General features: G+C 38.0%; 1 protein-coding gene across 1 annotated transcript; it reads left to right on the forward strand.

Annotated features, from left to right (window-relative positions):
- The first annotated feature begins 18,364 nt into the window (after positions 1-18,364).
- Positions 18,365-60,320, forward strand: LOC145778442 (uncharacterized). The gene is made up of 3 exons (XM_082589920.1): positions 18,365-18,423; positions 53,337-53,462; positions 54,291-60,320. The coding sequence occupies exons 1-3, from the start codon at positions 18,405-18,407 to the stop codon at positions 56,879-56,881; spliced, it is 2,736 nt and encodes a 911-aa protein (XP_082446046.1). The 5' UTR covers positions 18,365-18,404; the 3' UTR covers positions 56,882-60,320.
- The last annotated feature ends 5,897 nt before the right edge of the window (positions 60,321-66,217 follow it).

Below are 66,217 nucleotides of genomic sequence, written 5' to 3' on the forward strand. Positions count from 1 at the left end.
ACAAATACATGCCGGCAGGTCTTTTCGTCTAGCCTCACCACCGCGCGGTGCGCCAACAGCAGTCGAGTACTGCGAACTTCCTGACATGACATTATCATGGGGTTTTACAGACGTCTGCCTAACCGGACATGAAGGCAATTTTCCTTTGCCAAACTTTTTAAAATGCTGCGACTCACCAGAATCGCCCATTAGCATAATGCTAAAATCAGTCGACTTGCGCGTTTCCTCCCGTACTACAAAATCAAACAAACTCTGAAAAGTAGGTTCCTCAGTGCTACCATACTGATCACCTAAAAAGTCAAGATAACGCTGCTTAGCGTCAAACGGGAGTCGCTTAGCCAAATCCAAAACAAAACGTCCTTCTAATTTATCACGCTGACCATAAGCTTTCGCGTAAAGCAAACACTGCGACAATTCATCTTTAAACTCTTTCAAATCACTGGAAGAGATAGAAGTCAATTTGCTACCATAGCGATACTTTCTAATTTCTGGTTCTGCGAAAAGACCTCCACGAACTCCAAAACGTTGGGACAAGCGAGCTAACGACATTTTTATCCTGTCTTCCTCTGACAAGCCAGGGGTGTCAGAAACCAAATTAGCAATCGTTTGTGCAGCTGTTCTAACACAAGCTGCTTGCAACAAAGTCAAACGAGTTCCCTTAAAGGGCGAAGCTGCCATCAAGGCCATAACACGATTTTTAAAGAAGACAAATGGCATATTATTACCATCGTAACCAATCAAGGCCGCCTTATCGAAGAACGTCCTACTATTTTGGTATTCAAAAAAGCAATCCTGTTGTTGAGAACTCGATTTAGCGGGAGAAGACAAGCTATATCCCTTAATGGGCTGAGTGGGCTCAGTCACATGCACAGCCCGATCACGATCCTCACATACGTTAAAATCAGGAGACACGATACGCCTCTCACAACCACCCAAATTACGTGTAGCTGGGCGATCAAAAACTAGCGGCGCTGAAAACTGTGAAGGGGGCAAAGCATTACTGCTAATGGCGGCCCCGTGACCTGTACGCTCTGGGGGAGGAGTTCGGTTGTAATTTGCAGACCTTGGCTCTACAGCCTTCGGAAGATCCTTAGCCGCGGCCCCGAGACCTCCTGAAACAGCTGGAAAACATGTGGATTGTACAGGTCCACTTACGGATTGAACAGGCGTGTGGAAAAGGTTAGGTAAATTAAACTGTGATTGATGTTCACTTCTGGAATGCCTAGAAGAGCCCTTCCTAGAGCTACGCCGGGAGCCCAACTCTGATCGATATTCGGCTAAAACTACCTCTTTACGTTGTTCAGCCCTCAACTGAGCGTCTTTGAGTGCGAACTCAGCAGCTCTGGCTTCGGCCTCAGCTCTCGCGGCAGCCTCAGCTCGTATGGACTCAGCTCTCGCGGCGGCCTCAGCAGCTCTCGCTTCGGCCTCAGCTCTCGCGATGGCCTCAGCTCGTATGGCCTCAGCTCTCGCGGCGGCCTCAGCAGCTCTTGCTTCGGCCTCAGCTCTCGCGGCGGCCTCAGCAGCTCTCGCTTCGGCCTCGGCTTGTATCTGGAGCTCCTCTCGTCTTAGCTGTAGGTTAATTTGTGCAACTATCCGTGACGAAGTCCTAGACATCCTAGTGCTTACATTTGAGGCGCTATCCTCAGGATGTATGTCAGCATCCAACCTATCTGAGAACTCACTTTCTTTTTGTTCGAAGTTATTTTTTAACGAGTTAAATTCGGGATCTACCCTATCACGAAGTTCTGCTAAGATTGCAGAGTTAAAAATTTTACTCAAGAGAGCATGGAAATGCCGTAATTCCTCTTCTAAAGTAGATAAGTTAGATCGAAAAATTAACAGTTCCTGCTTATCACTCAAAGAACCTAGGGCTACAGAAAGTTTCCCAATTTGAGTCAAAATATCCCGTCTAAGATGCCGGGCCTCTCGAACTGACTTAGCCTCATCGTTAATGGGTCACTCCCCAGAATGGCCTGCCCGACCGCAAAGAACATCATCAGGCTTAAACTCAGTCGAGTCGACGGCGGTCGAGTCCCTGTCACCACCGAGTGTAGACATATTAAATGTTAGGGCTAAATTTAACAATTAAAAAATTAAGTTACACAAACACACAAAATTACAGTAGTTATAAAAAACTTAACTGCAAAGACCGTAAAAATACAAAAAAGAATTTAAATGCACGATACCGTAGCTGTACGAGTATGTGAAGTCCCAACGTCCACAAAACTTGCTTGGATTCTTCCACTTGAATCTTCAAGCACAGATGGATTGCCTTTAATCTTCTTTCTTGCCAATAAATGTCAAAGTTATTTTTCTTCTGTACCAAACTGAGAAGAAATGTCTTTACTTTTTAGCTTTAAGTTCTTCAGTTGCCTACCGAGAAGAAATGTCTTTAATTTTCTTTGCTTCTTTAGACTACCAACCAATAAGATCTTCTTTTATTATTTCTTTGCTTCTAAGTGCTTCTTAGCCTACCAACTACAAACTTCGTCTTTTATTTTTTTATGCCTTCAAGTGCTTCTTAGCCTACCAACTAACAAACTTCGTCTTTTATTTTTTATGGTCACAGCGGTAAACCATAATCTCTTCTTGGGAAAATTTTAACATAAAGTTCCCGAATCCGTTCGTCTGTATATAATGACCGAAGAAACACACACTTGAACTTCTTTTCAAACAGTGTATTTCTGTAAAATTAGCCCACGGCTACCGAAAACGACGGGGTGCAACGCCTTACACCACTGAAAAACTGTCACTACAGAACAGATTACTTGGATAAAAGACGGAACCTTTGTCCAGCTAGCAAGCACTAAGCCAACAGTTAAATGTGCGGCCAACTTTCAAACAATCATTTTACGAATGACCAGAATAGATAGCAATATCTCAAATTCACGTATGCAGTACTGTGACGCAATAATGAAAGACAATTATGAAGTCATTCAAACAGGTGTTTAAAGCTGATGTAATATTTCCTGTTTAAACAGGTTTCAAACTGAAACAGGCCCAAACAAGTCCAAACAGGTTTGACACAAGTCTATGAACGATGGTGCAATTTTGGCACATGCTTTAGGAATTTCCATGACGTAATATTCAGTAGACTTGAACGGTTTTTATATGACGTTTGATTTGTACAGAGATTGGCCGTAACAGTTATTAATAGTATTTTGTTTGCGCTTTTCGTAATTAATCGTTTTTGTTTGAGGGCGGTAAAATTTTGCCAGTTCATGAAGGGGGCGCTGGGCCAAAAAAGGTTGAGAAACACTGGTCTAGCCGCTCTAGCGAATGTACGCATTGACGTCCGTGGGAAAGCAACTTTAACCATAACACATCTGATTGGCTAAGCAGCTGGTGACGTTTTACAAAACGAGTGAGGATTGGATAAAACGAAGGCGTTTTGACATTTTTGAACCTGGGGAAAGCACTTTGATAGTTGCTTCCCTGGAGCCTCACTGGTTGTTTCTGATAGAAGCGTTTGCGTTAATTGGCATTTATAGGCAAGACATGCGGTTTGGTGAGGACTTAGTCTACTCACAAGCGTTACGAGTAATTCTAGTCACGAATACAGTAATTTTCAAGTTAAAATAGACGTGATAAAAATAATAAGAAGGTAAACCTAGACATCAGTCATTATATTTTGCAAAGTTTTCGCTCAGGTAAGCACTGCTTTCCTTGCTTTCCCTCACCGATCGTCACTGCTGATATCCAATTCAACCACGAACCAGAGCCACTCCATACAGTAGCCTATGTAGGCTAGTGGCTCACTGGCTCTGCACGAACCATCAGATGTTACGTTGTCCGTCCAATGGTGACTATTCCAGCATTCAGCCGGAGAGTTGATTATTACATTGAACGTTGTTTGGCAATTAGCCTACTAGGGAGATTTTTTTGTAACCTAAAAAACTCAAAAAGGTGGCTTTAATTTTGCTAAAAAGTAACCAAAAACTAACTTTATTCATTGAAAACAAGAAAGCGAAAAAAATGGCAGCAGTTTAACGTAAAAAAGCATCTAAATTAGTTTCAATTTGTACTCAAATCATAGTTAGGCCTTCACATTCAAATTAGCTACACATATGTAGGCTACCGGTAATGTTTTACATTCTCTGGCAGGAAGTTTCTGTTACAACTGAAAAGTAACCTAAAAGCACAAAAACTGACTTTTGGTAATTTTATAACTTCTTAAATATTGACCCTACAACCATGAAATTTTGGTTCTACATTTCTTTTGTTAATCGGCAGCCTATAACTAAAAAAAAGTAACTTCAGTAACAAAAAATCCTCCTAGTAATTATAGAAGACAAAAGAGCAATAGCAGTGGTGGGAAGTTGCGTTTTTCCTTTGTTCCGAGAAACGCAACCTTGTTGACGTCATAAACAGCGGAGCTTCTGATTGGTTGATGATTCGTGGTTGAATTGTATATCGGCAATTTGCGTTTTAAAGCGGTCCCACGAATTACCCATAAGCAGAGATGGGCAAGATCACCAGGCCTATTGGTGATCTTGAAGATCAAGATCACCAAGAATAGGTGATCTTAAAGATCAAGATCACCAAACTATGTGATCTTGAAGATCAAGATCACTTTCAAGATCACTTTTTGTGCACTTGAAAAAAATGAAGTTTTTGATCAATGATGTTGCAAAAAATAATTATTATAAGCAACCTGGTAAAGGTATATAGTTGGTAGGCTATTGCTAACTTTTACTTTTAACTACTCGATCGCTGGCCTAAGAATTGTAATAAAGTGACTGTTGCTATTAGGCCTATCAATTGTTGACGTAGTTTGCATAGAATCCCAAAGTCACACCCAAGGCCGGGGTTAATTACAATGCTACCGTACTGAAAAAGTCGCAAAATTTGCAATTAGTTTTATACTTTTTATTTATAATAAATAAATAAAAATAAACTTTGAACTGCATCATTTTTTACCAAAATTTTGTCTGGTTCATGTGAGAGTTTTTATACGTGTTACTAAGTACTTTTAACTTTCACTGTATTATGTCAATGTTTATTGCACCATTTATCCATCTTCTGGAACGAAGAAGCTTCTGGAACGAACTGGATCCACTTCTGGAACGAAGAAGCTTCAAGATCAAGCGGCGCTGGTTCGACTCTCGGGGTGTGCGCTTGAGCAACGCACGTTAAGGACTGCTCTCCAGACCATTCAGCGGCATCTTTATCTTTATCTTTAGCGGCATCTTTATCTTTATCTTTATATGGCGCTGTTAAAACAAAATAAATTGACTTGACATCTAATAGATGGAATAGTTCCCCGGCAACAACACTTCAACAATCGGAAACTTCACTCTGTCAATCTCGGTGACCGGGCCTGCGTCAGTGATTCAAAGCCTCTACAAGTATGCGAAACTGCCAAGATTAAGCTCTGCAAGAAGCTTTTCCAGTCCGTGGATAAAGATTCAATCAATCAGTCTGGCAACCTTGATACTGCTGTCTGCTTTCAAAAAAGTTCAGAGGTTTGAGGTCAGACAAACCGCTCCATACTCGGACCCTAAACAAGTCTTGGCCTGGTTGATTTGCTGCAATAAACCACTTTACATGACCAAAGTCGGCTAGAGTCCAGATTTTTTAACACCGCCATTCCAGACTTTTGAAACATCTAAAATTGGGTCAAAGAAAGCAAACATTTCTTTAAAGTTCACATGGAAATTGTGAACAAAATTAAATCATTTTTATTATACGTCAACACAAAGTACACGGAAGTTGACTTCTTTATTATGACCAGGGAGTCGAACCGTTTGATTTTTCTGGTTCGGGTCCGGTTCTGGTTCAAAGATTGTTTCAAAATTTGGTTCAGTTCCGGTTCAGGTTCGAAGAAACTTAAAACCGGTTTTATAAGTTCCGGTTCGGGTCCGATAAAATTAGGCCTAGGCCTACTATTGCCCAACTACTAACTAGCCCAATTGGGCGTGAAAACCGCAAGGCTCAACACTGATCTCAACACTGCTTTGCTCAATTAACTTGCCTTTGTTGTTTGTTGCACAAGTTACAATCAAACTATATTGTCTATGATGTCACAGAACAAAAGTTGTTTACCTCAAAAAATTCCTCTCCAAAGCATCGATGATAGTGGATCGTGTGTTACGGAATAGGCTATAATTCATCCGTACAATGTGGCCTCCAAGATAACAACATGCTAAGTACAACTTAACTTACCACAATGCGAACAATGACGTAATGCTGGAGTGAACCGCTTTTTTCAACCGGTTCGGGTTCGGTTAGGGTTTAAGCTAACTCAAATTTTCGGTTCAGTTCCGGTTAAGGTTCAGACAAAATCGCACCAAAACCGGTTTACAAAAATCCGGTTCGGGTTCGGTTCGACTCCCTGATTATGACCAACACAGAAAACTTTTTCAATTTTAAAATGGCAACACTGACCAGATTTGATGGAGACTTTAAATTACCTTTTGTTGGACAGCCCGCCCCGATAGCTCAATTGGTTAGCGCGTCACTTCTGAAACAAAAAAAGTTCAAGATCAAGCGGCGCTGGTTCGACTCTCGGGGTGTGCGCTTGAGCAACGCACGTTAAGGACTGCTCTCCATTCAGCGGCATCTAATGGATGGAATAGTTCCCTGGCAACAAGACTTCAACAATCGGAAACTTCACTCTGTCAATCTCGGTGACCGGGCCGCGAAATTTTTTTTCCCACGAGATTTCTGTCTCATTGATTCTAGTCACTCTAAAAGTAAGATTTTCCGAAAGTGTTTTGAGAGATTGGTTGATTCAGATTGCGAAATAACTATTTGCCAATGAAATTCTGCAATGATAATAAAATATAAGCTTTCCCTAACCCTACTTTTTTGAAAAGCTCTTGTGCACCGCAAAAATTATTTTAAAGAAAAAAAAAAGTTTGACTTCGACGGGCGTCGAACCCTCGTTCTCACGATCAGTAGGCAAGGATGAAACCACTGAACCAACCGTGCCAACGAGAAAACGCTGAATTCACACGGTTTTAATACAAACTTTTACCAAAATATGCAAATGAGACAAAAATCTCGTGGGAAAAAATATTTCGCCCACCGGGCCTGCGTCAGTGATTCAAAGCCTCTAGATTCTAGAGGCTTCTAGAGTCTAGAAGTAGGCTATGCGAAACTGCCAGGATCAAGCTCTGCAAGAAGCTTTCCCAGTCCGAGGATAAAGATTCAATCAATCAATCATATCATATTAACAGTGGCTTTACGTTATTAACGTTATTAACAGTGGCTTAACGTTATTACCCATAAGCCCCATAAGTCGCGTCGAATTACCCATAAGCCCCATAAGTCGCGTCGAATTACCCATAAGGACCATAAGTCGCGTCGAATTACCCATAAGCTCCATAAGTCGCGTCGAATTACCCATAAGCTCCATAAGTAACGTCGAATTATTCATAACCCCCATAGGACCTAAGCACCATAAGTCGCGTCGAATTACTGCAATAAGCACTATAAGTCGCGTCGAATTACCCATAAGCCCCATAACCATAAGTCGCGTCGAATTACCCATAAACACCATAAGTCGCGTCCAATTACCCATAAGCAACGTGAAATTACTTAGGCTACGCCTTCATGTCAGCGTATATGTAATCTGAAAGTCGCTGCAGCAGACGGAGTGTCACATAAAATAAGGTTTTGCGACCGTGCCATAATTTAAACTGATTGTCCTGCTTTAATTGATATCATGCACGTTATAACGTCCACGTTTTGTCGCTTCTACCTTTTTCTAGACCTCTTCTCTTGTATGTTTGTCATATATTGTTTTTTCGTTGTGATGGTCAGAAATAAAAACAAACTGAACTGATAATAATACATGTATTGTGAGTGTTCTCAAAACATTACCGTACTGATATAAATTAAATTAAGCAACGATTTTACGAGCGCTTGAGTGGCGTAATGGTTTGGACAAAGAGGTATTGATTTTGTTGACGCGCGTTCGATTCCTACCCTTTTCATTATTTTTTTTTCTTGAATTATCAAGTTCAATGCAAGGACTTGCAAAAATAGAAGTGCTAGATTCTAGAACGATTAGATTCTGGCTTAGAACGATTAATGGAAGTGCTAGAACGAACGATTCTGGCTGAGTGCTAGAACGATTACTCTATGCTGCAGTCACCTTATGGTTAATAGGGAAAATTGTCCTATGTTGAAGTGTTTTACCGGCCAAAATACTCCATCTGCTGCATATAGCGACCTGCAGATTACACATAGGCTAAGCGAACGGGAAGGCAAGGAAGCCAATCTTCGTTTCCACCTTCAGGCATGCCTTCGAGTGTCCTACCAAAGACACAGGCTTTTGGTTGGTGTATTTTCGAATGCCGAGCCAGTGCTCTGCACCACTGGGCTATGCAGCCGACTACTAGGCTATTAGACGGCTATAGGCTACAGGCTTATGGGTAATTCGACGCCACTTATGGAGCTTATAGGTAATTCGACGCGACTTATGGGTAATTCGACGCGACTTATGGTGCTTATGGGTAATTCGACGCGACTTATGATGCTTATGGGTAATTCGACGCAACTTATGGAGCTTATGGGTAATACGATGCGACTTATGGGGCTTATGGGTAATTCGACGCGACTGATGGGGCTTATGGGTAATTCGATGCGACTTATGGGTAATTCGACGTGACTTATGGGTAATTCAACGCTACTTATGGTGCTTATGGGTACTTATGGTGCTTATGGGTAATTCGTGGGACCCTGCGATACGTCGTTCGGCAAACATGGTCACATCCTCTTATGACGAACGGAAAATTACCCAGAGAAATTCTCAAATTCCAGCAAATTAAAAATACTCTAACTTTATTACTTATATTTGAGAACACATAAAAAAGCTACTCGAATTAAAAATTGACCACAAAAATGCAGCAGCCTAACAATTGAATTCACTTTGGATCAAAATTTAGTTTAAAAAAAAGCGCTGTGGGGTAGCAGGCCTTGAAATTTGTACTTTTTTCCGGCGGTCAAGCATCTCCTACAGGACTGGCCCTTTCAGCGGACATTTAATATCTCAACCGGACATATTTTTTGCATGTAGATTTTGCACAAAATCACACTACAGTATTGTGTAGTCATGTTTGTAGAAGAAGACTTTCTACAACAGAATAACTCTGCAATGGTTGATGGCTTAATTAACCGACCCTGAAGTATACTGGAGCAGATTGCTTGCAAATAAATCAGTGCTTTAATGACATTCGTGTAATGACGCAATAAACACAATTGAAAACAACAATCCAAATTTCCTTATTACAAAAGCAACTACGATCACTTATGGTCACTTATTCCGTGGTTTTCGCGAGTGCCAAGAAATTTCATTTCTATCAGTATTGTGGTTACATTTATTTAGATTATATTTAACGTATAAGAATAGTTTATATTTAAGTATAAGAATGGTTTGTTTATATTTGAATTAAGATTAAGGCTGTCTAACTGCTTGATGAAATATTTATCTATCTAATTTATCTAGTTTGGCTATCTGACTCCATGAAATAATTTCCACACAATTATTGTTATTCGAATTATAATTTTAAGTCATCAGAAAGTGTTCATATAATATTGTAGTAGGTCTATAACACAAATTGAATTTAAACATTAGAGAATAGTGAAATTGCAGAACAGTAAAACATTATCACGAATTATTACATTTTAACGAAACAATCAATTTAATGTTTTCTGAGAGCTGAACTGGTCTAACTGTACTCTCTGTCTAATTGATCTGTCGCCAAATGCGAACAAACCATTTTATTTTCTGCTCCCTTTTTTCTATTGACTTCGAGAGCAGATTACATGGAAAATTACAGAAACACTAGGAAATAAATTTAAGTTAAAGTAGTTCACTTATTAGTAGGCTACGGTACAAGAAAGGGAAACTTATATGACGAAATAATGGATCGCTACAGTATCAGCGTGAATAAGGTCGTCACATTCGCCTAAGCACGTGCGGAACCCAGCTGAGACTTGCTTCTCTGAGTCTGTGACGTTTCTTTTTAACAAACGATCAAGCAATAATCCTCATTGTTAAAATTAGAATACATATCCTGCCGAAAAGTTCAGACAACTTGATTTTAAGGCAAGGCGTTGAAATGATGTAAAATTGGCTACTTTTGCCGTCAGCTCGTTAAAACACCACCCCACTCTAATGTGATCTTTAAAGCAATTGCCTGTACTATTATCAGAGCCACTATATACAACTCAACGTACCCTGAACAGTTCGTACCCTCAGTTCCAGGGTTGAGAAAAACCTGGGTTTTTTTGGGTTTTATTTCAAAAAGATGTAAAAAAGGTAGATTCATGCTTATTTCAGCTCAAAAACTACTTCTTACCAATGAAGTGCCTCTCACTCACAGTACATGCTGGCAAAACTCAATAAAATAATGCACTAGGGCTGTTTAGGTATGAGGCCTTTTTTGCATAAATGAGTTTTAGTGTGATACAAAGTGGCATTACTTGATTTTTGTGTACAGAAATATCCACTATGTTTTCAATTTATCCTTGGAAACTGGGTGCAACCCAGGGTTGTCAGACAGCTTTTGAGAAAAAGAGCCAAACAATGTCGAAAAATGGGCCAAACTGGGTAAAAAAGAGCCATATTGTTCAAATCTTAATAACGTTGCTAATAAAACATAATAACGTTAACAACTTCAATAACGTTACAACATTGCAACAACACAGCCTACATTCTACAAGAACAATTTCAAATCTTCATCTTTTACAGTGTTTATCCACTCGAATCTTTGGCATTGGCATAAATATTGTCAGCTAAACACTGTCTAAAAAATCGTAATAACACTTTTCAGTCTCAATTTCCGAAAGACATTTATATAAATAGCTAGTTTGATAGTATGTGCCAACTGCTTCCAAAAAGAGCCAAATATTGAAAACAAAGGGCCAAGGGGCCAAACAATTTTTTTGGGGGCCAACTACCTCTAAAAAGGGCCAATCTGGCAAGCCTGGTGCAACCTAATTCGTACCATGAACAATTCGTACCGTCAGTTCGTACCTTGAAAAGATCGAGAAAAAAATTAAAAAAAGCCGAATTCGCTAATCGCAGTTTCTGCAAACATTTTAAAAGGGTTAGGGTATCGGTTAGGTATCGGTATCCGCAAACAAACAAACTGAAAAAATCGGGAGAAAAAATAGAACATCATTGATCGCAGTTTCCGTTTTTCCGCAGTTTCCGCAAACATTTTAAAATTTCTGGTAATTGATTGATTGATTGATTGAATTTTTTATCCTCGGACTGGGAAAGCTTCTTGCAGAGGTTAATCCTGGCAGTTTCGCATACTTGTAGAGGCTTTGAATCACTGACGCAGGCCCGGTCACCGAGATTGACAGAGTGAAGTTTCCGATTGTTGAAGTCTTGTTGCCGGGGAACTATTCCATCCATTAGATGCCGCTGAATGGAGAGCAGTCCTTAACGTGCGTTGCTCAAGCGCACAACCCGAGAGTCGAACCAGCGCCGCTTGATCTTGAAGCTTCTTCGTTCCAGAAGTGACGCGCTAACCAATTGAGCTATCGGGGCTAACCGATAGCTCAATTGGTGATCCTAAGAATTTTTGTTTGTTTGCGGAAAATTTTAAAGTGTTTGCGGAAACTGCGATCACCGACTTCGGCTTTTTTTTTCTCTTTATCTTTTCAAGGTAGGCTACGAACTGACAGTACGAATGGTTCATGGTACGAATTAGGTTGCATCCTTGGAAACTTACTTCACAATCACATGCAGTGCTTCCACTTTGAAGGATTTTATCCCAAAATCGGGATTTTTCAACGCTTCGAAGGATAAAAAAAGGAAATGAAGATAGGAAGGATTTTTTAAGGATTTTTAACAATTTTACAAGGAAATTTTGTCTTAAAAAGGGAATTGTTGTTTTTAGTATTTTAAAGAAAATTTTATTAATATTCCCCTACAAAAATTCTAACAACGATTGGAATAACGATGATTAGCTGGTTTCCGTCGTCACTGGACATCCGGAACCCCTCTCACTCTCTTTCCCATTTTCGCCTTTCTGTCGCTTGATTTCTTTTCTCGCCATTTTGGGAATTGGACGTGATTGCAGTCTGCAGTGAGAGAGTTAGTTCTCAATTCTTTGAGTTAAAATTAGGTAATCCGTTGATTTACAGTTGAAGTTGAGTAGCAATGACAAAGTTCACTGATGTTCGATGTACAGTTAGGTATGATAAGCTTAGGCTAGTGATATCCTTCCGGTTTAGAAAAGTTAGTTTTTGCCTATGCTAACTGATTATGGTGTCATAATAAAAGAGGCTATGTAGTATGTATACAACATGTATAGTGTACACAGTCAGACTGAGTCAGTATCATGAATAGGCCTAGTATCCTGGAGTTTTTTTTTCAGTCTCAGATGATTGTGAAGACGTTACTGACAAGGAGAAAAAAGAGATAACCTAGCCAATAGTGTTAAGTTAGCGGCTTAGCGCATCTAGGACAACTAAACACAAAAATAAATTAATTGTTAATGGATGGATAATTTGTTGAAACTGGACATTTACCACTTGTACATTTTCGCTGTTAGGGATAGGTTAGGAGTCCAGGTAGGAAAGACGAGAGTGGTAATTGGTAAATTATGTCCAGGACTCCAGGTGGTAAATATCCCAGAACCGACTAACTGACAAGCAGTTTTTAGCTGGACAGTGAACAAAAGAAGTAAATCATGTTATTGTAAAATATGGGCTGCTTTTGTGCAGCTTACTGTTCTAATAAAACAACGTTGCTTCGACATACCGGTGCTACTGAATAAAATCGAGATTAAAATAGCTTTAACTGAGATTATAATAACTTTAAAGTTGTATTTGCACCTTTTTAACCTAAATAACTTCAAAAATAACCTCGCCTATGAAGGAAGTTTTGAAAGATTTCCGACTGAGAAAAAAGGGATTTTTCAGGGCAAAAAAGGAAGTTGAAGAGGATTTATCTATTGTCAGAAGTGGAAGCACTGATCACATGATCCTTAAGTCCTAATTTGAAGTTTGTTTTAAGTACATTGTACTGTAGTACTTTAGTTTGGTTCATTTTTTCAATTTTCTGATAAAAATTGGACAAATATGATGCTCTGGGTTTTTTTGTTTTTTTTTAAGTGGGTTTTTTTGGCAGTGGCTATTTGACCGGCGCCGGTCTTTGAATCTGAAACACTATTTGACCGGTCATGACGTCACTCTATAGGCACTTCTTTCTTTTTCTCTTTCAAAGCAAAAGACGAGAAGAGTGCGTATATAACTTGTAAATTCGACGATTATCTTCAACTGATTGGATGGCGCGTGGGTTACGTTTCTGGTTGGTGTTCCAGAGGGAGTGAGTTCGATGCTACGCGGAAGCGTTTTTTTTTTTAATTTTTAACTAACTTTTGACCCGAAGTGACTCAATCGTTAGGCTGCTGCATTTTTGTAGTCAATTTTTATTTGGCAGTGGCTATTTGACCGGCTCCGGTCTTTGAATCTGAAACACTATTTGACCGGTCATGACGTCATTACATAAGTACTTTTTTCTTTTTCTCTTTCAAAGCAAAAGACGTGAAGCGCTGATATAAACTTCTAAATTCAACACGTCTTCTTCAACTCAGTCCGTGGCGCATACGTTGCGTCTCGGGTTGCCATTCTAGAGGGGATGAGTTCAATACTATCTGGAAGCATTAACTTTTTTTTCATTTTATTTTTTTTTATTTAAACTTTGAACCGAAGCGCATTTTTGTGATCAATTTTTAATTTGAGTAGCCTACAGCCCATTTTTTTATGTCTTTTCAAATGTGAGAAATAAAGTTAGAGTTTTTTTTAATTTGCTGGAATTTGAGAATTTCTCTTGGTAATTTTATAAGTGGTCCAATTTTCCAATCGTCCATTTTTTTTAAAAGAAAATTACATTTTTGCTCTCAAGTTAGTTATAGCCTATACAATACTTCTTTAAAAAATATAACTAACTTGAGAGCAAAAATGTAGGGTCGTTCAGCAAACACGGTCACTTATGACGATCGGAAAATTACCCAGAGAAATTCTCAAATTCCAGCAAATTAAAAAAACTCTAACTTTATTACTCACATTTGAAAAGACATAAAAAAATGGGCTGTAGGCTACTCAAATTAAAAATTGACCACAAAAATGCGCTTCGGTTCAAAGTTTAGATAAAAAAAAATGAAAAAAAAGTCAATGCTTCCAGATAGTATTGAACTCATCCCCTCTAGAATGGCAACCCGAGACGCAACGTATGCGCCACGGACTGAGTTGAAGAAGACGTGTTGAATTTAGAAGTTTATATCGGCGCTTCACGTCTTTTGCTTTGAAAGAGAAAAAGAAAAAAGTACTTATGTAATGACGTCATGACCGGTCAAATAGTGTTTCAGATTCAAAGACCGGAGCCGGTCAAATAGCCACTGCCTTTTTATTTTCGGAAGCCTACAGCCCAATTTTTTATGTCTTTTCAACTATGAGTAATAAAGTCAGAGTTTTTTAATTTTCTTAAATTTGAGAATTTCTCTGGATAATTTTCCGTTCGTCATAAGAGGATGTGACCGTGTTTGCCGAACGACGCAAAAATGTAATGCGTCGTTCGGCAAACACGGTCACATCGCAAAAATGTAATGCGTCGTTCGGAAAACACGGTCACATCCTCTTATGACGAACGGAAAATTATCCAGAGAAATTCTCAAATTCAAGAAAATTAAAAAACTCTGACTTTATTACTCATAGTTGAAAAGACATAAAAAATTGGGCTGTAGGCTTCCGAAAATAAAAATTGACTACAAAAATGCAGCAGCTTAACGATTGAGTCACTTCGGGTCAAAATTTAGTTAAAAATTAAAAAAAAAACGTTTCCGCGAAGTATCGAACTCATTCCCTCTGGAACACCAACCAGAGACGTAACCCACGCGCCATCCAATCAGTTGAAGATAATCGTCGAATTTACAAGTTATATACGCACTCTTCTCGTCTTTTGCTTTGAAATAGAAAAAGAAAGAAGCAGGGAGTCGAACCGTTTGATTTTTCCGGTTCGGGTCCGGTTCTGGTTCAAAGATTGTTTCAAAATTTGGTTCAGTTCCGGTTCAGGTTCGAAGAAACTTAAAACCGGTTTTATAAGTTCCGGTTCGGGTCCGATAAAATTAGGCCTAGGCCTACTATTGCCCAACTACTAACTAGCCCAATTGGGCGTGAAAACCGCAAGGTTGGCAACACTGATCTCAACACTGCTTTGCTCAATTAACTTGCCTTTGTTGTTTGTTGCACAAGTTACAATCAAACTATATTGTCTATGATGTCACAGAACAGAAGTTGTTTACCTCAAAAAATTCCTCTCCAAAGCATCGATGATAGTGGATCGTGTGTTACGGAATAAGCTATAATTCATCCGTACAATGTGGCCTCCAAGATAACAACATGCTAAGTACAACTTAACTTACCACAATGCGAACAATGACGTAATGCTGGAGTGAACCGCTTTTTTCAACCGGTTCGGGTTCGGTTAGGGTTTAAGCTAACTCAAATTTTCGGTTTAGTTCCGGTTAAGGTTCAGACAAAATCGCACCAAAACCGGTTTACAAAAATCCGGTTCGGGTTCGGTTCGACTCCCTGGAAAGAAGTGCCTATAGAGTGACGTCATGACCGGTCAAATAGTGTTTCAGATTCAAAGACCGGCGCCGGTCAAATAGCCACTGCCGTTTTTTTTTGGTCGGGTAAAATACCGACAACCCTGTCTGTCGGGTAAAATACCGACAACCCTGTCGGGTAAAATACCGATCAACCCTGTCTTTTCGGACGTTGTGCAGACGCCAGACGTTTTCACCACTCCGCTAATATTCACAATATAATTCACAATATATATATATATAATATTGTTTGTTTTTGTTTTGTTTTTCATATTTTTCTCCTGCATTGCGGGAAAGCGGACTTAAGCGCTATGCATCGATGTATGCCTTCCGACGTACACCTGACCCACTCTGCAGCCGACGGCAATGTCTGTTTCCGGTTGTCTAGGCTACTCTACTTATGACTTAAATTTGGTACTACCCAAATTACTCGAAATTGATCACTGGGTATATAATAGGGGTCCACGTCTTTTAGGCGCTGACAGTTAGGCGCTGGTCTAATAGGCGCGCACACTGTGGCGTCTGGATATTTAGGTGCGGAGCACTGTGGCGCCCGTTCATTTAGGTGCTATTCCTAGTAAAGTCTGTAGATTGTATCAGCTTAGCAGGTAGGGGCGTAGGGCAATGCTTTTCACACAAAATATTATATTGAACAGGAAAATATATTGTTTTGTTAATGCGTGTGCGTTGTTGGTCATGGCTTCAGTGAGTGAAGTTGCTTAAACCGCCAATGCTTTTTCACACAAAATGTTATATTCAACAGAAAAAATATATGGGTGAAGCTGCTTAAACCGGGAATGATTTTCACACAAATTGTTATATTGAAGAGAAAAATATGTCATGGCTTCAGTGAGTGAAGCTGCTTAAACCGGCAATGATTTTCACATTAAATGTTATATTGAACAGAAAAATATGTTGTTTTTTTAATGCGCGTGTTCAGCATTTATTTCTTGTTAGTCCAGGTTTGCGTCGGCGAAAGCTTTATCAATAAATTATTCAAGTTTCCGAACATGTATGAGTTCACTTTTAGTTAGGTCAAATAACAACTACACTAAACATCAGTAAAAAATGTACCGTAGCCTGTATTCAACCGGGCGGTAGGCTTAAGTGAAGAGTAATTTAGTTTTCCGTCAAAACCCCGACTAGGTTTAATAACGAGCGAAGTCCCACCATTATGCTTGCAACTTGTAGCCAAGGTGTAGCATATGCCCTGTAGAAATTTATTCATGTGAACAGTAGTAGAGCGTCTTACGCGTTCTCGTCACATGGCCAATCCATCCCGAACAAAAGTAATTGCGAAAGATAACAGATTAAGTAAAGTTCCATCTGGCTGCAACTTGTGTTCAGGATGCATTGCAAATGTCCTGTAGAAATGTGCTAATATCAAGAGTAGTAGAGTGTTTTCACGCACCTCATCTCCACACGATCTATCCGTCTCAAGTAGAAGTAATTATTAAAGGTACCGTAACAGATTGCACAAAGCTGCGCCTTTAAACCGGCAACTTCTACTCCAGAAGTACGTGTCCTGTGGAGATCAGGTGGTCTGCTGGTCTAATTGCCCTGCATATAAGCCGATGTTGGATCTGAGCACTTCATTTGCACCGAAAAGTTTGGTAAGTTTGCCACATCATAAAGCAAAGATTGATATGGCAGCTTCCACTATTTCAACTTCACGTAATCGTGAAAAAATTGCTGCTGATGGCTTCATGTATACGTTGCAGTGTTTGATTGCGCATTTTTCGTATTTATTAATTGTTTAATAAAAATCTTCATCCTTCCACCTCGTGTAGCCTACCTTCTCAAACAAAAGAGCTTGCTGTGGCTTTTTTGCTGTAGCCTAGGCTACTTGCAAAGTCAGGCACTGCACACTAAAATTTTAACCACCCGCTTCATAGACTAAGGTATATATGATTTTTTTACTGATGTTTAGTGTAGTTATTATTTGACTTAACTCTTTCGCAACCACCGAGGTCAAGACGTTTAATCTAAATAACCAGACATTTTTCACACAAATCTGTTGTATTTACGCCGTAAAAACATCTCATGTGATCGACGTAGACGCACAATCTTGACATCAAATGAAAGCATACATCTTCAGCTATCCGAAGATGCGAAGCTTTGCAATAAAATTTAAAATATTCAATGTACGACTAGCAACTTTCCATACGGTGTTTTTTCTAATTTCTAAAAAAATTAAAAATTGGCAGAAAAGTGTACTTCATTATAATCTTTACTACCCAAGCATGATAAAATAATTTGAAAATATATGTAGTTTAATCGAATACCAAAACAATTCTGTACATGAGAAAAATTTTACTTCGTTTCTGCGCGCAATGCTTTAGGAGGTACAGCAGAATGATTATGGAGAAAATTTGGAAAATTTTAAGCAAAAAGTTTACGTAATTTAGCCTACAGTCTTTTTGATCGAAAAACATTTTGTGTGAAAAGCATTGCCGGTTTAAGCAGCTTCACTCACGGAAGCCATGATATAATTTTCTGGCAAGCTGCCATGCTGATACCTGATACAATCTACATACTTTACTAGGAACAGCAACTAAATGACCGGGTGCCACAGTGCTCCGCACCTAAATATCCAGACGCCACAGTGTGCGCGCCTATTAGACCAGCGCCTAACTGTCAACGCCTAAAAGACTTGCTCCCTATAATAGAGGCAATTATAAAGCTTCTTGCTCAGTGAAACAACAGCAAGTGCTGGTGGCTGTATGGTAAGAATAGCCACTGCGATTTCTAAAAAGTACTATGCATTTTGTTTACAGAACATAGGCTACTGATATTGATAAAGTAAAGATAAATATTTTTTTATGGATCATGGAAAGAAACTCTGAAGGTACAGTAACCCTTTATTTCTCCATTGCACAAAAGAATATTTTTGTAACAAAATTATTAAGATAACAGTTTATTAAGTCAATGAGCATTAAGTGATCCAACAAAGGATCAAGTGATAAATCTCTTTGGCGACTTTGATAATCATTTTTGTTGTTGATAAAATGTAGAAAACCTCGCCTTGATACCTTAGTGGTTAAGCACCCCAGTCAAGATCATGCCTCCCTGGTTCAGCTCTCGGGGTGTGCATTTGAGCAGTTGACGCATTTCAGGATTGCTTTCCATTCAGTGGTACCTAAAGAATGGAATACGTAATTTCCAAGGAACAACGTTTCAACAATCGGAAACTTTACTCTGTCAATCTCGATGACCCTGACCACCTGTGTCAAAAGCTTCTACAAGTATATATGCTAAACTACGAGAATAATCTATCAAAGGCTTTGTCAGTCTAGGGATAAAGATTCAAAACCCAACTATACAGATGCTAGATGAGCGGGTACATGACATTCTGATGCGGCCAACCTGATGCAAAACAACTGACCGCAGCTAACCTGTCGCAGAAATCTTTGACTGCAAAATACATCTCACGACGATGACGTTATCTGATGTGAATTTTACTGTATCCATTGAGCATATCCTGCCTTGTACTGATAATTTTGTTTACCACTCTCAAATTTTCATCACAATTTTTTCACTAAGACACTTTTACTGTGATGCAGAAAGTTATCCAACATGCAAACAAAAAAAACAAACTATATTATATACAATAATGGCTGATCGCTCACTGCTTAAACGTATCAATCGTTTTGTTGTATTAGAATCAGAAATCCCTAACCAATTCCTATCTAATGTTAAAGGCATACTAAAGGAAAATTTCAAACCGGAATTAAGCATTAAAATGAGTAAACTGAACATTCAAGAATACATTTCAAAAACAATTACCCAAAAAAATTTGTTTTCAATGGCGCTGGCAAGGCCCAAAGTCCAGTGTTTCATTTATTTTCATTTTTTTCAAAATGACCAAAACGTGCAAACACAGCTCAAGAATACGTCATAAAGTCCAGCAATAACAAAAACCACGTTACCAATCTGATGTTTTGAGCAAACTGTCTGCTGTTTTGATGTTAAAATGTGCTGTTTTGATGTAAATACATACATAGCCTACAGTCAAATCGCCCGCAGTAACAATTATTGCGTGATCGGTTGATTGCTAGACTTTATGACGTAGACTTTATGACGTTCTTTACAGTCGCACGCTTCGTTGCTCAGGCCAATCTCATTTTGAAAGCTCTGACAAAAGCACGCGCACAATGGTGGTCAGACCGCAATGGGGCAAAATTTTATTGAAAATCGTTTTATGGTAGCATGTTAAACACAAAGAACGTGGAAAATCGCCAAGTCAGGTTTTTCCTTTAATACCCCTTTAAGCTCATAGCTGCGCATAGCTTTTTGATAGAACCTTTGATCGTTGCGCACAGTATATGACTGTTATTATCTTTGTCTTATAAGACAAAGATAATATGAAAATAATTGTGCATAACATTTGTTAACTCACTATGAAATTAGTGTTAGGCCTAATGAATTTGACATTTTTTGCTTGCTATGGGTGCAACCTATTTCGTCCCCTGAACACTTTGTAACCCCAGTTGGTACCCTGAAAAGATCAAGAGAAATATACAATGGAGCCAAAGCCACTGATCGGCGTTGTCGCAAACATTTCAAAATTTCTCTCAATCTTTTCAGGGGACGAAATAGGTTGGCCTAGAAATTCAATTTTGTTGACAGCATAACAAACGTGTCCGGTCTGAGCAGCTACCTCGGCGGACACACGAGTTTTAACATTGATCGTCATGCTTAATTACTTTATCTTGAACTATATCTACGCTAGAGATGTAATAAAACGCTTTTTTTTTGGTTTTGAAAAAAAACGAGCTCGTTTTTTTTGCTTTTTATCGTTTTTTTTGTTTTTTAAAGTTTTTTTAAAGTTTTTTTACCTATTTTGTCATTAAATGACACAATATGCAGCCATTAAGGCTAAACTCATTGCAATAGCGTCTCTTTCAACAAACAAACGGTCTCATAACTCGTATAACTTACTTCAAATCAGACTATGAGTCTGATATATATATTTTTTCATTGCAATTTTGTAGATCTTAAATCTCGATACACGAGCCATAAAGATTAGTACGGTAATCGTCTCAGATAGTAGTAACAGTGTCCTATAGTTGGCACATCTCAAGTATTGCCTTTAATTTGGTCCAGCCAGTTGTTAAATGCAGTACCACACTCGTGCACCAGGCCTCGAAACTGAAGGCGGCCATCGCGACAATTGCCGCAAAAAAACTACAAAAAATACAAAAACAGACATTTTGTCCGCCGGGTCTCACCTTTCCGTCGGCCGCATTTGTCCGCCATGAAGTTCTGAGAAAATTTTACGCAAGCGGCCTTGTGAATAAAGTACTTTGCCAATTATAATCACAAAGGATTAGAAAGCAGTCAAAGTACCCGACAAATCACAATACACCTTGTCTATGCTTGAATTGTTAACATTATTGATTGACCAAGCAGCTGATGTCTGACATCCGCAGGATGCAAGTGACATCACAATACACTTTAATATTGATGTGATATATTCAGTAAGGCAATGTAAAAATTAAAAAATTTAAAAAAATCAAAAATTGAATTATCACACAGGGTGACTATTGCTATGTAGAGTATTTCTGTAAAATTTCACGCAAAAATATTCAGTAACCTTAAACATGGAGTCAATTTTGTCCTTGGCATTTGTTGCCAGCACAGAGTTGCCAGGTACAAATTTTTTAAAGAAAAAAACTTTGTTTATTTTTTTAAATTGTAAAAATTTCTAACTTTAACAACCACAACAACAATTACATATGACGTGGCTGCTAGTTGCCTTTTTAGGTAAAGGCTGGCGGTGTACGGTAAAATATTAAACAATCACCTGGCAACCCTATTTTTCCTTGGTCAGCAAAAACTGATGATATTAAAGCTTTTTTTCACTTCTATGGCAAGAGTAGGAATGCACTGTGCATAAGATGACACTTTGGTTTTGTTGTAGTAATAAGTATTACATAATCACTAGGGCCATTTTTATATGACCTTAAAAAATCAATAATATGACTTTATTTTTTGGAAAATATGACTTTATATGACTTTATGTGAAAATCTTTATTTTTACATGCGAACAACGTCACTCACGGAACTAAAGAGTAAAACATACGCAACATAACAGTAATACACATCCATATTTATTTTAAACCACTGTTGTAGTACAGTTTCATGTAGTGTGGAATGTTGGAGTCTTTGAAGTTACGATTTGGACGTAAAAATGACTTTAGTAAGGAAAATGAGCGCTCCACAGACGCTGATGTGGGTTGACACTTCTGCAGTTTTGCATAAAGCGCTGGTGAAATGTCTTGTCTTTGTAGCTCCATAATTTGTTTCACATCGTTTTTGTCCAATCGCTTCTTAATGTAATTTTTGAGCTCAAGCGGATCTTTTCCGAAATCAAGGGCATTTAGATCAGCATGGGCTTCTTTGATGGTGTACGTACAACTTTCCATTTTGAGTATTAAGTTGACCTCAATGTGTGACCTCATAAAATATAGGTCTGTGACTATAAGTGTTATGTAGGCTAATCCTACAGTTTGCCTTCGTTCAATCAGAAATTGCCTTACTTTCTTAGTGCTTAATTGCTTCACCGCTTAAATTGGTATTTTTTATTTAAAGTATACAACGGTATGACTTTATATCTCAAAAATATGACTATATAACTTAAAAAGCTGATTTATGACCTAACCAGGAAAATATGACTTTATATGACTTCATAACTTTCTTAATATACCTCATAGGGATGCGGTTTTTGCATTAAAATTGATTTCACGACTTACTGATGCATAGAAAAAAATATGACTTTAATGACTTTAAATGGCCCTAATAATCACACAACGCACTGCATTAATATTTGGTTGTTTTCGCCGATTTACATTTGTTTTTTGACAGACATACTAACTGCAACTCAACCAATGGTAGTTTACACATCAACCAACCAACTTTATATGTGCTTGTAAAACGTGCACAAACGAATGAAGAATAAAGACAATGAACAAGAAACAGTGATGAATATCAAAACATTATACTGCAGCCAATGAAGGAAAGTCGTATTTCGTGTCTGATTTCGGCAAGACCCTACGCCAAGCAATTCCCTCCGGAATAAAACCATACCGCTGTCGATGGCGCCAGCAACACTTCCACAGGCGTTAGTGACTTCCCGATTGAGGCGCTCCACTGCCTGAGTATGGGCAGGGAAATGAGGGCATTCGAACTTTGTGTTTATAAACCCTTTAGTTCATCCATGGTCAAGTGTGAAGTAAGGATAGACTCAGTAAGCGTGGCATTGTCGCAATCAATTAAAGAGCACAGTGAGTTGGCATCAAAATTTAATTTTGGTGAGTTAAAAGTGCAGACATGAAACATCACCAGAGTTACTGCTTTTGCGAATATTTTCTAACATGTTTACAGCAAAAGATCGCAGAGCAGGATAATCACTGGATACCGGGGCATTGTCACATTCAGATGTACCAGGTGCAGCTGGTTCGAAAGGAGAGTCATTTTCTTCATCAATTGCTGCAGAAAACTGCTGTTTTTTCCAGTTCTCTTCCTCTATCACTTGTGACTTCTTTACTGCAGCGAAGCCATCTACTCGCAGTTGTTTAAGGCTCTGAAAAACAAGTTTTTTGTGTGAATGATAAATCTAAAGAACACAAAATAATCCATGTAAATCAGTTCAGTTTGTTTTTATTTCTGACTGTCACAACGAAAAACAATATAATATGCCAAACATAACAAATAATACCCTTTTGGACAAATGGCAGCAAAAATCAGTGAAAAATCTTCTCGACATAGCACGACTAGCTTTAATAGTGAAAGCACAAGCCTGCCTTTACAGACATAGAAATCAGAACATCTGAATCACTTTCCCGTGAGGAAATGCTTTAGGAAAAGGAAAAATCCATAAACCACCTACAGGCCTTAAAACTCGTGTTTTTTTTCCGGCAGCTATCGTGGCCTACCGAGAGCTCCTTCTCGGCGGCCAAATCTGCGTGCTTGGAGGCCAAAATACAATGGGCACAAGTCAATAGCATTAAACTTGCAACAATGTTAAAATGATCACTTAGCGTTGTTGAAGTCTGGGCGACGTCCTGCAATAGAATCGTTGTACCACGCATTAAATGCTTTATCGGGGTTGTAATCCGGTATTGCGGGACCATCTAACGACCCTAAATTGTTTTAACTGCTCGCAGCTCAGTAAATTGTTTCAACTGCATAGGCTACCGCCTTTCACAAAACCTGACCATTTATTCCGTTATGATGTCACCATTGAGGGTGTGAAGTCACTAACCCACAGCGTTCTCAACTATGAAGACACGTGTTTTCCCTTCGGATGTCAACTAACCTAGTTCTTCTTTTTAACAACGACTCAATATCCGACAACATTGAATCGATATAAAAACGACAATATTGCTAGCCGATGTGAATTAGCACTCCGGATTAACACTTCATTAAAATAAACATCGGGAATTGCAAACAAGACTTACAGCGCTGGTGATCGCAGCTGGATATATTCAATACAACAGTAGTGACTATGATGCGCTGACCTAATTCTGCGTCACCCTTTGATACTACATATTTTCGACATTTAATCCACGATCATTTTATTACTAATCTGTAATTACTAATCTGTAACGACACTAATCCACGATCAATTACAGAACACACAAGGTAATGTGTGTTCTGAATACTGCCATCTTGTTTTTGCCAAAATTCCGTCAACCCATTGAGTGTGTACATGAATAACCAGTCCCGGTATACTAACATAGTAGTAGGCTAACTTCCATAAAAGGAAAAATAAATTAACTCATCTGCAAATGTCATGTATCAAATCGCATTAATTCAATGTTTGTCAGGTCTACTACCACAAACATGCCTGAGAATGAAAAAGAAAGTGAAACAACGTTTGATCATAAGGCAATGTTGGTTACAAAATTAGGTTATAGTAGATTAAGTTTTGGTATTACGGGTCTGCTACTATTCGGTGAGTCCGATTCGGTGAGAGCCCGTTTCGGTGAGTCCGATTCGTAGCCTAATGAAAATTCGTCATGTCAGTTCAGTTGAGTTGTTTTTATATATGATTCGTCATGTCACATCATATTAAAAACATGTCAACATAGCAAAGGTAGAAGCGACAAAACGCAAACGTTAAAACGTGCTTGAATTCAGTGCAGCTCAGTTGTTTTTATTTGTGACCATCATATCAAAAACAATACACGTCAACATAGCAAAGGTTGAGAAAAAGGTAGAAGCGACAAAACGCGAACGTTAAAACGTGCTTGTGAACCAAAAAAATAAATCATGGTTATGTCTATAAGTTAGTACTTTAGGAAATTCAGTTAAGTTGTTTTTATTTATGATTCGTCATGTCATATCATATTAGAAACACGTCAACATAGCAAAGGTAGAAGCGACAAAACGCAAACGTTAAAACGTGCTTGAATTCAGTGCAGCCCAGTTGTTTTTATTTGTGACCATCATATCAAAAACAATACACGTCAACATAGCAAAGGTCGAGAAAAAGGTAGAAGCGACAAAACGCGAACGTTAAAACGTGCTTGTGAACCAAAAAAATAAATCATGGTTATGTCTACAAGTTAGTACTTTAGGAAATTCAGTTAAGTTGTTTTTATTTATGATTCGTCATGTCATATCATATTAAAAACACGTCAACATAGCAAAGGTAGAAGCGACAAAACGCAAACGTTAAAACGTGCTTGAATTCGGTGCAGCCCAGTTGTTTTTATTTGTGACCATCATATCAAAAACAATACACGTCAACATAGCAAAGGTCGAGAAAAAGGTAGAAGCGACAAAACGCGAACATTAAAACGTGCTTGTGACCGAAGTAAGTTATTGAGTTGAAAGAAATTTGGCATGGTCGCAACAACTTCAGAAAAATTTAAGATATGAAGGGAAAATAAAAAAAAGAAGATGTTACAAACCAAACAAAGAAATCATGTTTATGTCTATAAGTTAGTACTTTTGAATAGTTAAAATCAGGGGTGTGCAACCTTTATTACAGGAGGGCCATAGCCTATATAAATAACTGGGTGAAACCGCGGGCCGCATGTTTATTTAACATATGTTTTCTAGTAGTTGCAGGCACAAAAAAGTAGTTCTTTTTGTTATTCATGTTATTCTTATGGCATTATTAGAGGTTATCTCCTTGCAGAAATAATAAGTTAAGACGCATAAATTTCTAAAGAAAACTGCTATTCAAATTTATTGTCACACCGACTACGAGTTCAGTGAGAAATTTGCAGCTGGTTTCTTTTCCGGACGACTTTTTCCAAATTTACTTTAATGGAAGTGCTCGCAATTCGAAGTCCATTTTCCAGGTGTTTGCCTATCAGAACGGATCGATAGGGATATTTTATGACGCCCATTTTAGAAAAAATTTGTTCGCATAAATGCGTTTAGCCAAAAAGAGCCATTTTTGAAGTCATGTTTTTTTTTTCAAATGTGGAATGTCATCTTGGTTGAGATGTTTTCGATAAAAATCAAAAAATTCACGAATTCTTTCCGCAGTTCGTAAAATCGTTGCAACATGCAGCCCTTGCTTAACCAACGCACCTCGTAAAAGTAAAGTAGATCTTTATGTGTCGTGTTGAGATTATCCAGAAACTTTTGAAACTGACGATGGTTGAGCCCTCGTGCTCGAATGAAATTACTGCCTTAATAACCTGACTTAAGACGTGTTTGAACTTCAAGGATTTTGCGCACAAGTTTTGCTGGTGAATGATACAATGAAAAATTGCTATGCCATCATCAATTGTTCTCTCTCTCAAGGCAGACTTCAAGACCTATGAATCCAATGCCAGTTCCGGACATGCATCGAGCACCATCAGTTGCGATTCCGCATAAGCTGGCCAAGTCGAATTCAGTAAAAATGTCAGCACCAGTAAGTTGTCATGCCCTTCATTGACTGTAGTGACAGAAGCTCTTCCGATTCGTTCAAGTCTTTGTCCACTCCTTTTACAAATATGGCCAACTGTGCTGTCCTTCTGGTCCGTACTTTCATCGATCGCAAAACTCCATGAAACAAAGTTCTTCACCTTATCCCTGAGAGTGTCACTAATATCACAAGCAAAATCATCGATAGCCTACGCCTCGCTATCGTCCACCGTGACAGACTTATTTTCTCGAGCTCACTCTTCATTTTAGGGCACAGTTCTTCAGCGACATAGATAAGACACTGCTTCACAAAATTACCGTCAGAATACGGTTTCATAGTTTGAGCTATTCTCTGTGCAATTTTGTGCCTCTGATCTACTGACTTTCCAAATAATTAAATACAATCGGATGAGCGGTGGCCGGTGGGAGATTTCAAAAATACTTAACAGAAGGTGTAAAATGTACAATCACTCTATAATGAATTGTTCGCACGTACCAGACTAAACTAAATTATAAACCCGTTTCGCGGGCCGCACACAATTCAAAATTGGCACATCTTCGCCGGCCGCATTTGGCCCGCGGGCCGCACGTTGCACACCCCTGGTTAAAATGATTAGTTTGGATCAACAAATGTGTGGCCTACAGCTTGGATTGAAAGGAAATTATCGGGTACCGTAGCCTAGTCATCCCGACCTCCAAAATTTGTTCCAAGAACCCAGTTAGCCTAACAGTTCATTTTTACATTGTAGTAACAGAATGAAAAGGCTAACCAAATGTGTGGCCTACAGCTTGGATTGAAAGGAAATTATCGGGTACCGTAGCCTAGTTATCCGGACCAGCAAAAATTTGTTCCAACAACCCAGTTAGCCTAACAGTTCATTTTTACATTGTAGTAGGCCGAACAGATAACCAAATGTGTGGCCTATCATTTTAACGTCGCTAAACGTTGAAATCGTGTAGAAAAGGGAACTTTTGCTGACTAGGATACATTGAAACTGAGAAACATTTACAGAAGCCTTTCGATGTGTTCCAACAACCCGGTTAGCCTAACAGTTCATTTTTACATTGTAGTAACAGATAACCAAATGTGTGGCCTATCATTTTAACGTCGCTAAACGTTGAAATCGTGTAGAAAAGGGAACTTTTGCTGACTAGGATACATTGAAACTGAGAAACATTCACAGAAGCCCTTCGATGTGTTCCAAGAACCCAGTTAGCCTAACAGTTCATTTTTACATTGTAGTAACAGAATGAAAAGGCTAACCAAATGTTTGGCCTACAGCTTGGATTGAAAGGAAATTATCGGGTACCGTAGCCTAGTTATCCGGACCAGCAAAAATTTGTTCCAACAACCCAGTTAGCCTAACAGTTCATTTTTACATTGTAGTAACAGATAACCAAATGTGTGGCCTATAGTTTTAACGTCGCTAAAGGTTGACATACCGTAGCCTAGTTATCCCGACCGGCAGAAATTGTCGTTTTAACGTCGCTAAACGTTGAAATCGTGTAGAAAAGAGAACTTTTGCTGACTAGGATACGTTGCATTTGTAAGATTATGTTTTTCAAACACTGTTTTACTGATGCATACTTTAAACCTTTTGGTTTTGTCATCTCTTTTTGTTGGTGTAAAATTCGTGGGTTTATTTTATCGTTCTCTACATGTTCGCGCCAGCAGTGAAAAATAAAATTGAATTGATATTCGAATCCTCAACTAGTATTAGAAAATTCCAAATCCAACGACGCCTTTTGCTTATTTAGAGAATTTTGTATTTTATTCCACAATATCGTTTCTTTTGCATTCCCACAAAGATAAATAAATTAAAATGATATTTAGCGAAAAATTTTTGAACTATTAAATTAAACTGTTTGCTCACATAATTAGGCTATTATTATTTATTTGCGTCAGACAAGGTTGTCCATATCCAAAACAAAACAACGAACAAATACACAAACTGCAAATGCACAAAGGTCACAGAGAGTCACTTTGGATGTCATCAGTTTAAAATCTCACTAAATAGGTTGTTACAAGCTGTTACTTGTAATCTACTGTTACAAGTTTACATACAATGGTAGTGTTACAAGTTAGAAGAATTTGAAAGTACCGTTATTCACAACGATAAAAACAATCAGAAGACATCAGGTCTGATCAAGCGATTTGAAGAGTGAATGCAACGGATGATAAACAAAAACATGTATTTACTAAATTTATTTTTATTTATTTGTATCAGACAGGAATGCCCACATTCGAATTACAAAAGAAACAGCACAAAGAAAGTACAAAAATAAGATGCATACAAACGGCAGCAACACAAAAGCATTTAAAATGAAATTGCGAGCTCATTTTGATCGGACAACCAACCAGTAAAATTTTGATATCTTTCAGCCATGGCAGCCATCAAGACTAGGTAACAGCATACATACTGCTATTATAATGAAGACGGTAATTAGATTTACGATGGCAGTCGGACCTCATCAGGGAGGCAACAATAAAGTTAGACAATAATTCGCATCGTATGTACATCCGCTGATGGGTATACCAATAAACAATTAGACGAACAAGGCATATCGGCACTCCTCGTTGAATTAGTTTGTTGAATAGGAGGTTGTGGTTTACCCTATCAAATGCTTTCGAAGCATCTAAAAAGACAGAGAAAACAGAACTTCCACATTTTATATAGGAAGACACAGCTTGCTTAAGTACAAACATGCACATATCTGTGCTATGCTTACGTTTAAAGCCAAATTGATTATCATTTGTTGTGAGATAGTCATTAATGTAAAAAAGTACAACATGCTCAAATAGTTTAGAAATGACAGTAGCAAGAGCTATTGGTCTGTAGTTTGCGATGTCTCTTACGTCACCAGATTTGGTTTTAACAATTGGAACTAATTCAGTTTTAAGACAAGCATTTGGCACATGCCCACGAACAAGGCACATATTAAAAAATGATGAAAGATATGCACTGATACTGAAATCTGCATAAGCAATGTAGAAGATATTTTATCACAACCGCCAGAGCAATTTAAGGGTAATTTATGAAGCAAAAAAGAAACTGTGTCAGCAGAGGTCAGAAATTGATTAGTATTGTGATAGCTATGTACAGTAGAATTCGCCTATAATGGCACCTCTAGGGGATTTGCAAAAACTGGCGTTATAGCCGAATTGATGTTATAGACGAACTACCGCAAACTATTCCACAACTGTCTTTTGATTAAAGAAAGGGGTGTATAATCCAATCAGGGTTACTGTGTAGGTTACCACCAAACTGACAAAAGGCACGCAGAAAATACAGTAAACAAAGAAATGGTTTAAAAAAATAACCTACAGCGAAAGGTACAGGAAATTTGCGCAATACAGCTTGTTACATACAGTAGTAGAGAAGTTAATTGTTTATTAGCAAAAAAGGCATTGATCTTGAGCTGTTTTGGTTTTGACACGGATTTGACACAGCTGTAGAGCTGCTTTTTACACGTGATAGTTTTTCACGCGGGAAAAAAAAAGTTAATTAGTTTATACAGCACTGCACGCACAACTGTTGCTTTGAGTTGTTAAAAGGTCAGCTGCTGTAGAGCTGCTTTTTACACGTGATAGTTTTTCACGTGGGAAAAAAGTTAATTCAGTTAAAGTCCCTGCTGAGAACGACGTAGCAAAATAAAGGGAAGACATTTTGCAAGCAGCAGCGCTGAAAGACTGACCGTTCGTGGTGAAGGTGATGGCTTAAAGTGACGTTATAAACGAACAAAAGACGTCTGGGGACCAATAAAGGGTGCTGTTACATGCGAATTGACGTTATAGACGATGCTGTTGTAGCCGAACTACAATGTACGTAAAAGATAGGAATTCTGCCGGGACCGAGCGAAATGTGACGTAATAGGCGAATTGACGCTATAAACGAAGCCGTTATAGGCGAATTCTACTGTATATCATTTAAGTGAGATGAAACAAATTCTTCATTGACAACTTTTTACCAGTCGAGTTTAGCAATTGATTAAAGTGACACATCCACAGGTTCGAAATGTTTTTACTTCCAACAACACTTCAAATAAAATTGACATGTATCCTGCGTCGCAGGCTGTATGCAAACTTAGAATATATTCGAATCTTCAACCATTAGAAAATCCCAATCCCCAGTTTAACAACTCAATACAATCATTCAATCAATCAAGGTGAAATAACAAAACAAACAAAAAGTAACAGTTCAAAAAAATAAAAGCTCATGTGTCCATTTGAAAATTATGGCTGATACCGCACAAGAAGTCCCACATGGACTGGGGTGGAACATCGCCATGCCCATCAAAGCGAACAACAAGTTTCTTTATGCGGTCATCAGCATCTCTGTACTTTTTTAATTTTCGAGGTGGACTGTGGCCGGCTATCATTTGAGCGTGGTCCATGTCCCTTGACTTTTGGATTGCCCTAAAGCCGTCGATTAACCTCCACAGTGTTGGGTGCTCCATGCCCAATTCGCATTTGAGGCGCCGATGAGCTGCCTCTGCGTGATTGTTGGTTCTGTCCTAAAGGGAATGAAAGATTACATTCAACCTTGCTGGTTACACTTTTTATGATCAGGCTACGGTACGCTTTGTGTTGTGTAAAATCGAAAGCGAGCGATCAATAGCCAATTATTCATGAAAACCAATCGAGTTGGAGACAAAACCTTGTGCCGTGCAGCTTATAGGTCGACCCTTGCTTTTTAAATTGAAAATCTTGACTTGTATTGGAACATAGCCATACGGTATATGAAAATGTGTGTAAGAATCTCAAGAACTTTTACCAACGTCACTCACTTGGTCATGAAGCACCCGGTCATGGACATTCCACATTGGAACCAGAAAGATGGCCGGCCGACGTTCACCGTTCGATTGACGAGACGGACGACCTACGAACATATGCAAGCATTTAAATGGTCAACTTCAATGACAACTAAGACATAATACTGTATCAGAAAAGAGAGAATGTTTATTTGCCTTTCAATATTGCAAGTCAAAAACAAACTAGCCTACATAAGCAGGAACCTTTCGGGTTTTGCGTCAAAGTGCTTTTTATTTCTAGTGCTGGAACGCTCCGGAAATTTTTTTTCAACTCCGGCTCCAGGCTGGAGGTGTATGTGTAAGCTGTGTGTGTGGCTGTGGTCAGGTTCATGAGCTTGCATAAATCTATTTTTTTTGCATCATTGTGGTAGTGCAGCAATGCAAGAATAGGCTACACATATTGCTTGTAACATTGGCCAACCCCGTAGCGCCCAAGAAAAAACAACAACATATTTTCAGAGTTTTTCTACTTAGTGCAGGCCCTTAGGGGCAAAAATGAGCATCTTTAGGCTAAACGTGTTACACGTTGTTTTTTTGTAGTTGATGAATCTAACTTCAATTTTAGTGGGTGCCGCAACTTTTTGGGTCACGTGATCACCCCCAAATCGGGGATTCCCCCCAAGTCAATTTTGAGCTATTTTCACGGCATTTTTATGCAATTAGATACGTTATTTTTTTACATTTGGACTGACTGCCACTACAAAATACACGAGATAAAAATGACACAAAATTATGTTATTATTGACGTCATTGTGACGTCATGTATTAATTTTTTGCTTGTTTTTTTCTTATTGTAGTCGCTTGTTTGTTGTTGGTGTTACTTTTTTGGTTACAATAAGTTACCAATGGTTTTTCAACTGATTTGATTAGTATTGAGTGTCAGTACTAACATATTCAAAATCTTAAGGAATCCAACTTCCGGAAAGTGGTTATTTTCAAGATAGCTTCCAAGATGGCCGCCAAACCATTGAACAAAACAGTAAATTGACCATAACTCGGTCATCATATGACCAAAACATGTAGTTTTGGTGTCTGTATCTAGGTTTTTATACCCTGTGAAGTCAATGACACTATTCTCAGAATTGTTGAATGATCTGATAGCCTATAAATTCAATATGGCCATCCAAGATGGCCGCCAAACCATTAAAATAACAGTAAATTGACCATAACTCGGTCATCCTATGACCAAAGCATGTAGTTTTGATGTCTATATCTAGGTTTTTATACCCGTAAAGTCAATGAAACCATTCTCAGAATTGTTAAATCATCTGATAGCCTATAAATTCAATATGGCAATCCAAGTAGTCCGCTAAACCATTAAAATAACATAGTAAATTGACCATAACTAGGTCATCATATGACCAAAACATGTAGTTTTGGTGTCTATATCTAGGTTTTTATACCCTGTGAAGTCAATGAGACTATTCTCAGAATTGTTGAATTATCTGATAGCCTATAAATTCAATATGGCAAACCAAGATGGCCGCCAAACCATTAAAATAACAGTAAATTGACCATAACTAGGTTATCATATGACCAAAACGTGTAGTTTTGGTGTCTATATCTAGGTTTTTATACATTGTGAAGTCAATGAGACCATTCTCAGAATTGTTAAATTATCTGATAGCCTATAAATTCAATATGGCAATCCAAGATGGCTGCCAAAACAATTAAAAATGTACAATAACAATGTATTGTTTATTAAAAAACCCGGTAAATTTCTATCACAGGGATTTCTATATATATTTGGGTTAACTAAGCAGGCATAAAGAGCTCATACGATGTGGTCATGTAGACTCTTGACATAATCAGCGTAAAGAAAGTAAATGGATCAAGTATTACTAATGCTCATCGCTGTCACTCTCGATGTCATCGTCTGTAATTATGTGATTGCTGTATGGACACATGAACCAGTTTGGCATGGTCCACATCCAGCATGGTATAGTAGCACATATCTCCGGCAACTACAGTGAGGTGAACACGATTCGCAATTGCAGTGATCATTTTCAGTAGGTTGTCCGGGGCAGCTTTCATGTCTTCATGATTGGAACCATCTGATTATTGTCTACTTTCCATCCCCAGTCTAGAGCATCCATACCATCGTCAGTAGCCTACCCATCCTGACCATAATCTGGTAGTAAACTCTAGGCAGTGGAATTTGGTAAAGGATGATGTAGGTGGCAAACGTTCAGGGTGAACAAAGGATTTGGCTGTTTTAATTTTCTTGACCGATGTATTGTATCGCTGTGTTTCTAGGTTACTATACTGCCATCGTTGCCAAACATAACAGTCATAGCTTTGTTTCCAATATCCTTAATGATGTGGTCTGTCTGATTTGGGAGAATAAAGCAATTTTCACATTCTTTGATTATTGGTTGACTTTTCACTAGTTTCTTGAAAGCGTCTTCTTCTCGATACCAAATATCCTTGACGTTGAATCACAACCAGTGAATGCATGAATGAAGAGGAGCTGTAAGCATAATTATGTCTGGTCCGATGATTGCTTTAAGTTTGTTGATGTCGTGTATCTTGGTTGCGTAAGCCATTTCGGAGCGGAAGTAGAGGTCTTTAATGTCTAGGTCAGTGTCAGCATAGCGTAGTATCAATATTAAAAGGTCCGTGTCTTCATCAATTAAAGTCGTACTATGTCGATGAGGGCTGTCCATCTGCCGTCTTGACGATGTCAACATCTGCATCACCTGGAGCGTTCATCACATTGCAGCTTCTATTCCTCAGTTGAGCAGAAATTAATCCTTCCTTGTTGGAAGCTCGAGGCAAGAACTGCTCCTTCTTTCCAATGAACTTGGTGTCTACAGTAAAGTGAACAACCGGGCGGACGTTTATGCCGCGTGGGTAGGCTATTGTCTTTGATAGACGGACCACCATATCCATCAAAGACCACCGTTGCTAAGCGATAATGACGAATGGTAAAATCTGCATACGACTGTGCAATAGACCCATAACTGTCTCCAGTTTCAGTGGCACTCGATGCAACAAGAACCCTCCATCAAGGACGTAGTGATCGGTTTTTGAGGCAGATTCTTTCACTACTTCATAATCGGCTGACATCACACTGCTGGCATGTTCTGTGATGGCAGTAGCTATTTGAGGCTTATCTTCTGCAAGAAACAGGGTCTGGATGTTACGTGGCTGTCACAAGTAATACTAGTCTTCCTCTCAACTGGTCTGAGTTTTTGGGAAATGACAGCAACAAAACTGCGTTATATCAACTGGTTCAACAAGCTGTGATAACTTCAGTCGATCCAAACTTGTTTACGATTGTTGTAACATCGTTAGATACATACAACTCTTAACAATCAAACATTGGACATGTCTGAGGTTTCCCCATGTGATCACGAAGAGGCAGACACCCGCATGTTTCTCCATGTGAAACATGGAAAATCCGATGCCATAGTCAAAACTCAAAACAGTAGATAGGGGAGACCGGGGCTAAAAGTAACAGGGGTAAGTTGTAACACTATCATTTTCTCCCCAACTAAACAGAAAAATGTATTTTTCTATTGCGCCCTCTATCAAGTGTATTGTAGCTAAGTTACAGATAAACCCTCGTTTCAATATCTCTCCGTACAGTTGAGTTATAACGAAAAGCATTTTTTGCCTACTGAAAGTAAAATTTTAGAAAAATAAACTTGTAGTTACTACGACAAGAAAAAGTAAGCTAAAGGGCTGGTCTTTTTTTTTTGATATAACCATTTACTTAGGTATTTAAAAAATTAAAGGTGACCAAAAATATGTGGCATTTTATTGGTGAAATATCGAACAGTTCATGGCTAACTGCTATTGGGGCAAGATGTAACAAGAGCTGTGTTATGTTCTTTGGCAGTAAATGAGCTAGATTACTTGGTAACTGTTACAATTATGCGTAATTATAAAAGAAAAAGTGAACGTGGGAAGATTCCACCTGCTGTATTAAAACGTGCTGCTGAGGAAGCCATCACTGGAAATGAGTCTATTCGAAAAATTGCCAAAGATTACAACATATGCCATGTGACTTTGTACAGACTGGTTAAGAAAGTTAAAGGTAAACTTAACTAGCCTACCTAAGATAGCTTACTGATTGTAAGAAAAAACATTGAACACCTGTAGGCCTATGTCTTTCGAGCGTATTCGAACAGTAGACCGGGAGAAAATTGGGTCAGGTGTGAAAAGTGCCATGGTTGGTCGCATTCTCAATGTACCGAGGGATTGCCAAAGTATTATTGTCACCTTTGTGAGGAGTAAAGGAAAAATGTGAATTTTTGAAATGCCTGTTATATTGTGTGCAGTTTTGCTTCAGTGTGTACCTTCTGGTGAAAATTTTCTGACCTTGAGGAGTGAATAAACCTTTCTTGAAGAAAAGTGAATGTTTAGTAAAGTGTTTGCTATTTATTCGCAGGAAAAATATTCTGTTACAACTTGCCTCTGCCTGTATTACAACTTGCCCCAGATCCGGGGCAAGTTGTAACGCCCGATTAAAGTTTTTCTAGGCCAATTTTCTCAAAATCCTTCATATATATCACAGGGCTTTAGGTGGAATAATATGCGTAAATAGTCTACCTATACAACTAATCTCCAAAAAATTCGCTCAGACTTGTTTTTACAGACATATAATAAATAATTCAAAAAATGTTACAACTAGCCCCGGTCTCCCCTACTAATGTGGTAATTATAGCAATTTCGTGTTTTGACAAGTTAGAAATCTGTAAACTATGGGTTGAATTTGGAGTAGGAGAAAAAACTCGCTTCATTCCAATCCATGATATTGTTTCATCTTTACCTCAATCTCCGATGATTTGCGCTTCTTTACCTTTGTTTTATGCTATCACAATCTGTGATACTGTTTCGTCTTTGGAAAAAAAGGCTTGGGATTGTTGGATGCTTAATCTTACCGCAATGTGTGGCTTATTTAACTCTCTGAATTTCTCAAGCTCACCTAGTTCTATAAATGACATACAAAAATATGTCATAGCTCTTTATGGCAATGGTCCTACTATCACGGATGTAGACGAATGCCGTTATATGATGTTTACCAATGGTTGCACTATTGAAAAGCTGCCACCAACGTCAGCTGCTCTGATGCAACATACACGCAGAGCAGCGATACATCAAGCTGAAATATGGAAATCAAGCCTCGTAAATGTTCAGCAACTACCTTCTCTTTTAGCTTGGGGTTGGAAACATAATGATGCAAATCAGCTTGTTCCGTTTTGTCAGTCTACTTGTGGCTCTCGATGTTCCTGTAAGAAAAAATCCATAAAATGCACAAGTCTTTGTTCATGCGAGTACGAAACATGCAATTCGACCACAAAATATCCAATCCTCTCTGACGTTTCATCTCCAATCCACACTAATCATTCAAGAAATGCTTTTGACTTTCTAAACTCTATCTTGTAACTTGAAAAAACTTGTCGTAGCCTACACGAATTTTTTTAACATCAAATTACGTAGGCTATGGTAGGAATTTAACATCGAAAACCGCTAGTTTTTTCATCTTGAATTAACAGTGTTAAGACTCTGACATTGTATCATCTGGGGTCGTGTATTAATTTGATTTGTAGATCATAATTAGGCCTACATATTATTTTAAATTTTAAAGTGGCATGACTAAATAGGAAATTCACCCTTGGTAGCTGCTCTTCTGGTTATTACCTTGATGACGTCGTTATTGCGTCATACTGTACTGGAATTATTGTTATTGCTTGCAATTGTAAAATTTTAAGCATTTGCAAAACTTATAATGAGAGTATTTGATCGCTTTTTTCGGAATAAACTTTCCTTTGGTTCCTGAATTTGAAGTTGTCTAGTTTTAATAATGTAATGATGACGTCATAAAAGATGCAATCATGACGAAACTACTTTTAGGAATTGTGAAATGGTTTTAGTAACCGGTACTCCAACTAAACCCAACAGCAAACGACCAAAATAGGTTAAAAAAGCAAAAAAATATATGTGATGACGTCACAATGACGTCATCAATCAAAAGATTTTGTGTTTATTTTGTCTCACTTATTTGTATGTGCTTTTTAAGTTAAAATATACAAAAATCAAATATGTAATTGCACAAAAATGACGTAAAAAGAGCTGAACGTGATTTCTGGGGAAATCCCCGATTTGGGGGTGATCACGTGACCTAAAAAGTTGCGGCACCCACTAAAATCAAAGTTGGGTTGATCAACTGCAAAAATATGCAAAAAAACAACGTGTAACACGTTTAGCCTAAAGATTCCCTTAAGGGCCTGCACTAACTGCAAAAAAATGAAATTCTGTCGTGCTGATCTAAACACAAGAAAAGCACAGTTCTTACCAACGTAAGTATCTTCCAACCAGTCAAGCAAAAATATCGCGTCCCGTGGCAGATTGTGTTCAAGGCAAACCAAAGCTTCGTGAACTTTGTGTTGCGGAACAAACGCCACCGCAACCACGGCCTTACAGTGAATTGCAAAAGTGGCGTCGCTCCTGTAACGTTGCATTGCCCCAGGGACGCGTTGTAGATGCCTCTTCATATTTTGCGTCAGGTGGAATAAGCACCCAAAGATTTGTGCAGCCGGAAATTCTGTTCGAGCGGCTTGGTACGCTGCCAATTCGAAATCCATAGAGATTGCTCGTGGCTGCAAAGCATAGGCCTATCGCACATTGTTTTACTGAATGCACGATGTTTGGTTTATTTAATTGGTTATTCATTTTAGTATCAATAACATACATTTAGAGAAGGCATGAGTTGCTTCATCACGCTGAACAATGTCGTGTATGTCCTTCGTGTTTTGTTGGGTAGCAAAGCATATAGGAGTGGGAAAACCCAACTTTGCTTTTTCAGAAGAACCACGTATAACTGCCAAAAATAAGACAAATAGTTAATATCGATGAATTGATATGGCTACATCGAAATGATTGGTTCTCTGTCTGCGAACTTGAGTTACTGAGTAGCCTACAGACGAAATCGTGTGCTGGATATTCCAGCAGTAAGACTGGTCCTTTTTACATTGATTTATCATCTGCATACGTTGAATCAATGTAAAAAAGACTAGCTTGCTGACTGGGTTAAGATCAAAGCATTTTTCTGAAAACTGCGGCAATCGAACTTCTGTTAATGTCACCAACCACTGTGACGTCACAACGCGAACTTTGACGTTGAAATTTTTGATTCAAGCGTTCTATGTTTTGGCTGCGTACCTGCTGTGTAGTTTTGAGTATGAAACGTGGCCTACGAAAATAGATGTAGAGCAGAGAAACACCGCTCGCACTCACTGAGAAGCAAATTCTGATACTGTTATGCGACTTATTCTTTCCTGTGATTCTTTCAAGCGGTACACGCTTAACCTATTGTTTCACTTAACATTAGATAGGATTTGGTTTGGGATTTCAGGTTTTGATTGTAATAAACTACTGATAAGTTTAAGCGGTATAATGTTAACCGATTCCGTCTGTATTTCCATTGAAGGCAGTTCACGTTAGCTACAGGAATTCTATATCAATGCAAAACAAAATTGTTACCTGACCATCTTTATAAATTGACGGAGTAACGGAGAATGTTCCATCCACAAAAAGGTGGAGGGGATCACGGGAATTTCTTACCCATTGCAAGTTTGTCTCTTTACCAAAGACAAGAATACGTTCCTGACTTGGTCCAGTATCATGCAGTAAAAACTTTTCATCTGTAGGATAAGATCGTAGCCTAAATCATGTGCCTGGCTATGGCAAGTCAAATCACTACACAATTAAGCAAAGGAAAAAAACACAAACCAGTGCGATTAGCAGTTATGAAAAAGAATTGCCGGTAAAATCACACTTATAAGAATAGACTAGGGCAGTAACAAAGTGTAAGACTTACCATGACCAATAGAGGAAGTAATGGTAGTGTACCTATGTGGTATCATCAACTGCGTCAACGTCAAGGGATTTGGTGGTGCGACTTGAACACTTATCCTTGACCTATGAACCATCTTTCTCAGATTATTGCGTTGAAGACCACCCAAAGCCGCGTCGCTTAGATTTTGAATCGTCGCATTGATGAGCTGCGCCGGTTGCTCCATTGTATCAACTGCCCGCCTTTTAACGCCGGTTTTTGCTTTTGCGACTTCTACCGACTTCGCACAAACATCATGATTGTGCTGATTCTTGCCAGTGTTCACTACCTGTGTTATAAGTAATGCAGTTGTAATTACTAGAGTAGGCCAGTCGGTCGTGCATTCCCAGGTTCAGCGTCAATGCGTAAACAATGGTTGCGATTATAATGTGAAACCGTACTTGATAATTCTTAGCACAAAATTTTCTCAAATGATCAAAATATAGTTACCATAAAACACACATTATTACCTGATTTGTTGCCGCGCAAGTGTGGATGCGAGCCTTGCATTTCTCATCACGTCGAGAACAACGCCAGTATTTCTTCAGCCTGTCTGCACTATATTGTTCTAGTTGAAACATATAGCCATCATGTAGAAAAACCTCACCTTTGCGTTGCGTAGTAATCGATTTCTCTGCCATAATAAAGCAACATCAACTGAGTACTGAGAGTCTAACGAAGTAACTAATCTAAGGAATTCCAGGTCATGTAACGCCTTCCTCTTGTTGCCATGGTATTGAAAAAATCTGTTAACAAACAATCGGAAAGCCCTTTGAAGTTTGGCGCTAATCGGTGTTGCACTGATCGATGAAACGACACATTGCATTTACAAGCGCCTCACGCTAGTCAGCAAAAAGGTTATATTTTTACGAAGAATCAACCTATTCAGACCAGTGGCGGATTCAGAACGTAAGTTATGGGTGGGCCTAGGAAATATCTTGGTGGGCCTTCACCAATAGTGCCACGGTGGGCCAGCATACAAAAATTTAGTGTTACCAGAGCTTCTACACAAGGCGGAGTCTTTTAGGTATCGTGTTAATAAAGTTGATTATGTCATCATTAGGGCGATTTTTTTGTAACCTAAAAAATTCAAAAAAGTGACTTTAATTTTGCAAAAAAGTAACCCAAAAAGTAACTTTATTCAACGAAAACAAGAAAGTGAAAGAAAAAGCAGCAATTCAACATAAAAAAAAACATTTAAATTAGCTTCAATTTGTGCTCAAATTATAGTTGCACAATGCACATTCAAATTACACATATGTAATGTTTTACATTTTCTGGCAGAAAGTTTCAGTCAATCAAACACTTTAGCTGCGTAAAAAAAGTAACTTTAGTAGCCTACCTAACAAAAAATCGCCCTAGTCATCATAATCTGAACTGTCAATGACTTGTCTTTCAAAAGACAAAGTGTCAAGTTGTTAAGACGCCCAGTCAGCATGGATGATCTCAAGTAGCCTACGTTTGGATCCTGTTTGCTGCGAAGAAAAGTCTCTCAACGCTGCAGGACGTGGAAGGCAGCAGTGCTATGATGGTCCTTAAAACACTATTCGCGTTTGGAAAATTTCAGCAAGGCAGCTGTCCAGTAGGCCTACTTCCATTAATGTAGGAAAGTTTTCCCTATCCATTTTCCGTCCGATGTGTTGAATCAATACAGCATATTCAGCATCTGCGATGTCAATGCCATACTATGCCAATGCCATAGTATGTTTTTTTGCCAAAAGTGGCAGAGCCAGTTGCGAAAGAGGCCGCTGCTCTCATTAATCCATACGTGTCGTCCACAAAGCAGCAGTTTAACTCCGTTATCTGCCTGTCAAGAATACAGTTCCACAGCGTCCTTAAATCCTCATTGCTCTTGGCAGCCGACGTTTTTTCCCAGCGTTGTGGTGACAGCAGACTTGTGAAACTGCGAAGGCAGCAGCAGCTTGCGTTCACGAGAAGCAAACACGTCCCAGTTAGTTATTTCATGTTTTACCATCAGTTATTCTGACAGTTTGAGCACATCACCAAAGTCACCCTTCGAATCCTCGCGGAAAGTTGCATTATGTAACTTTCAGTGTGAAATAGTGATGCCACAGACAATTCAGTACCACTTGGTTGTTCTAGTGTTAAACGTTAATATTTTTTTTTTTTATGAATCTGATTTTGGGTGGGCCCACTGTCAATCTGGGTGGGCCTATACCAATCAGGCCCACCCGGTAGATCCGCCCCTGATTCAGACATGAAATCATTGTAAAAAAACGATAGTCCAACTAGGTGATTCAATGTATTCAGATGTTGAATCAATGTACAAATGAACTGTTGGGCTATCTGGGTTGTTGGAACAAATCGAAGGGCTTCTGTGAATGTTTCTCAGTTTCAACGTCAGCAAAAGTTCCCTTTTCTACACGATTTCAACGTTTAGCGACGTTAAAATGATAGGCCACACATTTGGTTATCTGTTACTACAATGTAAAAATAAACTGTTAGGCTAACTGGGTTGTTGGAACAAATTTTTGCTGGTCCGGATAACTAGGCTACGGTACCCGATAATTTCCTTTCAATCCAAGCTGTAGGCCACACATTTGGTTAGCCTTTTCATTCTGTTACTACAATGTAAAAATGAACTGTTAGGCTAACTGGGTTCTTGGAACAAATTTTTGGAGGTCGGGATGACTAGGCTACGGTACCCGATAATTTCCTTTCAATCCAAGCTGTAGGCCACACATTTGTTGATTCAAACTAATCATTTGAACCAGGGGTGTGCAACGTGCGGCCCGCGGGCCAAATGTGGCCCGCGAAGAAAAATTGTGCGGCCCGCAGAGATGTGCCAATTTTGAATTGCGTGCGGCCCGTGAAACGTGTTTATAATTTAGTTTAGTACGTGTGAACAATTCATTGTGGAGTGGATTAGGCCTATTATAGATTTCGCACCTTCTGTTAACCATTTTAGAAATCTCCCAGCGGCCACCGCTAATCCATTGTGTTTAATTATCTGGAACGTAAAAATGTATGGTCACATAAAAGGCTTTATGAACAAATTACGACTTTGGAAAGCTCACATACAGATAGGAAATCTTTTCCACTTTCCAACTTTGAGAGACTATGGAATGCATCCTGAGAAGAAAACTAAATTTGAAAAATTGTTGTATGAATTTTTGGCTCTTCAAGGACTTCAAATCTCATGAATATTTGTTTGGTATATTCTCTTCGCCATTCAACACAGACATTGACAAAGCACCATCTGATATCCAGCTTGAACTGATTGATCTTCAAGAGAAAACGGATTTGAAAGCAAAGTATTTAGAAATGAATTTTGGCGATTTTTACCGAAAACATCTCAACCAAGATGACTTTCCACATTTGAAAAAATCTATTGCTTCAAAAATGGCTCTTTTTGGCTCAACGTATTTGTGCGAAATATTTTTTTTCTAAAATGGGCCTCATGAAATCTCCCTATCGATCGGTTCTGACAGACGAACACTTGGAAAATGGACTTCGAATTGCCAGCACTTCCATTAAAGTAAATTTGGAAAAAGCATCGGGAAAAGAAGCCAGCTGCAAACTTCTCACTGAACTCGTTTAAAGACTATGTGATAATAAATTGGAATAACAGTTTTCTTCAGAAATTTATGCGTCTTAACTTATTATTTCTGCAAGGAGATAACCCCTAATAATGCCATAAGAATAACAAAAAAACTACTTTTTTGTGCCTGCAACTAACTCTAGAAATCATATATTAAATAACCGTGCGGCCCGCGGTTTCACCCAGTTATTTATATCTGGCCCTCCCGTAATAAAGGTTGCACACCCCTGATTTGAACTATTCAAAAGTACTAACTTATAGACATAAACATGATTTATTTGTTTGGTTTGTAACATCTTCTTTTTTTTTATTTTCCCTTCATATCTTAAATTTTTCTGAAGGTGTTGCGACCATGCCAAATTTCTTTTAACTCAATAACTTAGGCCTACTTCGGTCACAAGCACGTTTTAACGTTCGCGTTTTGTCGCTTCTACCTTTTTCTCCTCAACCTTTGCTATGTTGACGTGTATTGTTTTTGATATGATGGTCACAAATAAAAACAACTGAGCTGCACTGAATTCAAGCACGTTTTAACGTTTGCGTTTTGTCGCATCTACCTTTGCTATGTTGACGTGTTTTTAATATGATGTGACATGACGAATCATAAATAAAAACAACTCAACTGAACTGACATGACGAATTTTCATTAGACTACGAATCGGACTCACCGAAACGGGCTCTCACCGAAACGGGCTTTCACCGAAACGGGCTCTCACCGAATCGGACTCACCGAAACGGGCCATTCCGTGGTATTACAGTAAGAAAGAAAAGGACCAGGGAAAATTTTTTAAGTGAGAATAAATACGATGAACCTACTTGCTCTTCATCACTTTTGCTCATATGACAAGCAAAATAATAATCATGCTTTTATTTGCGCCCATTGCAATAACATACAGTACACTGCGATCACAGATGCAATACAACAGACTACAAGAAGCAGCAAAGTGACATATAGTCTTCGAGTCAGCTGCTCCTCTAATTTCGACTTGCCTTTAAGTGTCTTTCGCCGAGACACAGCCGCATGCTCTGGAGCGGTGTTGAACTCACGTCCTTTCGAACGTCCCGCAAACGTTCTCACCACTCGGCTACGCAGCTGACAAAAACAAACTTAAGGAAAAAAGCCTAGTGAAACGTTTGACTCTTCAAGCGCAGGTCGTTGGTGCGATGAAGCCTTTCAGAAAAACTTTGCTGAAATTTTAAAAAGTCTTCTAAACCGTAGATATACAGTAGTTCAAGATAAAGTAATTAAGCATGACGATCGACGTTAAAACTGGTGTGTTCGCCGTGAAACCCAATTTGTCCATCGAGATAGCTGCTCAGATCAAACACATTTGTCCGCTGTCAACAAAATCGAATTTCTAGGCCAACCTATTTTGTTCCCTGAAAAGATTGAGAGAAATTTTGAAGTGTTTGCGACAACACTGATCAGTGACTTCGGCTCCGTTGTATTCTTTGTTCGATCTTTTCAGGATACATAATGGGGGTACGAACTGTTCAGGGGACAAAATAGGTTGCATTCTCTTCACAATACAGTAGTTTACTTTAGATCGGCTTACACCTAAACCCAAGGCGGTGAATGAATTAAATCAAGAGATTTATTTCCACATTCAAGTTAAAGCTGTTTTTTGGTGTGATATGCTTCAAAGCTTTTTGTCACACAAAGAGGAACTTGGCGTTGCTTGCACATAAATGCAACTTGAGTTCTTTGTTTGTTTAAAGAACAAGCAATTGATGCAAAATCTTCGTTTTTGTTGTCCATTTTCATTCATTGAAATATCTTCCAAGAAATGTCGCCCAACTAAACGTTAAGACTAGTACTGGTTGAGGGCCTTCCTTGGTGTTTTCCTTTTTCTGTGCTGCTACTATATCGTCAAAATACTTGTGTAATAAGTTTCGACTTAAAATCAAGTAATGACAGCATTCCACCTAGTTTCTTATGTATAACATGAGAATTTAAAATGCAGATATCCAAAAATCAAAGATAAATTTTCTTGTAGTATTTTTCAAATGTGTTCTTGCAATGTTGGTAGATGAAAGCAATTGGTCCATTGTATTCACGCCAGACATTTTATCTTTCTAATCAACACAAGCTTTAGGCTTCCGTTTTTCTCTTTCCCCTCTTTGTGGCACAGTTTGAATTGTCATGAATCGTGCTCATAATGAAAACATTTTATTTTATCTTTCTATATCATAAGCATCGTTTTCTTGCGTTACATCACAGCTGTTACATCTTTTTTCAATTTTGATAAAATTACCTTTTTTGGTGGGCATTTGCGATTTTTTTAACCGTTTCGATTACGTCAGTGTTGTAAGAAGTCAAATAATCACACACAAAAAAAACACTTGAGTAGTACCGTAGTTATCTATTTCAAGAAAATATCCTTGATCTAAAAAATCAGTCATCAAGGACAAGATGATTTTTGTGGAATGAAGCTGCTTTTCTGCATCAACATCTGGAAGATAGACTAGGATTTCGGTTCCTATGCCAATGCAAATAATAAAGTTGTAGATGCATAGCCGTAGAAGATGAGGGGCAGTCGCTCCTCCGGTGATAAAAAGGTGCAAATTTGGGCAAAAGTGTCCAGTTATTTGGGCAAATCAATCTTACCATGATGTTTTGACCTCTCACCAGTTTACAAATTTTACATAATTGTTATAATTTACGGGATGTGTGGAAATTTTTCAGTGAATGTAATATGTATTAATAATCATCAATTTTGGAAACTATTGCATGCGGTATTGCAACTTGGGCAGAATGACAAGTTTCGATTTAACATTTGCAAAATGTAAATGTAAAAGAACATAACTGGTGAACAAAGGTAAGCTTGTTCACTAGCATGTAGGCTACATTTCTTCATGGGTAAGATTCAAAAGCCTGCTGGGTACTGGTAACCTGATAAGTTATTGTTATTTTGTGGTCAGAAATTTTGACTATTTTCATTGCATTAAAACAAAGATTTGTAAAATTTTATTATAGTGATGAGCAATGGTTGCCAAACACTCTTGAGGTGGTTGCCTTTACAGCAAAAATCAAAGGTCCTTTTATTTTTCAGTGACAGCAGTCCATCAAACTATTACTGGATCTGCTTGTTCTGTTTGGGTTATTGCTTAGTGACTAATTTCACTGGATTTTTATCCAAATTGTTGGTTTTGAGTGTTGTGCCTCGTATAATATTTTTTAAACGAAAACTTTACAAATGAGACAAAAAAGTCAGGCCTCTAAGCTCACTGTGGCGAAAAGTCATTAAATGGCCCCGGAAAATACCGCATTGATAGACTATAGTTGGTCGCCGGTTCCATTTGCCAATATTTCTCCACTCTGTTGGCATTTGAAAGTCTTTGTATCCACTTGCGTTTGTTTGTAAAACTTGTCTCTTTCTTTGCATTAGTGACCTTTTCGTAAACAAGGCAAAGTCTTTCACACACCAAGCATTTCTTCACACGGCTGTAGAAAAAAAAAATGGTTTAGGCCAAGAATATCAATCGCAAAGTTAGGCCTATTCGTGGACATAACCAACGGAACTTGTCATTAAACTTTTCACAGCGTCTAAAAAGTAATTTTATGATACAAGATGCGATTACACGGCTGTAGTTATTAAACGTTTCCATTGAAAATCTGACAGTGTTGTACGAAAATTTTTTACAGTTTGAAAGTAGACTATTTCTATCATGGGAGAAAAGACTGCATAGACTGGCTCATTATAAACATATTACCGTCAGACACTGGTGCCAACTTACGGGGTGGCCACGCCACCCCGTAACCGCTGTGGCGGGGTGGCAGCCACCTCGTTTAGGTTACATTACTTACTGCAAATAAAGTAATTTGAACGGACGTTTAAATCTTTTTTGATCATTGGTTTTCGCTTCAAGTCAACGTCACACGACGACGACAAACGTAAATCAAGAGGTGAACCAATATAGTATTGCGAAGAAAATGATTGTTTTTGTCACAAGCATGATACTCGCGTAACATCAAGCAAGCTACCTGAAGATTACGCAACACGTTGCTACGAGTTTTTTCCTTGCTGTTGTTGCGATCGTTTTATTTGTTACTTGTCATAAGTCATTGTTACATTTGTTAGGTTTACAATGGGATTTATTAATCAATGAAATACGATCTTTCTATTACCTCCCTCAAAAACATATTTTGAAAAATTTTAAACTGCTCATAATATCGCTATAAATTATGCCAGCCATAAAATACTTGGAAATAAAGTTATCTCGATGATTGATAGCTCCACCCCCTAAATGAATATCTATTTTCAAATTTCATTTAAAAAAATGCAATTTTCGAAACTTTTTAAGTTTTATTTAAAAAGTGCACTTAGTAAAGTAGCAGTTTTAACGTTCTGCAAATTTACATGTTTTCATGATTCTATTCGAGGAAAGCTACACCCCCTGCCAATTCCCAATAATAAAAGCAACCTTTTCAATTACTCAAGATTTTGCATTTTGAATTATTTTCCGATTTCAATTGGAGTGTACTGTCATCTACTTCATGCTTTAATTTCTACTTTGTTATCTACTTCATGCAGTAATATTGCGTGTGAATGCGTGACAAACTGTAAGGCGGGAATTTATTGGTCTGACATAGGAGTTGCTTGTTACATCATAGAAAAAATTACGAAAAGTCGTCCAGTAAAAGTTTTCACCGACATTCCAGTTTTATTCAGCTTAAAGATGCCACCGAAAAAGCGTTCAAAATTGCAGTCTCTTATTGAGTCATTTTTTGTTGCGTCTAGTCAGGATTTCAACCAGCATGAAAGTGACCAAACGCCTGAACGAAACGAAAGTGTGCCACTGCCAAAACGCGTTAGCACGATCAGTGAGGTGGAAGAACCGAGCACGAGCAGGATAATCGCTGTTGAAGGAAGAAGCTATCAAAAATCGTGGGAGAGCGAATTCCCGTGGCTAGAATACGATAAATGCAAAGATAGAGCATTCTGTCCGATTTGCAACTATGTTGCAACTGCTTTTCTATTTGCAAGCAATGAAACAATTTCATTAATGCTTCCAAACGTGCTCTGCATTGTGAAAATATACTTATCGTTGCCTTCCACCACTTCCGAGGCGGAGCGATCGTTTAGTGCACTCAGGCGCATAAAAACCTACTTGCGATCTACCATGACGCAACAGCGATTGAACCACGTCCTAGTTTTAAATGTTTATCAAGCTGAAGCTTCACGGTTACAACTTGACCAGTTGATTAACAGTTGGATTGACAGAGCTGCTGTTCGCAAAAATACTTTTTCCAAATGTTAAGTGTCAGAGCAGCAACGTAACAATAAAATTCACGACATACCTCCTGTGCTTTGTTTTAAAGTTGCTTTGTAAATTATCGAGCTACAAATCAGGTGTGAAAAGACAATTGCATCTACGAAACACGCTTAGTAAAAATCAAACAAAAACATGCAGTTTGAAAGTTTTTAGGTTGCCATATTGTGCTATCCGCCACCCCGTGCAAAAATAAAAGTCGGCGCCTATGCCGTCAGAGACATTAATCTGGAGTAGATTTTTACATTAGCACAAAAATAATCAGAAAAAAAATTATGCACTTCACTTCATGAGAGAGCAAAAAGCCTGTGAAAGTTTTAAAATGGATTTTAAGTGGGTGTGGTTATATTTATTATTGTTAATTTTGCCAACTAATAAAACCTATATTTAAAGCTGATAAAACAGAAAATAAGACTTTGTGAATGGACTTTTCATTAGAAATATTCTTTTGATTTTACCAGTGATCCAAATAGATGCGTAATGCGATAAATACTACTCAAAAAAGTAGAGAGTAATTTGCCACACTATATTGATAAATTCAAGTGTATTGCGAAGCTTTCGCTACACACTGTTTTTTTTTTCGGTCATTTATCGGTCATTGACCGATTTTTTAGCAATATGTCCAAAAAAAGTAACGTTTGTCGTTCTAACTTGTCTCAGATAAAACATGACAACGTTTCTCAGCGAAACTTAATGTTGTAGCTAGTCAGGAAGTGCAAATTTTGGTTTGTATCAGCTACTTGAAAGGAAATATTTTAATCAGAAAAAATGACCGAAATAAATAAAATATGACCGAATTTTTTAAAGATATTTCGGACAAATGGCTGAAAAGTCTCAGCGAAAAAAAAACAGGCTACACAAGTGTGGCTTTGTTAGTGACTACATATCTACATTCTTGTCACGGTTCTTTCTACGTACCGTATGATATATCTTACATGTAAAGAAACTTTGGAAAGATTGGTTGATACCCTACTGTAGTTTATTGGGATATCAAACGTAGGGGTGTTCAATTTCGATTATTTGAATATTCGAAATTCAATTTATTTCCGAATTTCGATTTCGAATATCACAACTATTCACCACACTGCAAAATGTGATTTTATTGAAGGAAACGACATAAAAATTCGCTAGAAAACGCGAAAAAAAGTCATAAAAATTTGCGAAAAAAGAACACAAAATAACGTCTACAGCTCCAGGCCCATGTTGGTGTTTATGAAAAGCTGATCGACATGGTCACCCGTCAGTCGGGATCTTAGCTTCGTGACGGTTAGGCCAGCTTTTAAAAACGATCGCTCCGCTGGAGCCGAGGTCGCTGGGTTCCCAAACACTTCAAGCTCATTTTCACTGCCGCGACATTTCACTGCAGAGTGCAGAGGTTTCGACTCGAAAGCGACATCGAGTATGTTTGCAAGCGCATAAAGCTAAATGCACGCTCCGTCTACGTAGCAAATTATGTTGTTTTTGGGTGCATTCAACATCTGATGACATTGAATCGACGCAAAATGGTAGATTTTTGCTATGTCCCAGGCAGCAAAATCAGTAATTTTTACATTGATTCAACGTCTGCAGACATTAAATCAATGTAAAAATGACAGATTTTGTTGTCTGGTGTTGGATTGTAGCATCGCAACTCGTTCTAGTGATTATTTATCGCGAAGCTGTTGCGATTTGCATTCAAAAAGTGTTTTCCTGCTGCCGACCGCTAGTTCATCTATTGTTTTATGTATCAATACAGCATAAAAAGTTGTCCCCACACAGAAATATGCGTGGGGGCCTGGCCCCCACGCAGGCCCGTTGCCAGCCGGGAGCCAGGGGGGCCTCGCCCCCCCTGAAAAAAAATTCGCCCCCCCTTGACAAAATCTCAACATTCTCGAGCAACAGCTACAATTATAATGATTTTGCCCATTTAAATTTTTTCGACCCCCCCTAAAAAAAGTTGCCCCCCCCTGCTCTGCGGTCTGGCTACGGCCCTGCCCCCACGGCTTAGGCACCTATGGATTCGGTAAAAAATGGATAAAACTGCGACAAAGCTCAGCCTACACTTTCTGCTATTGCACAACCTAGCTATCTTCATTCTTGAGAGAAATTTGGCATTAAAAATGCCAACCTGGCATCCCTGGTGCGGGACTGGCCGTTGGACCCGCGAAAGCGTGTGATGGTCACGTGATCGACGATGCGCATGCGTCGAAGTCTTTTTTCGCTTGCAAAATGCGACAAGACAGATTTCGCGCCACTCGCGTTACTTTCAACCGCGTTCAGCCGAAAGGGCGGCTATAATTTCGAATATGTCCGATACGAAAAACGAATTTCGAATATCACCTTAATCGAAATCGAAATTGAACACCCCTAATCAAACGTTAAACAGTCAAGTAATGGTCGGATAATTCGACTTGTGAGATTGTAGAAAGAAATTCTTGACGAACTTTAACAAATGTGTTCAGCACTTCCAACAATTAAACAAAAATAACTCTGAACAGCACTTGTCGACTCCAAATACAATGATATCGGCTACAACTCTATAGTAATGTCAACTCTCATACAACTTTCTTCTCGGTCACGATTTCTGATAGCATCAACTCTCGTCTTCTCATAACTTATCATCTCATTCTCATAATTTCAACTTCAACAATAATACACAAATTATGGCACTATTTATAGCCAGTTAGTTATGACTAGTAGGCTAACTTCCAAAAAGTATGGTAATTTTATGTTACATAAAACTCAGAAAACAAAACAAATTAATAGTTTTTTTTACCTTCAAAACATTTGGCTAGGCTAACACGCACAACAATATTTCAATAAAAATTATAATTTGTTTAAGTTATTTTGGCAGCCGATTGTAGCATCGAATAGACAGCGATAGACACGTGTTTCGCCCATGAGGCTGGGCTCATCAGTATCGCACCGTATTCTTGCCACTTGAGTAATCGACCGCCGCTTTACCAGTCAGTTTAACTCTTATCTTTGTGGAAAGAAAGAGCCAACAAAACCAGCAGGTGCCAGGGGTAGGTCAATGTGAAGAAAGGCGTTCTTCCCGGCTATCAGCACAAGGCTGATTACTCACTAGCACAGCGAGCAGCAGTAACGCTTCGCTAACCAGAACGGTGTAGCTTCCACGCTAGCCATTGAGACCTCCAATTAAACGTTTAAGTTATTTTGGCAGCCGATTGTAGCATCGAATAGACAGCGATAGACACGTGTTTCGCCCCTGCTGCTCGCTGTGCTAGTGAGTAATCAGCCTTGTGCTGATAGCCGGGAAGAACGCCTTTCTTCACATTGACCTACCCCTGGCACCTGCTGGTTTTGTTGGCTCTTTCTTTCCACAAAGATAAGAGTTAAACTGACTGATAAAGCGGCGGTCGATTACTCAAGTGGCAAGAATACGGTGCGATACTGATGAGCCCAGCCTCATGGGCGAAACACGTGTCTATCGCTGTCTATTCGATGCTACAATCGGCTACACACTACCTTCTCCCGATATGCTGCTCTTTCCCGCTCGGATCAACCTCGCGTTGCTTTTAACTCATCGATAATCATGATTTCCCGATCAACTCGATGCAACCTCCAAAGTTTCATCCCACTATTATATATTTTTCCTGGTAACGTAGCCTAGTCATATCTACGCTTCGATCGCTAGTCCCCCCGACCCATCTGGGCGAACCTGCCTCAACGTCTGGCCAGTGCACATCCGTGCTCGTTGGTTCAACGTCAACACTTTTTCGGTAGGTAAAGCATACAATATATTCCCACTTACCATCTTTTTTTTTACACCAATTAATTGAGCCTTTGCTCCAGATTTTAAATAATTTTCGTCTCCCACGAGTATTCAAATCGTCCTTGTAGCTAAGCTTCTCTTCCTCGTGGGAGACCCCAAAGTTTATCCGCTCTGCCTACGGGCAGACCGGGTATAGGAGTCAAACGTACCTGTGTTACGGTCACGTGATGGAGACGTGGGCGCTGCCTGGCTTTATAAAACTTCTGTCGCCCGGCCCGTCGTGAGCTGACCTTTTTGCGTTTGCAGAAAGCAAATCCCGTCTCCCTGGCCCGTTCCGCCATTCTAACTTTTGCGGACGAGTCGCACAAAAATCTCGATCCACACTTTCCTTCCACAGGTACCTAGACTCCCCAGCCTGGCCCCCGCGACCTAAGCTGGTGGACTTCCCTTCCGGGTGCATCGCCACCCCATAATCACGCCGCTCCCCGCCTCCACGGGGCGTGGCAGGCCGGTTCTTTAAAGTCTCTGACCTGGCTATGTTTATTGTGTTCTTCTCGCCGTGTCAATTATTTTGTACTCGTGCGTCGTTGACCAAAATAAAACAGTTCATCATCAACTTAAACGTTTAATTGGAGGTCTCAATGGCTAGCGTGGAAGCTACACCGTTCTGGTTAGCGAAGCGTTACTGCTGCTCGCTGTGCTAGTGAGTAATCAGCCTTGTGCTGATAGCTGGGAAGAACGCCTTTCTTCACATTATAATTTGTGTTGTAGAACCGGTTTTCTTCTATTAGGAGTCATCAGCACAACTGAATTGAAACAAAAAAATTACAGTAGCAGGGAAATATCAGCACAACTAACCCATTATGTTTGTGACATCATAACAGCATATTTCATGTCAAACTGTTCCTTCAAATTAAAGAAGTTTCTCGAATCGCACAAACACAAAATCGTCTAGTTAAGCAAGTTGCGCTATAAGGATTTCATAATTTAGGATTACTTTAGGACAGTAATCGATAATAACATCTCGTAATAATCACACAATTAAAATAGCCTACTTGTTCAAGATTTAATACTCTATAGCCTGTTGTGGGGTTACTCATATTGATTGTGACACAACAAAGAAGAAGGTTTAAAGTTGTACTTTGGTAAGAAAGATAAGTACTTACAAAGCCATATTTATGTGACAAAACCTGTTCAATACTCTTGGATCAATTTTAATGTGGTAGTCCGTTCTCTATTTTTTCAAATCAGAATATCTGTATTTTTGGTATGCTTTTGCATATGTATGATTACGTGTTTGTGCATGTAACATGTTTTAGGACAGTATGAAATAAATGTTTGAACTTTATATGCCATAAACAAAGAGTGACGTCAAGACAATATGAGGCAATTTTCCGCAAATGTAATTTTTTGAGAGGTGTTTGAGATTTTATGCCACTCAATACGCCATAGGGTTTTTGAAACGGAAATTTCACAAAAATTATACCAGAGGTCTTAGAATAAATTGTATCCTAAAATCAGGGCTAAAGTTGAATATCAAATTTAACCCCCCCTAACTAAATGTGTAACACCATAAATATTAAATGGCATCTCGCAAACAATTAAACATTAAATCACCATTGTTGTGTACAGCCTATTTCCACATCACTGAACAAGTGCCTACCTGTCACATTTTTGTTGCAGACCTTGGTTCCAACAATCACAGGCAATCACAACCTTCAGTCCAAAATACATTTAATATTCAATCTGATGCTGTTACCATTATTACTGATTCAAATATTCAGCAAAATGTTGGACAAAATGTTCATGGTAAGTTTAAATTATTTATTTTAAAATAACAGTCACTTTATTGAAGTAGCATGATTAGCAGACACGATGAACGTGTATTTGTACATAGCTGTGATTTATTCGAAAAGTTGATTATTATAGTATCATTATTATTATTATAATACCATCACTTTGTCGTTCTGTGAGTAACCCAATATTTCAATGAGATTGTATCAATTGTTTTCAACTTTGCAGTGGTAACCCATTCTTCTTTAGTGTGAAAAATTCTGATTAGGTTTTGTTTAATGTCAAAAAATAATTTTTTTCCTAAAAGTATGAATTTATGTATAATTGTAGTTTTTAAAACAATATTATTCGTGTCTTACAACTACTACTTAAATGTTCATATGTTTCATGTTAGCTTATATAATACTGTAATGTAGTCCTAATAATTTATTTAAAGGCATTGACATGCCTACATGTTTCTCATGTAGATACCGGTACTGGTTTGTTTTTGCTCATTGATTGAATTTTCAGCAGATTGTTCTTAAAAATTAAAGTAAGTTTGATCAAAACGTCCAAAAAAATATATTCATGTGTTAAATCAGTTTTAGTAATTGCAAAGAAAACAATTTTTTTGTTAATTGTAAATGCAAGACATAGACTTGGTGTTTTAACATTGATCCAATGTCTTATTACTTGTGATAAATACAAAAATAACACAGAAAAGAAGTATTTTCATAACAAAAAATTGACCAAATTAAATAAAGAATAACCGAATCTTTTTAAGTCATTTTGGACAAGTTATTGAAATCTCAGCAAAAAAAAAAACGGGGCTGAGAGATGGCAATGAACTGTTACTTTCTTCAGATAATGATGCTGAAGAATGCTGCAAACAAACTTCGATCAATCATGTGCGACAGCCTATTCCCAACTTCGCTGAAACCAAAAAGTTCACTCAAATACTAGAAAAAGCTAAAACAAAGTCAACATTGATTTTGCAATGCCATGGAGTTCCTGGCAGTGGAAAGTCGGAGATTGTTCGACAACTCGCTCAAAGGTTTCCATATGAAGGCAGTTCTTCAACTGACATCTTTATGAAGTGGGGCATGCAGTATGATGGAGTTAGTGATGCCAAAAATGAACTGAAAGAGCTAGTGAAGCAAATGCAAACGCATTCTTTGTTGAAAAAGCCTCAACACATGCAAGATATTTTGGATGACTTGAAAAAGGATTTGACAGGATCATTAGTATCAGCTTTGTACGAGTCAAATGTGCCTATTTTGCTAATTATTGAAGATACAATTCCAAACAATGATTTGTTAAAAGATTTATTAAAGTGCATTAATCAGCGTAAATCATCTTTTGATTCACCCAAACTTCACGTTTACCTTACGACAAGAAGAAAGTCAGTTGTGTTTTTGGATGATGAGCGTAAAAGCATGGACCACTATATGATTGAAAGAATTACAGGATTTGATGAAGATGAAGGTGTGAAGTTTCTTCTTCAAAACATACCTAACGCAGGAGGTGAGAAAGCGGAGTGCATTAAACTGTTTAACCGATTCAGTGGTTCTCCCTTGGGGTTGAGGGTGGCCAAAGCATATTGTAAAAAAACGACAATGTCTTACACAGATTATTTGATGTGGATTGAAGATGGCTGTGAAGAAAGTGTACAAGAAGAAGAAGAAGAAATCATTAGAAACGAATACGGAGAAAGCGGTCAGCACATATTTCAAGCTATTGTGAAGCCGTTTCTCATAACCGACCAATCCAAAGAAACTGATGAACTAAACTGGAATGTGCTTTCCTGTTTGTCTTATTTTCATCATGATAAAATTCCTGAATTCCTTTTGCACAGGTGCATCCAAGTGCTTCGAAATAAAACTGTGAAAAGTATTCAACTAAGTAACAAACATGATTCAGGACGTTTGATTTCCAAGTTGCTGGATTTTGAGATGTGTACCTTTGATAAGGAGAAAAAGTTAATTGTTTTCCATGAGGTAGTTCTTCATGCATTTCAAATATGTCAGCCTCAATCATCATCACTGAAGTTTCTCCAGTTACGAGATGCCATTTGGATAATAGCTGGGTTGGTCACCAAAGATTTGAGATCGAGAGAAAACCTGGAAAAGATGCGAAATCTCACTCCCCACGTGTACAGTTTGTTAAAAAATGTTGACAAACAGTTGAAAATACCTGAAAATTATCAACATTCAATGTTGGTAAGAATGGTCCTTTCATACGTCTATGAAATGGCAGCTGCAATGACAATGAGTAACCCATCATTTCACTCTTTTTCTCAGCATTTTTATGAAAAAGCTTTAGATCTTTGTTGGAACAAAGATTCACAATATTCCTTGACACGATCTGAAACGAACTTAGATGTCAATGCAACCGCTACTTACGTTGTTAAAAGTTGTTTCAATGCTGGGAACGAGCTTCCAAAAGAATTCATTACCCAATACGAGTTGGCTGTTTTCAACAACAGTGCAGCAAATTCACTGGAATTTTTAGAGAAGGCTTCTGAAAACAAAGAAAAATTCGAAAAAATAAAAGAACCTATTAAAAAAGAAGAGATTAATGAGGACATTTTGAACGTGCTTCGAGATTGTGGTGTTTTCCTCAAAGAAGAAACTCATAGGCATGTGTTTTGTTCTGAGCGAATTGCTTCAATCTTACACAGCTGGAGCAGGCTGATCATTTATGCTGATGAAGAAAAAATGGATTCTTTAAGCCTTCAAGCTGTTTGGTATTCTTCTTTATCTCATGCTATATCTGCGCAATGCAGACAGTCATTTAATGTATCTTTACTTTCTGAAAAGCTGTCTTTTACAACAGGAAAAATTCCAATTATTCTGAAAATTAAAGGTGATGCTACTGCTTTAAGAGAGATAAAAGATTTCTGCATGAATTTGCTGGATCCATCTAATGGAAGATTTGACTTGAAGACATATGAGAATGGTTTGCTAAAAGAAATGTTCGCTGCATCTCATCCTGTGAATCAAAAACAAATGTTTACTAATTTGCTTAAAATCAATACAAGGTTGTTGAAGAATATGGAAGAATCTTCAGCTAGAAATGAGTTGATTGAAAATGAAAAAATGTATGCTGATAATTTGTTTACTATGGGTCGCAAAAATGAAGGCGAAGTATTTGAGTCTTTTATCTTTTTGATTCACTGTGCGAAGTTTTATGTTGCTAGCAAAGATTTTGATCAAGCTTTGATATGCTTTGATGAGTTTTTCAAGAAAGCCAAAGCAGAAGATGACACATATTTTGGAAATTATTGCTGGGCTACTTACAACTTTGCAAGAGCAGTTGTTTGCTCTCAAAAGGTAGAACGAAAATCATCCACAATTGCGCTTGTTGAAGCTGTGTTGGGGCGCATAGACGAGTTGATGAGACCAAGTTTAAAATCTAAGCTGAATGACATCTTGATTCAACTCAATCAATTGTAAGAATTTATTGGCTTGTTTCCACCATTGGTTATGTTGCACCATTTTTGTCACTTTACTATCATCTTGATTATCTTTATAGTTAACTCAAAAAAGAAACTATTAGTGATAAAACAAGCTCCGGTTCCGTCCAAACTGCGGCCATTTTTTTAAACTTTGGTTCCGGACAGGAAGTGATAGCGGCTAGGCCTAGCTCTGGAGGTGTGTGTGCTCGCTCATCGCCTTGTTCCTACTATCTTTGTTAAATTCGTCTTTTAGTTTCAATGTGTCTTCAAGGTATTCTTGAAAAACATGTCAAGGCTAAACGTGAAAAGTGCTAAACTTGCTAAACGTATCAATTAAGTGCATTCGTACGGTAATTACACAAGTTAAAAATATTGCGCCGCGCACAAAAATCGTAGGTCAGTAACCTACAGATCCGGTGCTAAAGCAAAATCGTCCGTCTCGTGTCTTCTGAGCAAGTTTATGTAACTCTTTGGCCCTCTCTATGACATACCATGACGTTGCTGAATTTCAGAGTTATTAAAGTTGTGATCAATCGCCATTATTGATTTGTTTAACATTTGTACTAGCTTGGAAGTCTAATTTTATCAAGCAGATGTAAAATATTTGAATCAAAAAGTGCTTGCTAGCATACCTATATGCACAGGCCTTGCCAACGTACAAACTGGAGGCCTGTATAGTGTATAATTTCGATTTTGAACTCTAACCTAAATTTAGTTTATATCAGTTTGAAGTGGTAGTTTTGAGAATCCACATTGCCAAAGTGTGATCATTGAATTTCAAATGGATCCAAAATTCCTAATTTTACGTTAATAATGACAAACCTTTTCATAATAACTGTGTTACCAGACAGGTGTTGGATTTCAAGCACAAGTGCTAAAATCTAGTCCATTATTTGTATGGTAACAATAGCACAAAAATCACACAAAATACACTCAAAGACTTTACTTTTTACTACTACTCTAACTATCAACTTACAATAGCAATTTTGGCTACTGACAGATCGGCCTCCAGTCAAACTTGAAAAATGTACGTTGGCATGGCCTGCTGTGTATATTATTTTGACCCGTGACTCTACACTTGTTCATTCCTGACTTATATGATAATTTTCGCTAACATACTTGTAACAGCAATGAAGTTAGAAAATCTTTGAATAAAGATTTGAAGTAAATTCTGTTACTGATAACTCGGTGCATTTTTAAACGCGCAATGGTTATGATTTTTTGATATTTTTATTTCTAATCTTTTTGGGGGAAAGACTAGGCTCCTTTGAAGTAAAATGGAGAAAGAGAGAGAGTAATTGTGACTTTAATTTTTCTTACCATCCGTGTAGATCTGATCTGGCCCCAATCATGACATTCTTACAATGTTGATTCTAATAAATTGACAAACTTCATGTCTGCTTGAAACGAATTGAAGTAATTTATTAAAATTACTTGTTACTTTCAAAGTTTATGTTGTTTTTCAAGTGCACTGGTATTGAATTTGTTTTGTTTCATCTCTACCGCTTAAAGCGGTGCTTTGATGTGGATTAGATTAAAGTTGTTAGTGTTGCTGTACATTTTTTTTTATTTTATGATATTGTTTCATGATAGTGAGGTACCGTACTGATATATTGCATTCATCAAATGCTAACATTTGCACAACAATCTAATCTTTTAGTATATATAATATATATTATTTAGAATCGATATTGCTATAATGGCTTAGCATCTGCAGCTTTATTTATACACTACAGAGTTGCTTGTAGCCTACTTGTTTTCTTATCACTACAATTGTAAATTTAACAATGCAAATATTCGTCTATCAAGCTTATATGTGTTGGAAGACTAGTGATAGATGCACATTTTGGATTTACCGTAGGCCTTGTCAGCATAGTACCAATTTTACCAAAAAGGTCTTCACCATGACTTATACCAGTCAATTCCATTCTTATTTTTATTCGAAACGATCCAAAATATATTTTTTAAATACCGTACTATATAAGAAATTTTATCTTGAAATACTTAATTATTCGAACACTTGCGTTTTCAGTGAATTTAATTTGAGCAACTGTGATCACTCTGCACTTATTGTTCTAAGCTGTGTATTCTTCAATTCAACTATGCAAGCGCTTAACTTCGGAGAAATTATATAACTGCATTTTGTACTGTATTGCCGTTAATCAGCGAAAATGAAAATTTACTTGTCTCATTTGCTGGTTGTGAAGCTGAAATGATTCATCTATCTGAAGTCCTGTAGTGTTTATTTTAGCCTAATTAAGCTTGCTGTGTTGTAGTTTTGTTACCTTTGTTTTCTTACAGATCATATTCTGTAATAGTGAGTGTTAATCATAGTGAGTTCTAAAACCTTCAATGTAAGAATGTAAATAATTTTGAATTTTGGAGGAGCGATATCTTTTGCAGCATAAAATTTCTGGAACTTTTTAATTCTACATCGTACCTAGCCTATGCTGTAATTTTTTATGGGAAAGCATGCACGTTGACGTGAGATACTAGCCTGTGGCTTTAGCTATACATGAGGTCTGTAACTGGTGGTGGGATTCAATCTAGTTCGCAACCGGTTCGCTTTGACAAAAATTAGCCACTTTGGGTAACCTTGCGTATTGTGAACACATCAGATCATGGATCACGAAGTTAGATTCAGTGATCTATGATCATTGATCAGGTCCACTAGAAAAAGTTGGGCAGGAATCGGTTCTGCAAACTTTTAGCTTAGGAAGCGATTCGCTTGAACCGGTGGATCCCACCATTGGTTACAACCTATTTTTATGTGCAATTCTGTATGCGCTGCTTTAAACTCTTCAAATTTTTGACCCCGACCCGACTTTGGACCCCGACCATCTCCTCCATGCAACACTCAAGAGACCACCACCTATAAAGCAGCGGTTGAAATCAAGACGCCCCTTTGTGCCTGCCGCACAACAACTCCTTAAGAACGCAGAAGAACTTGGTTTAAGTGCGGCACACTGGACGAACCACATGTGGAACACGGAGTGGCAAAATCACACCTCCACGCTCCGTGACTTCTTACCCGACGCCGATCCCCGTCCACCAGGGATGTCCCTCGCAAGGCTTGCGTGGGTCAGGCTTAACCGCCTGCGAACTGGCGTCGGCCGCTTTCGTTCGGACATGCACAAGTGGGACCTGGCTCCTTCATCAGAATGCGAGTGTGGTGCCACGGAACAGACAGCAGACCATGTCATCCACCACTGCCTAACCCACCGGCCTCCACACGGTGCGCATGGTCTGAGAATCCTGGACGACGAGACTGCTGAGTGGCTGAAGACTTCCTGCCCTCCAATCTAGCCTGGAAAGATCGCTCATACGCCATCATCAACTCTTCAAATCTACGAACATTTTTTACAAGAGAATTTTTCAATCGCACTATTAATGTCATAATTTGTTAATAAAGCGTGTGCTTGAGTGGCAACAATCATCTTATGTATTGATGTAAAGTATATCCTCAATTCAAGAAAGCTTAATTGAACACTTCTGCAGAACCTCAATTTGAATCAACTGCTTGGAACACTCAAAACTGAATCAACTGCTTGGAACACTCTAAAAATTCCTAGTAAAAAATAAATAAAAAAACACAAGACATAAAAGGAATAAAAAAGTTACAAACAAATACGTTGCAGTTTGAGCACTTTGGCAAGGTTGGCGAAAGTGTGGTAATGTTCATTTTATGTGTAAGGATGGTTTTATTGTGGTTTTAAATGTTAATTGGCTGTCTAATGAAATTCTGTCTGCCTGATAGACATCCTATCTAATTTGACTATCCAACTCCATTAAACTATTTCCACACAATTGTTACTCGAATTATAGTTTTTAGTTATCAGAAAAGAGTTCATATAATATTGTAGATCTATAACAAAATGAATTTAAATTACAGAATAACGAAACAATATGAGATTACGAATTATCACATTTTAGCAGTCATCCAAATTGTAACTTATACGCGCGTTCTAACTTTTATTCTCTCTTATGTCTGTTCATCTCTCTCCGCCAAAGGGCGAATGTGTCCAGTTTTATTTTCTGTTCCTTTTTTTCTATTTAAAGCAGCTTAGATGGAAAAATACAAAATCTTTAGAAAATGAAGTAGGCTATAGGTTAAATTGGTTCACTTGTTAGGAAGGAAAACTATCTATAGCTTCTTTCTAAAGCGTTTCAGAAAAGGGATTCAAATTTTTACAGCAGATGATATAAGATCGCTCTCACGGATTGAAAACAAACCAGTGCATAAAATCATTCACGAACTTACCAGACCTTATTGGTAGGTAGCCTACATGTATTGAAATAAGCTAGCCTATATCGTTTCGGCGTACACCTGATTTATGAATGACTTTGGAATAGAATAATTTCTCAGAAACAACACTTCAACAATATGAAAATTCACTCTGTCAATCTCGGTAACCGGCCTAGTGTCAAAAGCCTCGACAAGTAAGCTATGCGAAACTACCAGGAATAACCTATCAAGGGATCTTGATAGGTTATGAAAAAGTTCCCGCGCTTTTCAAAGCAAGCAGCAAAAATTACTCTCTCCAGGCCCAAATCAAAAAATGGACTCAAAAAAATAATTAAGGCCTGGAGAAAAGCTAATTCTAGAAAAAGCAAGAAGAAAATTTGATTGTAGTCATATCAACACCAAAACTATCAAAATCAACCAGGAAGTTGCAGAGATAATTAAACTTGAAAAGACCTTCAGTTAGGCTAGCTAAGAAGTCAGCAGTCATTGTTTGTTTGTTTTTTTTGCATTTACGAAGATAATCACAGCTGCCAGTAAAATCCTCAAGTTTAGAAGACAAAGTAAGTTAACAGGACTCATTTTTGACTTTCTTACATTTTCTAAACCCAGCCATTATTTTTCACCCAACCGTTACTAATAACCTTCAACCCAACCAAGACCAATTTCAGCACAAGCTCAACCATCAACACCAAAGAGGTTAATTTATTGGAAACAAATCAAATTTCAGAAGAAAAAAAGATCAAATCTGGACAGTTTATTGTACGCTACCACTCCATTTTTTGTTTAATTTTAGTTTGTTATTCTATTAATTTGTAGTTCTACACAATTTTGAAGTACAGTAATCAGATTCAGCTAGGTCAAGACTGACTAATATTTTTCCCCTAAGTTTCATCCTTTGTGACGTAATAATAATATTTTTGAAATCTTCACCTTCCGAACTCGTATATTTTTTTTTTTCTCGTACTGTATTTTACAATTCGTATTCCGACATCGATCGATATCATAAACCGACTAACTTAGGCTACGTCTACGTAAGTATATCCATTATCCTCGCCAGTCTTAATTCTCTTTTTAAGCTGCATATTTTAATCAGGTCATTTTAACACAATTCATTTGATTCTATATCACTGCTTGACGGAATTTTGCCCTGAGTTACCTCTCATCAACTAAAGTACCGTAATTTAATTTAGTTCTTAGTTTCCAATTAAAATTATTACTTAGTCAATTTCCAAAATCCTTGCTAAATTAAATATTTTATAACGCAATAATAGTGTTTTGTTTATTTTCTAAAGTGTTTCTTACACCACTTAAACCAGACTTGTTATTTGTTCTTTTTCGGTGCTTGTTGGTCACCGTCCTATTTCGTCACACATAAGTGAATTCTTTGATTATCCTGACTACAAGTTATAAATGCAGGTGTTGGTGATTTTGCTTTTAATCTGTTTTGTTGCAAAGTCATTTTGTAATCTTTCGTGTCCTGCGTTATTGGTTTTGTATTCATCTGTTGGTCATACTTTGTTTGTGGCAATGTCTGCGGATTGTAAAAATTTTTATTCAAAAAACTCCTTCTCTTTAACTAACAATATTAATAGGAACCAGCTATCGATTTTACATGTAAACATGAGAAGCCTAGTTGGCAACTTTGAAAAATTAGAATCACTGCTTGTCGAAATGCAAGAAGCACCGGACCTTATTGCTGTGTCAGAAACCTGGCTGAATGAAAATCGATTGCATTTTGTTAGCTTGCAAGGCTATAATTTTGTCCACTTTAATAACAAACAAACTGATGCTAAAATACAAGCAGGTGGTGTCGGGCTATACGTAAGCAGTTCAATAAAGTATAATCAAATTAATAATTTAAGTCTAAACTTACAGGAATGTGAAGATCTCTGGGTAGATATTACTTTATCAAACAATAGACAGTGCACAGTTGGTGTAGTATACAGGCATCCCAAAAATAAGTTAATTGAGTTTCAAACCAAATTCTGTGAGCGCATTGATTCGTTAAATAATTTCAAAAAACAATATTACATTTGTGGTGATTTTAATATTGATATGTTAGCAAAGACAAAAAATTCTGCTGTAAAAAATTACTGTGATGCGTTTCTCTCTTTAGGCTGCAATCAATTAGTACAATCCCCAACCCGTGTAACTTCCACAACTTCAACTTTAATCGATCATGTATACAGCAACGACCAATCAAATAAAATTCAATGCCATGTTCTTATTCACGATGTTTCTGACCACTTTCCTATTGTAGTTGTGATAAACTCTGTAAAACCAAAACAAGAAAAATATACACAAAAAGTAAGGAACATGAAACACTTTGTTGCTGATGAATTCGTTTGTGATCTGGAAAATAGCTTGACCAACCAATACACAGAAAGGAATGATTCAGTTCATAGCAAGTTTAATCATTTCATCGACACTTTTAATGACAGTTTAAACAAGCATGCACCTTTACGATTGTTGTCTCGAAGAGAAAGAAAACTCAAGACCAAACCATGGCTAACAAAAGGAATTTTGAACTCCATCAAAACTAAAAACAGACTATATCACTTAAAAATAAAAGACCCAACAAACACTTCTGCACAAGCAACATACAAAAAGTACAAAAATGTACTTACTCATACCAAAGAGCAAGCAAAAAAAATGCATTACAGTTTTCTTATTACGCAAAGCAAGCACAACACTGGAAAAATATGGAAAACCATAAATGACATCATCAAGTACAAACATAAGCACACAGCTCACATACCAGAAGAAATAATTAGCACTGACAATGAAAAAATATCTGACCCTGCACAAATAAGTAACTGTTTTAATGATTATTTCACAGAAATTGGTCCTTCTATGGCATCTAAAATCCCTCTACCGTCTCCTGGCTCATTATTGAAATTGCAAAGTGTCCCATTCTCCTTTTTCCTAAAACCTGTCAATCAAGAAGAAGTATTAAAACATCTTAATAATCTTTCTGTCTCTAAAAGTACGGGACATGATGGAATACCTATAAGATTTGTCAAACTATCCTCACCAATAATCGCCCCTTTCCTCACCAACTTATTCAATGAGTGTATCGATAAAGGTGTATATCCTGATGTACTAAAGGTCGCTCAAGTTACCCCAATCTTCAAAAGTGGCTCCAGGAAAAATTGTTCCAACTATAGGCCCATATCACTATTGTCCCCCTTCACCAAAATATTCGAAAAATGCCTGTATGAACAAATGTACAATTATCTAACAAAAAAAGACCTGATCACACCACATCAGTATGGATTTAGACCACAATATTCCACTTCGTTAGCTGTGTCAAACGTTTGTGATAACATCTTAACTAACCTAGATAATAAAGATACAACTTGCTCTGTATTTCTTGATTTAGCTAAAGCCTTCGACACAGTTGATCACACTATTCTCATACAGAAACTGCAAACATACGGTTTTCGGGGCCTTCCATTACAATTGTTAAAAAGCTATATCAGCAATCGTCTACAGCACACGGTCGTCAATGGAATCTCTTCAAACTCAAGACAGGTTACCTGCGGTGTGCCCCAAGGATCGACATTGGGACCTCTTCTTTTCTTACTCTATATAAATGACTTACCAAATTCAACAAACATGAATGTTAAACTATTTGCTGACGACACCAATCTTACGATGAGCGACAAATGTGAAATAAATTTGCAGAACAATGTGAATGCCGAAATGCAAAAAGTTTACAACTGGTTGAAGCTTAATAGATTATCATTAAATTTCTCAAAAACTGAATACATGCTAATAACAAATAAAAAACACATAAAAAATTTTAACATTAACATTGGTAACACAAGCATTCAACAAAAAGATCAAATAAAATACCTTGGCGTTTACATAGATAACAAATTAACATGGAAATATCACATAGATAAAATTTGCGGAAAAGTAGCAAAAGGTTCATGGGCGTTGCTTAAACTCAGAAATTATGTCAACACAGACACTTTAAAAGATGTGTATCACGCTTTGATTTACTGTCATTTGCAATATTGTATTTCAAGCTGGGGAAAGGCCTGTGACAGTGCACTGGATCCATTAATAAAATTACAAAAAAAGGTTATAAGAATAATTACGAAACAAAATTACTATGCTCACACTAATTTTTTATTTTTCAAAATGAACATCTTGAAACTAAAAGACATACATAACATTGAAATAAAAAAACATATGTACAAAGTTCATATGAATGAGTATCCGTCTACGTATTGTGATTTATTTACAAATGCTTCATCTATTCATCAGCATAACACAAGATATCAAACAGGCAACAATTATTTTATAAACAGATCAAACACAGAATTTGGCAAGAAATCCATGCAGGTATTGGGACCAATGCTCTGGTCAGAGGTTCCAAGTAGGCTAAAAAACTTATCATTTCATTGTTTCAAAAAAGAGATCAAAACGTTAATTTTACAAAGCTACAGTGCATCGTAAGTGATATGTTATGGAAACCAACTTGTCAGTTGCTTCGGAAACTTTATTATTCTCTGCTTGCTTCATGGAATTTTGTGTTTTGGCCTACGTTATCATCAATATGTTTTTTTTTTTGTGCGTATGCTGTTGTTGAAGCGCGGGAACGTTTCAATTATTATTTTTCTCTTGTAAGCTTATTTTAAATGGCAAAATCGTAATTTCCGTAGGGTGGCAATTGACTAGTAGACCGTATGGTCGTCTCGTTGTCTCCCTGTCGGTATGGGAACTTGTGTAACTTTTGTACTGTGTATATTGCATATTTCAAACATGTACCTATGTTCCTGTTACTGACAAATAAAACATTGATTGATTGATTGATTGATCTTGTAGCCTACATACCAAATCAGGATCTTGGAAAAGGTATGGTAGATCCAAAAATTTTCGACTGGAAAGTGTGATGATAGATCAGGGTTAACCTACCAGTTATGCGGTAGTGTTGAGCAGAGTGTAATTTCTGAGGCTTCATGAAACCCAGTGATGTACGCGCATACAAAAAATATTGACGCCGTCAGCGCAAACGTTCGAAATACCATACGCTGTATGCGTCAACGTAACTTGTAAAAAAAGTTGGCGGCGTCAGCG

Source organism: Aplidium turbinatum, chromosome 10, assembly GCF_918807975.1.
Source record: "Aplidium turbinatum chromosome 10, kaAplTurb1.1, whole genome shotgun sequence".
In the NCBI taxonomy this organism is placed as follows: Eukaryota; Metazoa; Chordata; class Ascidiacea; order Aplousobranchia; family Polyclinidae; genus Aplidium; species Aplidium turbinatum.

What these genes read in the sequence shown, in the direction of transcription:
- LOC145778442 (XM_082589920.1), top strand. An exon ending in TGTTGGACAAAATGTTCATG is followed by an intron (nt 53,463 to 54,290) that starts GTAAGTTTAAAT and finishes TACTTTCTTCAG; the next exon opens with ATAATGATGCTGAAGAATGC.